The sequence below is a fragment of the Ursus americanus genome, chromosome 1 (assembly GCF_024610735.1).
Source record: "Ursus americanus isolate L20-20 chromosome 1, mUrsAme1.1.p, whole genome shotgun sequence".
NCBI lineage: Eukaryota > Metazoa > Chordata > Mammalia > Carnivora > Ursidae > Ursus > Ursus americanus.
This window is the reverse complement of record NC_142127.1, coordinates 66,443,316-66,515,404: the sequence shown is the minus strand read 5'-3', so window position 1 is coordinate 66,515,404 and position 72,089 is coordinate 66,443,316. Positions and strand designations below refer to the sequence as shown.

Sequence of the window (72,089 nt, the reverse complement as noted above, 5' to 3'; positions counted from 1 at the left end):
AAAAAAAAAAAATCCCTAACTTCATGAAGCTTGCGTCCTAATGGGAGTAGACAGAAACAATAGAAAAAAATAAAAAAATAAAATTATATAGTATATTAGAGGGTGATGAATACTATGTTGAAAAATGAAACAAGGGAGGGGATAGGGACTTAGCAGGAATGACTACAGAGAGTGGGCAGGGAAAGTGATATTTGAGTAAAGATAAAAAGGAGAGGAGGGAGCCGTTGAAAAGGCTCAGGCTGCCTGCCTTTTTCTAGGACCAGTAAGCAGGCTGGTGACTGAAGCAGAGTGAGCAAGGAGAACGAGAAAAGGATGAGGATGTGGAGGGGGCATATCATATAGGAGGACACTGAGTTTGACTCTGAGACAGGACTCCGTTGGAATGTTTTGAGCAAAGACCCAAATCAGACTTAACAGGATCACTCTGACTGCTGGGTGAAGAACAAAAGGAAGCAGGAAAAATGGTTAGAAGATTATTATATTAATCCACTTGAGCTATGTCGTGGCTTGCACGAGAATGGGAGCAGTGACGCTGGTAAGATATGCTAAGAACCTACATCTATTTTGAAGGGAGAGCCCACAGGTTTGCTGTCTGGCTATAAGCAGAGTTTGGGAAAATGAGATGAATAAAATCTGACTTCTAGATTTTCGGTCTGAGCAACTGGAAAGCAGGTTGTCTGTCATTCACTGAAATGGTGAAGACTACCGAGCGGACGCGTTGGGGGAAGATTGGGAGGGCCATGTTAGACAGGAAAGGCTGTGAGGCAGGAAGAATACAGGAAGGAGAGTGGTGTCCTGGATGCCAGGTGAACCAAATGTTTCTGTGAAGAGGCGGTGATTGTTGTGTCAAATGCTGCTGATAGATCACATGAGATAAAACCTGAGGGCTAATCATTAGGTTTAGCAAAAAGGAAAGTCAAGGCCGACTTTGACAAGAGCAGTTGCACTGGCGTTGGTGAGGGCGAAAGCCTGAATAGACTGAGTCAAGAGGTAACGGAAGTCGAGGAATTGGAAATGGTAAAACAATTATACCCAACTCCTTCTAAGGGGATCGCGGCAGAGCAGAACAAAGGGGAAGTAACTTAAGAGGAAAGTAGGACAAAAGAGATGTTCTTTTAAAGATTGTGTTTATTTATTTGACAGAGAGCCCAAGCAGGGGGAGCAGCAGGCAGAGGGAGATGCAGTCTCCCCACTGAGCAGGGAGCCCGATGTGGGACTTGATCCCAGGACCCTGGGATCATGATCTGAGCTGAAGGCAGACACTTAACCGACTGAACCACCCAGGCATCCCAAAAGAGAGATTTTTTAAGATGTGAAAAATAGTATCATGATTGTAGGTTGAAGAGAATGATTCAGTAGATAGAGGGAATTCTGGAGACACATCCTTGTCCTTGAGTAGGTGAGAGGGGGTGAGGGGGAGAGAGCCTGTGAAAGGGTTGATGGGAGCAGAGAATATTCTTCTGGAACAGGAAGGGAGATGCTAGTGGGCGGGGTGACTTGGTGGTGTGAGTGTGTGGAAATCCTCTTCTGGTTGTTACTACTTTCTGTTTGTTATTTATTTATTTATTTATTTATTTATTTATTTATTTATGTATTTAAAATTCAATTAGCCAACATATAGTACATCATTAGTTTTTGATGTAGTGTTCAACAATTCATTGGTTGCATATAACACCCAGTGCTCATCACATCACGTGCCCTCCTTAATGCTACTACTTTCTGAGTGAAATAAGCAAGTCTCCATTTAGAGTGAAGATGGGGAGAAGATGCTTTAAGTTTGAAGTGTGGAAGGGGTATGAAATAGTTGTTAGGGAATGTGGGAGAGTGAGTGAACTAGGGAGATGGGTTACAATTTTACAACAGGACTAATTGCTCACTGGAAGACAATGAACAGTAAATTTAGAGTTAGACCACCGCACATAGTTTTGTATTTTTTTTCTTCAGACACATTCATCTGTGAAGGTTTGGGCACAGACTAGGCTGAGATTAAGATTTAACCAGTATCGAAGTTTTGCCAAGTGACAGTAACGCTGTTTTTTGCAGTTTATGTTGTACAAATCTTTCCTGGTTTGTGACTTGCCTTCTCCTTTTGTCTCTCTATATTGTTTTGAACTACCGTAACTTTTTAGATGGTCAAATCTATTATATTTTTCCTATGGCTTCTTCCATTGTTTTTTTGCTTGAGGGAGCCTTTCCTCAAGAAGGGATGATATAATCTTTCTTTGTACCTTCTCCAATTTTCTATGCTTGAATTTTTAACTCTTTAATCTATCTGTAGGTATGCTATGATGCAAAGTTCTAAAAAATAGTCATCAAAATTTCCTTCTTCTTCACATTAATTATTAAAGAAGCAATTCCTTATCGTTAAGTTTGTAATTTCTTTAAAATATGTTACCTTATTATTTTTCTATATGTTATAAATTCTCGTTCCAGGTTATCACTTCTGACTTATCTGTCTATTCCCAGTCCTTACCATGCTGTAACAATGGTATGTTTATAATTCTTCAGCATCTGATAAGGCAAATACCAACCTCCAGCCTCTTTTTTATAAGTATTCTTTAACCATTCTTACTTATTTTTCTAGAAAATTTTGTCATGATTCAAAAACAGGCTCCTCTTAGGGTTTGTTTGGAATCAAAAGAAGCCCCAAATCTTAATTTGGGAAATATCAATTTCTTTATAATATTTAAATTCCCCATTCAGGAACCATGCTCTGATCATCTTTTCTGGTCTTTTAAATTGTACTGGGTTGATAACTCATTCATGTTTTTATACACTTCAAATCTCCCTGAAATATAATTTTACTTCGATTTTGATTTAGCTAGAATGATTCCTCAAGTAAATTCCCTGGAAAGAAAAGCAGAAGGTAACTTTCTGATACTTTACATAACCAAAAAAAAATTTTTCTCATGCACATATGATATTTGGGGCAGATATAGAATCTTCAAATTATAATTTTTTCCTCTTAATATTTATCACTGGGTCCAATGGATAGAATGTTCCTTGAAAATACTACTACTACTGAAGGAAAAAAATGAAAAACAACCTAAATGTCAAAAAAGAAGAGATTTATTAAATAAGTTAGTGACTAATTAGTAGGGAAGTCTATCAACTATTTTTAAAATGAGATAAATATATGCACATGATAAGATTATTTGGGAAAAATGGAGGGGCTGCATAACAATATATATACTATGATTAGATTTTTGAAAAATAAAATCCTATGTGGATATATATTGGTATATCTATTTCCATTTCCATTTATCTGGAAGAACACACATCAAATATTAACAAATCACAATGGATATTAAAATTAATGTGTGTGGGAGGAACTTTCACTTTTTTTATATACTCTAAGTTATTTGAAGTTTTAAAGTTATGTATTATTCTTAACCAACAGGTGTACAGTTTTATACAGCCAATGTACATACTTACTTCGCCTTTTCCCAGCCTAAGCTGTCAACCACACTCCCTGCTACAAACGCTGGGTTAGGTGCCTCTTTTATTTGAATTATAAAACTTTTCGCTTTAATTGATAATTGCCTATTTATCTTTTTTTTCCAAGTAGACTGAAAAGTCAGGTACTTCCCCTATTTCATCATTTTCGGTTATACCTTATGAAGTAATTGTTCAATAACTATTTGTTGAAAGTGTCCGTGCTTTGAAAGAGAATGTGTATTACCTAGTTCTCTGGCAAGTAAAAGAGGCAGTGTTCAGAAGATAGAAAGGGGAAGTGATATAGGCAGGGTGAGGAGTCCTGAGGGGGAGCAGCCAATCCACCGTGGGAATGATTCCCTTAACTGTCATCTTAGTAGGTCAAAGGGAACGAGGTGGAGACTTACAGGAAAAGCTAGGCAAGAGTACTAAGAAGGCAACTGGCCTTCTTCACTGGGGGAATTCTGCACCTCGGTAGGAGAATATGATGTCAATGTCTCTCCTCCATGACCTAATAGTTCACATATCCCATGTGGGCAGGATACACAGGAGTAGCAAGAAACTTCTGAAGGGGATGTTGAAAGGCAAATAAAAAGCAAGAAAAAGCAGGACTTACTTATTAGGGAAAAGACTAAGCTATCCCAAAAATGAAACCAAAAAGTATGCATCGACATGCAGAGGCTTAAGTAACATGGAGGTTCACATCCTTCTCATGTTACAGGAAGGTGAGCAATCCAGCTTGGCAGGAGAAAGTCCCTCCAGGATCCACCTTCCTTCCACTGTTATTGCTTCACTATTCCCTGAGGTGATCTCTTCCTCCTCATGGTCAGAGTTAGGTTGTGGGCACATTCAGTCTTCCAACCTATGGAAGAGGAACAGAGAGGAACTCTGAGGCGAGTGGCTTATCTTTTAAGATAGAAATGACCCAGAATTAACACATTACTTCAGCTTACATCCCATTGGCTAAAACTTAGCCACATAATCATATTTAGTTGTGAAAAGAGGAAAAAGATTTAGTCTTTAGCTGAGTAGCCATGTATCTAGTGTCATCTGTTTCTATGGAAGACGGAAAATAGAGACTTTAGAGAAAAACCAGGAGTTTTTGCCATATAAAGGAATCAAATATGGTGCTTATAACCGGACTGATAAAAGTTGCGTTGAAACTCTAGTGGCCATCAAATGCTGGTCTAAGACTGCTAATGTATGTGCCGTACAAAAACTAAGGTCTATGCAAGCAATTTAAAGCTAAAGGGATTGTTTTTTATTATGAGATAATATCCTTTCTATTGTTTATGTTAAAATATCTTTAGTGATACAGTGAGGATGGTAGATAGCATTTTAAATATCTTTTTTCCTTTTTTTTTTTTAGCAAAATAGAGTATTGACAATACTACATCAGTATTCCCATTCTCCAGTTTGTGTATGTGTGTTTGTTGAGGTTTTACTGATTCTTGACATTTTTATGTGGGACCGATGCTCCATATGACCACCGAAAACAGAGGCTCAGCAGAGAGGCCAGTAATTGGGATTGTTATTCTCACCTATTCTTCCTTCAACATGAAGATGGCGTCTCGCCCACAGGTGAGGTTTTCTAAACTCTTCCCACCGGAGCCACCATCATCTCCCTCTCCACAACCAGCTTGCTTCCCCTCTTCTGGACTCCCAGGGTAGTCTTTACATGGTCACACCATAGCATTTATCATACGACATTGTATTAAAGGTTAATGTTGCTCCTCCTTGAACACGAGCACCTCAAGAATAGGGACCCTGTGCCCACTGAATGTACTAGTTTTTTCAATAGGAAGGAAATATCTGTATTAGTTTGTTAGGGCTGCCCCAACAAAATACTACACTCTAGGTGGTTTAAACAATAGAAATTTGCCTTGTCACGATCTATAAATCTAAGATAAAGGTGTCAGCACGATTGGTTTCTTCGGAGACCTCTCTCCTTGGTGTGCAGATGGCCTCCTCTTCACTGTGTCCTCACATGGTCTTTCTTCCGCGCCCATGGAGCCCCAGTGTCTCTTTATGCACCCAAATTTCCTCTCCTGATAAAGATAGCAGTCAGATTGGATTAGGACTCACCCTAACAGCCTCATTTTAACTTAATCACCTCTTCGAAGGCCCTATCTTTAAAAACAGGCACATTTTGAAGAACTGGGAATTAGGACTTCAGCATATCAATTTGGGTACAGACATAGTTTAGCCCATAACAACATTTTAATGATCTTTGCTGATTATAAACTGATCCATGTTTTTATTTTTTAGTCAAATTATACAGAAAAGTAGAAGTAGAAAGTCAAAATCTCCTTTCATCCCACTCATCATGATAGTAGCTCCCAAAAGTTAGGGGTAATCAATGATTCTGGAATGAATGAGTGAGTGAGCAACCAGGTGGTCCCCATATTATACCTGAGGAAAATGAGACAGACCAAAAGGCTAGGCAACTTTTTTTTTTAAGATTTTATTTATTTATTTAGAGAGAGAGAGTGCATGCGGGGGGCGGGGCGGGGGGGAGGAAAGAGAGCATCTCAAACAGACTCGGTGCTGAGTGCAGACCCCCATACAGGGCTTGATCTCACCACCCTGAGATCATGACCTGAGCCAAAATCAAGAGTAAGATGCTTAACCAACTGAGCCGCCCACATGCCCCAAGGCAACTATCTTAAGGTCATAAAACCAATTAATGATAGGAAGACCATAACCAGTTCTACTAATTTCTCATCTAATATTCCTTCTACTATCCTTTGCTACTTCTTTTTTACATTTGTTGTAATTATTGAATAAAGACTTGTGTTCCTCATTTTTAATGTCAAAGTGGGTAAGCTGAAGATTTTATATTTCTCTAAAAGTTACCAAACTCAATTAATTTAAATGCTTTTAACTTACATTTAGTCTTAGGATCTTTTTGTAGCAAGAAACAGATATGCACTCCGATTAATTTTCAGGTATCTGTTGCTGCATAACAAATCTTGTCAAAATTTAGTGACTTAAGGGCACCTGGGTGGCTCAGTTGGTTAAGCATCTGACTCTTGATTTCAGCTCAGGTTATGATCTCAGAGTCCTAGGAGCAAGCCCCGCTTCAGTCTCCCCGCTCAATGGAGAGTCTGCTTGTCTCCCCCTCTCTTTCCCCCTCCCCTTCTGCTCTTTCTTTGTCTCTGTCTCTGTCTCTCTCAAATAAATAAATCTTTTTAAAAAGCAGTGGCTTAAAACAGCGACTACTTTATTTGTGTGATTCTGTAGGCTGGCCATCTGAGAGGGATTTCTGATGACCTTGCCTGCAACCACTCAAGGTCTCTTATGGCTTAGACTCTGAAACTCACACAGTGTTGCTTTTCTCACATTCTGTTGGTCAAGGTCAGTCACAAGGCCACCCCAGATGCAAGGGGTGGAGAGATAGCCTTTGCCTCTCGATGGAAGGAGAGGCAACACCATATTGCAAAGATGCATGTGGATACAGGAAAGTGTGACTCATTGGGGGCCTTATTATAATGCTTTGCCATAGCTGACATTTCCCACAGGATAGCATTCTGCTTGCCAGCCTTCCCGTTATGCCCACGGCTTCCTTTCAACAAACTGAATAGTTCATATGGTTTCATGCTTTGTACTGCGTAACTTTGCCACCTGGCTTCAAAAAGTCAGACTGGAAATTAGTGCTTATATTAGTTAAGATTAGGACCAACTTCAAGTGAGACAAAATCCCACATGGCTGGGTTTAAACAAAATAGAAGTTTATTTCTGGCTCTTGTCTAAGTCCAGAGGTAGGTTCTTCAGGATTGGTATTGGCCTTGAATTATCTGACCCCTTCAATCTTGTTGCTCCATTGAGAAACAGTAACTTCCATTCCCACGGTTGCCTCATGATCCAAAGCTGCCAAAGCTCCGGTTATCACAACCAATTCCACCCAACAGGAAGAGAAAAGGGAGGAAACATAGAACCCACTCTAATTAAGGATGCCTCCTGGAATTTGCACACCCAAAACTTCCTCTTATATCCTATTGGCCTGCACTTAGTCATAGAGCCATACCTATCAACACAGGGGATTGGGAAATGTATGCTATTTCTGGTGGCCATGGGCCCCACCAGAAATCAGGGGTTCTCTTACTACAAAATAAGGGGAGAGTAGATACTGATGGATGATCAGCAGTCTCTGCCACAGGGCTTGACCTACAGACAGACATCTGTACACTGTCCATGGGCATATAATGTAGCCTGGTAAGACATGCATTATTTATTAACTCATTCCTTCTGCAAACATAGTATATATTGTATCCTTTCTGTGTGCTGAGCACTGTTCTAGCTACTAAAAATAGGGCAGCAAACAAAGCAAAGTCCCTGCCTTCATTTAGTTATACTCTAGTTGGGAAAGCCAGGCAGTAAACAAATATACAATATAATGTAAACTATGCTAAGTGCCATGAGTAATTCATCTAGATAGTTAAGGCATGTGGGTAGGAAGGCCAGTTATTTTAGATATGTGACATGTGAACGGGGACACAGATGAGGTAAGGAACAGCCCTGCAGATCTGGGGGGAAAAGGCACAGGCTGAGGGAACAGTAAGTTCAAAGGCTCTGAAGCAGGAGCATGCATGGCATGTTGGAGGAACAGCAAGGAATCTGGTATAACTAGAACAGGGAGTGGGGGAATGACAGGACATGAGGATAGAGAGAGCCAGAGGTCAGATTATAATAAGCACTACGGAGTGGACTGTGAATAAGATATTCCTTCTTCAGGAGTCTGAAAGCAAAGTCGTGTCAGAGGTTCTCAGGCTCACACCCTCCAGATCTCAAGAGCAGTAATTGGCTAGGAAGACTCACAGGACTCAGCATACAGTCATACTTATGGCTAGAATAGCAACAGGACACAGAGCAAAATCCACAAAGGGAAAAAGTGCATAAGGCAAAGTCTGGGGGAAACAAGGTACGAGCTTCCAAGAGTCTCCTCCCAGGGAAGTCACACCAGTGGAGTTTCTTTCCTCCAGAAACCAGCTGTGACAACAGCTGTGAAATGCTGTCTACCAGGGAGGCTTATGACAAAGTCGGTGCCCAAGGTTTTTTGAGGGTTGGTCACACGGGTATTCTCTTCCTGGTATGGACCAAATTCCTGACTGCCAAAGGAAAGCACGTGTTTAGCATAAGCTGTATTGTTTGTACAGACAGTTTAGGCAGAGCAAGCTACTCTTACCATTTAGCAAGTGGTCAGAACCCTCCGAAAACCTAAGCTCTCAAATGCTGGGCAAGGGCCAAGCTTGCAAGCAGGTCTTTCTAAGAATAGCAGTCTTGGGCCTGTTATTAACTCCATTCTGCACAAAAGCATACAGACAGATGCTCCAAGCAAGCAGAAGAGAAGCCAGGAAGCTAAGCAGAGACTAAGCAGACTCCATGAGCAAATAGAGGCAATGAGTAAATAAAATTCATGAGATAAATAAACTGAGAAGTAGCCAGAGGGCAGTAATAACAGTGGGAGGAAGAAGCAGAGAAGAGAGACACTGAATCACGTGAATAGAAGGGTATCTTGCACAGGAAGAATGAATGCCCTTCTATGTGACAACAGCCCCGGTATTGCTTTGGGGACCTTAGAAGTGCTTTGTGATCCTGGAGACCAATGAACAGTGCTCTGCTTCTTCCTGAAGCCTGATCCATTAAAATGGTGTCCCATTCTTGACTCCTAATTTCCTTTTGGATCTTTGTAATGAATTCCAATTATCCAGGATCAGAGACAGGTCTTGTGCTGTGCTTCTCGAAACCTGAAAGCGCCTCACTAATACACCTGGGTTTTCAGCCATTGGAAATATAGACTTAAAGAGAACTGATATGGTGGTCAAGGGATCACCGGCCAAGTGGATGAAGGACCAAGATTCATAGTACATAGTGTCAAACTCCCCACCTTCCACCATGAAGCCGTGTTCCAGTCATAACGAACTAGACACAACTATACTCAGATCCATAGTGGACTTTTATGCTTTTTTAATTTTGATCATGTTTTTCACTGTTTAGAATTTCAGGGCTCTTCTTCCTCAAAAATTACCTAGCCACAAATGCTGTTTGCATTATCTCTAAGGCCTCCCTGACCACCCCTCTCCCCACACTCTTCTTGGGCCCCGCTTGAGTGACTCCTTCCCTCTACGCTACTCTCTTAGTGATTGGTACATGTTTCTGTAGTAACAATTGTAAAGCATATTATAATCAGCTATTTAGGCACTTGTCTCTGAAACAAATTATGTTCCTAGTATAGTGCTTCACAAATGGTAATTTTTAAATAAATGTATATTTGGTGAATGAATGAATGAATGAATGAACCAAAAAACAAATGCAGTGAGTCACATTTTGAAGCGTTCTGATTCCAGAATTTAAGGCCAGAGCTCCTTGACCAAGACACCCAGTTCTTAATTTTCGTGCTTGAAACAATAATCTCTCTCATTCGTTGGGGGTACTTATTGTTTTCTAAAATTGTATTGCTTTTATGTTATTTCTTGGAAGACATTATTACTTTACCAATGTTAAATAGCCATCTTAGCATTGATTCTAATGATTTTCCTAGTGAAAATAAAATTCTTTTTTATTTTCTAATTATGGGAGGACTTAAATATACCCCATCCAATAAGTATATGCTAAATATAGTCAATTTTGAGTCTCCGAGTATGTTTATACAAGTAAGTAAACACACAGAATTGTTCTCCTGATATGAAAGTACTTCCTATCACTAGTGCCTCATGTATATATGCATATTTCAAATTAATTTTTCAAAGGGAATAATTTCAAGGAGTATTGTTTTCACAATCTACTACTTAATGGCACTGAAAGTGAATTGCCTAGGAGATTTTACGTAAAACCAATTCTAGAAAGCATAGTCAGGATCATTGCAAACATTAAATTGAATCTAAGTTTGTTGCTCTTTCCACAAGATCTCTTTTGATTAATGGCCTTTTAAAATCTGCTAGTATATTTTATGGCTTTCTGTGCTTCCTTGAGAGTTATGAGAATCAAGGCTTTTTCTTAAATGCTTTGATGACGTGCTGTAGCTAACTGTTGTTAACATGCAAGAGGTTTCAAGAACTAAACAAAATGTATTACCAGAAATTGACGACAGATTTTTTTTTCAATAGCATCATCTGAAATTGAAGCCAATTAGAATTAATTTCGAATTTCCAAGATTAGCTGTTGAAAAGAGAGTTTACAAATGCTTGTGGATGAAGTTGGGGTGTTGTCCGATTCTTGAGTGTCTGTATGGAGAGGAGGATACTGCTGTGGGACCAGAGAAGAAAAATTATGTTTGGGGAGCATTTTCTTTGATTCAGGCACTTACACACTTTCATTATCATTGCGACACTCCTCTGAAGTAGGACTCTTCTCCACATTCCACAGATGGGCCAGTGAAGATAGGACAGAGGCTCCAGGCTACACAACTTCTATCTGGTAGCAGAGACACAAACTTTGGAGTCAGAGAAACTTGGTTGTTTGTGTCTCTACCACCCAATATTCAAGGTCAGGTTATCACGTCACAAGATACAAACAGTTCTGTATCAATGTAACCTCTTCTGGATATCATCCCTGAAATGGGGTGACCTGCTTAGAGATTGAAGTAAAAAAAAAAAAAAAGAATTGAAGAAGGGTCAGCAAATTATGGTCCCAAACCTGTTTTCGTAAATAAAAACTCATTGGACAGGTGCCAAGCACATGTTTGCCATGTTGCTGATGGCTGCTTGTGGCCACAACGACAGAGTTGAGTAGTTGTGACCGAAATCACATAGTCCAAAGAGCCCAAAATATTTACTATCTGATCTGTTACAGAAAAACTGTGCTGACCTCTGGAATAGAATCAACATCCAGCGCTGTCCCAGGAAGATGGGTTCAATGTCAGGGGGACTGTGGAGAACTGTACTGTTACAGAGTTGCTGGGGGATCTGCCAGCTCTGCCTTGGCCTGGAGGAAGGATTTTATAAAATGAGTCAACTCCTCTTGCCCTAACCTATTGTCCATCAAGGAATCTCATTACAAATACTATTCTCTAAGTTCCGCGATAACTGAAAACATGTATGAAGAAAACCACAGATAATATAGTTGCTATGCAAACAGAAACGAACTATACATTAGAACAGAAATAGAACACTAATAGATATGTAAAACTTTTCTAGATTGGTACAGGCTGTCCATCCCCGAACCAATTAAACATTGGTAAGGGACATGGAATTCAGTGACTGGCTTAAATTAATCGTGGCCAGCCACTCACAACTCAACAATGTGAAGCAAATATTAAGGATGGAGTTGAATGGATGTTGACAGGTCGGTCTCTATATTCAAAACAATGAATGTGATTTTCTGATGAAGGGTCTACTAAGACACTGCATGAAAAAATACAATCAATTAAACAGTACAGCTTGTCCTTACTATTTTGCTGTTTGACACTCATAGATTCAACTGATCATAAATGACCAGATATGTTCATCACAAATAATTGTTTAAAATTTCTAAAGGGTAATTCTGGAAACTTTTGAAATTTCCAAAATTGAGAAAAACAAAAAGTTTATATAGTTTCTTGGCTTTCTTCTCATGCCATTGACAGATATGTCATTTCCTATGCATAAACTCACGCCCTACAAAGTACTGCCTTTTCTTTATTTCCCTCTTAAATAAAAAATTAATCCAATTTAATTTTGAGAGAGAACTCATTGATTAATTATTAATTATTAATTATTGATTAATTAATAATATTAATTAATAATTAATCAATAATTAATAATAATTAATCATTCTAAAGTTACTAAAGTGTGTCTCAGGAGTCATCCCTTTCTTATCTATGTTCTGTAGTCACCCTGTTCTCCTGTTCCAGAAGTTACTGTTTTCTTGTGGACCATCTCATAGATAATCTGTGCCTTTATAAGCAAATATGTAAATATATTCTTTCCCTCCACCTCTTTTTACAGCATCTGTGCCTTGCTTTTCTGCCTTTATAATACATCTTCATGATCTTCTGTACTGTTACACAATTCACTCCTCCTTCTATAGGTCTTCATGATATTCCACTGATGGGTATACTATAATTTCTTTGATTAATCCACTGTTGATGGACATTTGAGTGGTTTCCAATCTTTTGATATTACAAACAATGCTATAATATGTAAGCCGAGACATATGTCATTTCACACATTTTGGAGCATATCTGTAGAACAAATTACTGCCTTTTCATCTTTCACCAGAATTTCATTTTCACTAGAACAATTTGCTCTGGATGGGAATATTCATAAAACACTTTTTTTAAAAGATGTATTTATTTATTTTAGAGAGCGACAAAGGGGCGGGCGCCCGTGCACTGGTTAGGGGGTAGAGGGAAAAGAAGAGAGAGAATCTCAGGCAGACTCCCCGCTGAGCAAGGACCCCTCCCCCCCCACATGGGGCTTGATCTCACAACCCTGAGATCATGACCTGAGCTGAAATCAAGAGTTGGATGCTTAACCGACCTGGCCACCCGGTGCCCTGCACTGAAACACTTTAATCTTTTGTTTGTTTGATATAAAAGACTCATTCATTTCATAGACTGAAACTATCTCCAAATTACATGGTCCACACTCTAATTTACACTAAGACTCTGTTTGCCTGGCTAAGAACAATCACTTTCTTAGAGCTTCACCTGTATTGTCACAACTAGCAATTGGGAGACTCAGGAGAAACGACAACACTGACGGCCCAGGAAACAAGTTGAGAACAATACCAGGAAGCCAAGAGACCAAGAGACGCCCAAGCCAGGCAGCACTCAGGCCTTGCCCACTTGCCTAGCAACTTACTCGCTGGCCTCAGAAGCATTTCAATTCAAATTGACGTCTCAGCAAAGTCTCTAGCTTCACGGCCCTTCTGGGGAAGCTTGTACGTGTCCAAAACTTTGTAAACATTTCCTGTTAGAGTTCTCAAAGTTGTAATACCCAGGATATTTCACGGGTTCCCATTAGCAAGGGTCATGAGAGCCAAATGCTTTGTTTTCTAGTTACCAGTCCAGGGCAGAAGCCAATAGACTCTGAGCAAGTTTCAAACAGTTCGTTTAATGTGGATGATACCACCCCTTGGGCCTTATCAATGGATGTTCAGACATTGCCCTCAGAACCAAGTGTTGGAATCCATACCACTTAGCTTCCATACGACTCCCTCCTCCAAAGTAAACCCAGATTCCAGGCTCTTTCCCCTGTCCTAAGAGCTACTGAAACGAAAATAGCCCTGCAAGAGGGAACGCTGTAAACTCAACCAGTCTTTACACACCATTTTGACAGGTTTTATCATATTGTTCACAGGATGACATTTTAATGGGGAGGGGGAGAAAGAGCTGTGTGCATACAGCAGGGTGGGACAGAGTGCTGCTCAGAAGGAGACAGACAGCAGGACGGATACACAGCAAAAGTTCAGTCTGCCTCCGAGTAGCCCCTGAAATATCATCACCAGCACTGCCCCTCTCCCAGTGTTAAATCTCCCTTATGAATGTTTGGGAACTACAAACGTCAGGATGGATTATTGGACTCTGCAGTATTATAACAATTAACTTTATTTAATGGCTCCCTTAATATCGGCGTGCTCAAGGACCAGTAACTTCTAATCGCTGCATTAGACAGTCTTCCCAACTTGCTTATGGGCGCTTGTGAAGGGGGTTTTTGATGTTCTTTTAAATACAGTCAGCTCTTAGAAGAGTTTCATAGCGATTTTGTTTTTCAAAAGAATTTTCTCAAGAGTTGATCCTGGGCCTTTAAGCATAGACTAAAGGTTATCTCTCACAGAGGCATAATTTACCAAGGCCTAAAATCACTCAGACTGAAGAAGACCTCTGACTAATTGCTGCGAGGGGTCAGCCAGTGGAGTGGAAGGCCTGAAAAAGTGGATCACACAGTTAATTACACGCAGTGTAGCCAAGAGCTGAGCGAAAGGCAATCTCACTCTATCTCTTTGATTTGTATCCAGTTTGAAACTCTGGCACTGGCAGCAACTTGGTTTTTGTGTCTTCAGAGCCCTGGCAGGGGACTGAGCGAGGCTGTATCATTTACGGCCTTTCCTGGCGGCTAGGTGCAGTTTGCTGAGTGAATGTCTGTAACAGAAGGAGAAGAAAATCCTACGGGTGTCCCGCTGGATATAAGCCCTAACTGGGAGCCTACAACTGGGCTGCAACTACTGTGCCCTCTCCCTTATTTCCAGAGAGTCACCCAGGAACGTTACTGCGAGTGAGCTGTCTTGCCCAGTCAGCCTCCGTTCTCTCGGGGAGGTTAGAGCCCTGTGAATTTCACAACCTTTGCAGCTTCTTGGGAAATGCATTAGGAGTTTCCAAATCTCTTGCTCAGCCTTCATAAGATTCCCAAGTGATTGCAAAAGTGAAAATAAAACCCAAAGCTATTTTGTGCCTCAGTATTTAAGAATAAGACAGGGAGTGAAAATTGCGTGTAAGTAACTTGGACTTCCTAATCATACGGACTTCGGGGTCTTAGTGGAATCCACAGTCCCCATGTGGAAGAAATAAATATTGTTAATGACACAGGCTTACTCTTCGCATGCACCTAAGTTGTTCATCCACTGTCACTGGTAGGAATTCAAAGATCATCTCCACACCTTTATATCATAAATCTGAGGTCAGAGAGATTGTCACTTACTGATAGGCACTCAGTTCATATAGTAGAGAGAACGCTGAGCTCAGAATGAAAAACACTGAAATAGATCTTAACTTGCCCCTTTCTGGTTGTGGCTTTCAGACGAACCAGTGAACCTCACTTTCTATATTGGCAAATTGGAGTAGTTTATGCTCCAAAGAGGCTGTGAATGTTGCTTTGTTGGGCAGGGGCAATGAGGTGCCACTAGGAACTTGGAAATACATTGGCTCTTACAGAGTCAAACTATTAAAGCCACATATAATAGATGAAAAAGTCACCCTAAGGAATAAATTATGAAATCGTACACTTATGACAGAAGAGCTGTTTTTCAAGTAAGTCTGTTCTCTGATTTTACAGAGTACTGTATAGCCATTGTACTTTAAAAAGGCAATAAAGAAGAAGGTGAGGATTACTCATAATTCCTGGTATATATATTTCCAAATAAGTTCTGGAAGAATTTCTCACACACATGTGGATAAGAGTATGCTATATATACCTTTTTGAAACTTAATAAAATATTGGTATATCTTTCAATGTATTAGAGAGCACTCAGAATTCTAAGCCTAATGAATTGGGCCTAATATCTGGGAAGCCGATCTGATCTGAAATGTGATGGTAATTTGAGAATCCTGGGAAAGACTGGGTGAAGAACATAAGAAGGTTGGCAAGAAACAAAGCAAAAGGAAACCCACAAATGCCAGAATGTGGACCAGGCATGGTGCGAAGGCTTTATAGGTTTTGTGTTCTTCGTGTATTCCTCTCAACTACCCTACAAAATAGGACCAGTACTATCCCCATTTTTCACATGAAGAAACTGATGCTCAAAGAAATTAAATAACTTACCCAACCTCACACAGTTAACAAACGTTAGGAATTGGCTCTGTACTCAAGCAGTACATGTCCAGAGCCTGATTTTTTTGTAATTGTTATTTTTTACTGAAGTTACACATACATATAATTTTTTTTAAGATTTTATTTATTTGAGAGAGAGAGATAGAGGGCACAGAGAGAGAGAGGGAGAAGCAGACTCCCCGCTGAGCAGGGAGCCCGATGCGGGACTCGATCCCAGGATCCTGAGATCATGACCCGAGCTGAAGGCCGACACTTAACCAACTGAGCCACCCAGGTGCCCCAACATACATATAATTTAAAAAGTCAAATAGTTGTTCAAGGTTTGCTTTGAAAACAACAGTCCCTAACCTCTAACTGTCTACACCATTTCTTACACCCTAGAGGCAACTACTTTCATTCCCACCTCTCCTCCAACAGCTTATCTGTAAGGTATTTACGTCTCTATTGCTGATGTGCTTCCATTGTCACTTTGTGGGTTTTCGCTGTAGGCGTTCTCTGTCCTCATCTCTACCAGGTGAGGATTTGGCTCTGTCTCCCTTGTTCCCCACTCCCACGGGAGCTCTCGCCCGCACTGCCCATTCTGTCAATGTAGTCTGCTGTGGTCTGAATGACTGTGCCCCCCCCCCCAAATATCTTATATGAAACCTAATCTCCTATGCGACGATATTGGAAGGTGCAATCTTTAGGAGATGATTAGGCCACAAGGGTGGAGTCCTTGCGAATGGGACTAACGTCCTTATAAAGAGACTCCAGAGAGGTCCCTCACCGTTTCCGCCATGTGAGGTTACAGCGGGAAGGCACCATCTATGAATCAGGAAGCTGGCTTTCACCAGACACCGAATCCGCCAGTGCCTTGATCTGGGACTTCCCAGCTTCTAGAACTGTGAGAAATTTATCTGTATTGTTTATAAGCCATCCAGGCTATAGTAGTTTGTTATAACAGCCTAAACAGCCTAAGACAATCATACTGTGATTTTCATTACAGCTAGTATTCCATATTCACATTATTATGAGCAGGCAAATGATATTTGACCTGTTCATGCTGGAGACCCCTATGACTAATTTTCCTTGAATGCATAACTTCCTATTTTCCCTGGGATTATTGTCACGATTGTTTTATTGTTGTTTATTTAGTGTTCTTTATACTTGATACAAATTCAAACTCCCCCTCAATTGTATAAATATCTTTTTAAGACTTTCAAAGGCACTGGAAACTCTAACCATTTCCTCTTCTGGAAGAAATCAAACCTGCTTGCTCCAATCTGGGTCAGATGCCAGTTAGGAGACTGATTCCCATTTATCCTCATTCTGGAGATTCTTTTCACCTCTCTCTAGGCTTAGATCCAATTTCCTGCTTTCTATGTCTCTCACTTTCTTGGTTTGTTCCCTTGTTTTAATGGAGGACACCACTCAGGAGCTTCCTGAGAAAAAGCACAAAGAAGTATCATTTTTGAGACCCTACATATCTGAAAATATCTTCATTATACATTTAATACTTTTCCAGGGCATGGAAATCTATACTTCCTCCGAATTTTGTGAGCATTTTCTCCATTGTCTTCTAGATTTGGGTGTTGCTATTGAGAAGACAAATGGCATTCTGATGCTCCATTTGTTGTATTAAAACTTCTTTCCCCCTGGAAATTAAAGGTCCTATTTCTTTGTCCTTCTTGTTCTGGATATTTTGTTTATTCTTCAGTACAAATTTATTGAGTACCTACTATGTGCCAGGCACTGTTATAGGTGCTGCAAATACATCAATGAAAGTTTTATTATCATATTCTCAGGCGGGCATCTATTTTTAGTTCTTGTTCTGGGTAGCTGGTGGGCCCTTGGATCTGGAAACTGGGATTGTAGGATACATTCATTAATTTTTTTCTTTGATGATTTCCTGTCCTCTCTTCCCTTCTTTTCATAATCCTATTAGTAGATGTTGGGCATCCTGGACTGGTCCTCTAATATTCAAATCTTTTCTCTCCTATATCTGTATACTACAGCCTTTTTTAAAACTCTGCTTCCTGGGAGATTGCCTTAATTTTATCTTGTAGCATTTATATTGAATTTCTCATTTCTAATGTCATATTTTTAATATCTAAGTTCCTTTTGAACTTGCTGAATATTCCTTTTATATATAAAATGTTGTTGTTTCATACCTTCTCTTATCTCTCTGAGGACAAGATTGTTTTTTCCCTAAGTTTTCTATTGGCAAAGTTTGTTTCCTTCAGGTTGCTTCCTTCTGTTTATTTTGATCCCTACCTTTCATTAATAGGTTTTTCTCAAATATCTGGTGATTGCTGGCTGTCTAGTCTTATTTTAAGAATAGAACACTGAAGATAGGATGCCCTGTGCTCTGAAGATAGGGTGCTCTGAAGATAGGAACACTGAAGATAGGAAACTCTCCATTGAGTCCGTTACATAGGTCAACTTGCTGGGCGCAAGTCACTATATTTTCTTAGGCTGGTAAGGTAATCCAGAGAATTCTTCCGGCCCTCTGCCAAGAAAACGTAAGCTGCCTGGCTAACAAGAGCCACATGGAGGAAGAAGATTGAGGAAGTTTCAACACACAATTTATGGATCTACATATAATACCCAGTCTTCAGTAACTCTTATCCTTTCCCCATCACTCCAATCCAGAGTCCCTCTGTTCTCGTCAGGAGAAGAGGCCTTCAGTTTCATTCTGAATGAGCGAGAGGCAGTCTTCTACCCGCAGGAAATAGAGGTGGGGAGTTGGGGCTCTATTAGCTTCTTTAAAAGACTTCCTACTGAATCCCCCATGTTACCCCCACCCTCATTCCCACTTCCTAAGGTACTGTTGGTCTAATATTTTAGGACTCTGTTGTAAATTGGGTTGCTTATCAAATGTAAGATTTAACTTTTGTTTTGTTTGCTTATTTTTTATTTTAATCCTAGTATAGATAACATACAGTGTCATATTAGTTTCAGATGTACAATATAGTGATTCAACAATTCTATACATTGCTCAGTGATTATCACTTAATAAGTGTACTCTTAATCCCCATCACCTATTTCACCCATCCCCCCACCCACCTGCCCTCTGGTAACCATCAGTTTGTTCTCTAGAGTTAAGAGTCCACTTCCTGGTTTTTCTCTTTTTTTCTTTGAGAAATACACTTTATTTGAATCTCTTTTATGTTCCAGACACACAGAACTTTTTTTCATCTTAACAATGCCTTTCTAAGAGAGGACTTATTTCTTGAGTGTCCAAATTCGGTTACTACTTCTCTGTTTTGCTTTTTAATTTCTAAAATTTCATTGCTGTTGTCTTCCATCCCATCCCCTTTGTCCTTGCACTTTTATGTTTGGTTAATGATCATTTTATTGTTCCCTTAGCTGGGTGAACGAGGGAAGGCAATTGAATGCTTATGTTCAATCTGACATCTTCAACTGGACTGCCTCAGATTCTAAGCTATTATCAGCATGTTATAGAAAAGTTTGCCAAGTTTGTTCTAACTGTTCTAAAAAGACAAACACTAAATCTAGCAAAAAAACAATCACTAAAGAAACATCATAACCATAGTTGAACAAAATGTCCATCAGGACTCTCTGTCTTTTTTGGTTTTGATTCCATGCTCACCAGAAATATTATAATTATGTGAAACTCAACATGTCCAAGGTAAAATTCATATTCTAACACCTGCGCCAAGTTCTCTTATAATGTCCCATGTCTTAGTAAGTGGTACCTCACCTTCATTTGCTCATGTCAGAAACTCAGGAGTCATTCTAACATCTTCACCTTCCTCAGCTCCCATCCTGCCTATAAAATTTATGACATAAGTCCATTTCTTTCCATCTCTACTGTGAAGACCCCAATTCACATCTCACTTATACCTCTGTAGTTGTGTCTTAACTGACCTCTCTGCTACCATTCCTGCCCCTCACTGGTCCATTTCCCATACCTCAGTCATAGTCACCTTTGCAAAATACAAGTCGGATCTCATTCTACACAATCTGTGTAAAATCTTCAATGACGTCCCAGTACTCCTGAGCTAAGAAGAACAATCCTTAGCAGGCCTGTGAGGGTGTGCAGGGACTGGCCTGGTTCCTCCTCTGGCCTTATCTAGTAGTGCCCATCCCCTGTCAGTTCCCCGCCTTGCTGTCTTTCTTTCCTGATCCTTTTTTCCTGGTACTCTTCTCTCCTCCCACCCCCAATCCCTTTGAAGCAGAATGGCTCCCTCTCACAGCTGCTCTCAATGGGCCAGCTGCCCCCTTCACTCAGCCCCACGTTATTACCTGCTCATTCTTTAGGTCTGGGGTTCTAGCGTCACTTCCTCAGGGAAATCTGGTAAGGCCAGGCTTCTTTATAATATACCCGCACAGAAGCAAGCTTCATTTCCGTATGGCACTTATCTCTCTTGCTAACTAGGCCCTTGCCTTTTATGACTGATTTATTGATATCTGCCTCCTCCACCAGACTGTAAGCACCATGAGAGCAAAGAGCATGTCTACTATTTTTCAGCACTCTATTCTCAGGATCCAGCTAATTTCTGAATTAGGATTGATCTAAAAAGAAAAAGCAATATTTGTCTTGACTAGCATCTTCCTCAAATTCAGAAGAATTTCAGTGTAATGAATATCCTGCAATCTTTCCTTTAAAGATTCAAGGTCATTGTTATTTAAAAAAGGTGTAATATAGTAAATTTCTAGTCTTTGAGTCTATAGAGATATCAACCAGTATGTTAAAAAGCCTCAAACTAATTATCCAGAAAAAAGGGAGACAATATTGAAGTTTTCAAAAGGGAATTTAAATTTTTTTAACGCTCAATAGAAGACTAAAAGATTGGTTCAATTACCACCTTTCAAGATAGGAAGCATTAAAAATAACAGTATTATTATTATTATTATTATTATTATTATTATTATTATTATACTTACCATGTACCAGCAGTAAGCAAGAACTGTAAATACATTATACCACTTAATCCTCACAGCTACCTTCTGAGAGAGCTAACTGTTGGAACCACCATGTTACCAGTCAGGAAACTCAGGCAGGTTAAGAAAGATGTTAAGAGACTGTGGGTCCAGGTGGTTGAGTTAGTGTTCATACCCCAGGCAATCTGGCTCTAGAGCCTGTGTGTTTTAATGCTTTTAATGAGAAAGATGATGAGCAATTCTTTCCAAAGAGCCAGAAATTTGGCCAAGGAAAACCGATCTTAAATTTGGGAGAATCTTCATTTGGTTGTAAGGAAAAACCATTTAGAAGCAACTAAACACTGGAATAAGCTGGGTTTTTGTTTTTGTTTTTACCTTTTTTATTTAAATTCCAGTTAGTCAACAGACAGTGTAATATTAGTTTCAGGGGTACAATATAGTGATTGAGCACTTCCATAAGCTGTTCTAAAAAAATAAGTTGCATGTCTGTTCTGATTAACTTTGAAAACTGGAATGGACAGGCTTATAGCCCAGAAGGGTCAGTTAATGATGTGTTTAAGAGCAGGGCTTAGACCCACTGACCTCTTGAGGTCCTCTCCGTTTCTTCAACTCCAGAAGGTTTCTTAGTGCCGAGTTATCTTTTGCCTTCAACCTTTTCCCTGGTTGAAAATTTGCCTAATGTAGTCAACTTTCTATTATCCCAGGGTAGCTTATCCAGGGCAAATCTTGCTTTATTGAGTTTAGTAGTCACTTTGCTTAATGACTTGCTGTGTTAACAACTTGGCATAGGCTTCATCCACAGTCAGCACCTACTCAGTTTAATTACTTGCTTTGTTGACATTATACTGTCTACAGGGAAACACTTTGAAATCCAAAACTTAACCAACTGCTATAGTACCACTACACACCCCACCAAAGAGTATGAGATCACAAATGGTATTACCGAGGAAGAAAAAGGAGAAGAATTTTAAGAAATTGATGTGATTCTCATGAGGATTTTGATAAACTCAAAGAGCATAAAAAAAAAAGATGAAAGAAAACAGTGTGATTTCATAAATCAGAATGGCAGGAGTCTATAAGAATAGTGTTAGAAGATGAAATCATTCTTTAGAATTATCTTAAGGGTTGCTGAAAATATGCTAAGGATACTTTAGAGAAACAGATTATATTTTTAAACACAAAGAGACCAATTTTATAGGGCAAATGGCATATGTGTTGACAGCTGCTGTATAGAGGAAAGCATGCTGGGATTGGGGTCCTCTCATCTCTTTCCTGGACTCTCCATGGAGCTGCCCTGTTTCAAGGAGGCTGTTACACTGCAATCCCCATGCAAGGGGAGTCCCATTGCCCTCACCATGTGCTGGGCTGCAGGACTCAGAAAAATGGCTCACACTTACTTTGGGAGAATACTTATCTAAAGGCCTTAAAACCTTAAAATCTGTATGCTCATCTTTACCAAATACCATATATCTACCTATCTTACCTAAAACAAACAAACAAACAAAAAACAAAGAAAGAAACAAAAAACTTTCCCCAGTCCTCTACTTCATCATTAGAAGAATATGGAAATAAAAGCTGAATTGTGTATCTGTTTGGACTCTAGGCAAATTCTCTGCAGGATTATCTTTTGCTTAGATAATTATAAAAAGTCCCACACTGCGGAGTTCAATCTGGTTTGTGGGATTTGAGATCCAAAAGTCAGGGACATCTCTGTGCAACTACCTACCCATTTGCTTATGTAATGTTTTAATAAAAGAGAACACTTGCTACACACAACCAGTTAACAGTTTTGACCGTCTTTAGAATAAGACAGCGCCAGTAGTCCAAAGTGACCAGAGACTGTCCTGTATGTGAAGATGATTGACATTACCTTTCCCCAGATACACTACAGCTCCAGTTTTATAAGGTTTGTCACATTTAGAATTATTGGTTCAATATGTGTCTCATCTCCAAGTACATTGCATGCTTTGTCTGCCCAACAACGTTGAATGGCGCCCTAAGAACTATGGGCACAACACCCTGATCCCTTCCCCGAATCACACCCTTTTGTGAGACCGCGGCATTTATGACTGCCTCGTCTGTGCTGTATTCCCAGTATTTAGCAGAATACTTGTCACAAAGTAAATGCTCAAGGAATAAGTCGGTGGATGAATTAAAAAATTAATGGTTTAGGTATACTTTCTTTCTTTCCCCTGGACCCTGGGAAGATCACTTAATCCCTCCGTTTCCAAGTCCAGCTGTACTTCCTGATGACCTTTGGAGTTTTTTAAAAAACAGGGATTTTTTCAGGCACTGCAAATAATAGTTTACAAAACTGCCACAAGTGGCTATGATGTGCTGTGAAGATTGAGAAGCAAAGATTTAATCCATCTGGCCTCACTTTCCTCATCTGGAAAACAGCTGGCCCCACTGCCTCACGTTAAGATCCGGTACGATCAACTCAAAGTACTCTAGCAAAGAAAGGACTGTCTATAACCGAGCAGGGTTGGGTAAGACTTGAGGGAGACCAAATGGACCTGCCGGAGAGAACAAACACACAATTTTACAACCCAGGTGCTTCTCTTTGGCACATACATGACTCATCAGATTCTAAGATTTGAATAGGATCTGAATGTTTTCTGAACAAATGAATTCTTCTCTTCTTTGCCTACAATCTCCTACATCTCCCTTCTGCTAAACTTGACCACAAGACACCTATTTTATATAAAAGTAAAGGAAGGTTATTGGAAAGACAGAGTAGTTTGGGGAACAGCCATTCATTCATTCCTGGCTTTATTTCTTCACTTGCTCAACTGGTCATAATTGGTCATTTCAATCTCAAGCAAAATGTTACCTCTGGCTACTAACCCCTGCAGCCTGTCATCAACACAATTGCTGCAGACACCATCAGGGCTCCACCTCGATTTCCTGGAATCCCTTTATTGTTTCTGCATGCCCATCCCCCAACTTCTGCACACTTTGTCCTAACATAACTCACTTGCAACCTTCTTCAGAGAACTAGTCTTGGGCTACGGCAGCCACCGCCTGACTTACAGAGGAGTACCAAAGCCCAGCTCGCTTGTCTAGAGGCAGAACAAACTATGCAGCATCACTGACACTCCAGAGCTCCCACGAGACCAGTTGAGAACGAGACGTTACCTGAAATGACACCTTTGCTGGGCTTCTTCCCCTTCCTTATCCTACTTGCCTCACTCCCTTACTGGTATCTCACGTAAGAACTTCCTTGGTAATCATTTGCCCACAAATCTTCATCTCAGAGTCTTCCTCCTAACGTCCTCATCTGGCTCAGCTGTGGGTTTTATAATTTAAAAATAACTTTTCGTTTGCTCATGTATGATTACTGAGGGGGATATGTGTCCATAAGAGTTAAGTCAGTTCATTTCTTCTTTTGTGACTTCAAGTCCTATGTTCATCTTATTAATTCATATTAGATCTTTTTTTTTTGAGGTATAATTCACATATAGGAAAGTAAACCAATCTTAAATGCGTAGCTCAAAAATTTTTACATATGTACACCCCCTGTAACCGCCCCCCAGTCAAGATCTAGAACATGTCCAGCACCTGGAGGCTCCCCCACATCTCCTCCCAGTCGGCAGTCAACACTTCCAAGTAGCCACTATTCTAACTTCCATCATCATAGGTAAATTTAACCTATTTTGCTCTTCTTATAGATAGGAACATTCTGTATGTTCTCTTCAGTGTCAGGCTCTCTTCGTTCGACATGATGTTTGGGAGACCCGGCCGTGTTGCGTGTACCACTCACTCATTTTCATTTCTGTGTTGTTTTCCATGGTGTGGAAATACCACAATTTAGTTACTCATTCTCTTGTGGATGGAAATTTGTGTTGTTTGCAGTGTGGAGCTATTATGAATAAGGCTGCCACGAGCATTCTCTACATGCATTTGGCAGATAGAAGCACTTATTTCTGCTGTATACCCAGAACTGGAATTGGGGTCATAGGTTATATGATGAACTAGCTTTGGTTGGTGCTAGAGCAAACATAGTACCTCTTCACCATATTTGGGAACATTTCCCCCTAGCTGATTGCTTGCCTTTTTAGTTAAAGTTCTTTTTTTTCCTCCAAGTTTTATTGTAGTATAATTTTCAAACACAAAATTCATTGCATTTATTTATCTATTTGGTTTTTTTTTAATTATCCCTTTTAAGTGTGAAGTTTAAAAAATTTTGGCTAGGATTATTGTCATGTAACCACCACCACAATCAAGATAGAGAACATTTCCATCACTCTTATTATCTTCTATTTTAACATAGAAATGTTTACATTTCTGATGCAATCATATATGACTTTCCCTATCTTTAAAATACTTTACCTGCTCATTCTTTCAGATGAACTCTAGAATTACTCTACAAAGTATCGGAACAAGTACCATTGCCTTCTCATTTAGAAACACAACCATGTAATAAATTTAGAGTCTTAGCTGTTGAGTTGGACAGGGCAGTGGAGGAATCCCAGTCACTACTTGCTGGATGATGTTAGGCAAGCCACTAGCCTCTGTTAAATCATTTTCTTCTTCTGTAACATGATTATAATAATGGTGCCTGTGATGCTATTTGCCAGGCACTCTTCTCAGCACTCTATTTGTAGTGCCTTATTAAATCTTACAACAATTCTGTGAGGCACAGATTGGTCCTCTCCCGAGTTTATAACTGAAGCCCAGAGAAGTTAAGTAAACTGAGTCAGGCTCGAGAGCCATGTGCTGGCCGCAGCAGTACTTCTCTGCTTCATAGATAAGGAGGTGACCCAGGGAAAGATAAAGCACAGTGCCTAGCATCAACTACACAGAAATGCTAACTTTTATTATTATTATTATTCATCTTCTTTATATACTTAATAAAGTTATATAATTGTCTTCATATAGGTCATGCACATTTCTTGTTAAGGCTACTCATAAATATTTTATGCCCTTTCATACTTATGCTCGGGATCTCTCTTTTTTCCCATATGTTTTCTCACTGGTTATTCTGGAATGTAGTGAAAGCTATTGAATCCTTTCTACTGCGTAGCGAAAAGAACCCTAGCAGCACATCAGTACAATTTAAAATATACCTCCAAAAAGTAATTTCAATTATGTTTCGTACTCTTTTAATATCAAATGAAGTTAGTAGATAGGTAATGAAAAAAATAGAGATTAGATATAACATTTTAGATTCTTTTCCTTGGTTAAAGAGAAAAAAAGAGGGGGGAAATGTAGAGAAAAATAATATACTCAGGTGAGAATAGTACACAGGGAGCCATAGCACGTTATCCCCACCCCTCCAAAAACCCTACTTTATCCTCAAGCTCCTTTTTAATGTAATATTTCAAGACAATATTTACAGTTTAAATCGAGTAGGTATTTTTTTTTCAGTTTTATTGAGCTGTAATTGACATATAGCACTGTGTAAGTTTAATGTGTACAGCAAAACGATAGTATGTTGTTTAATGTGTTCTCACCATTCAGAGGATTCTGAGAAGAGCAAACACTTCCTCCTACCTACATGTTGGCATTTTATGATTCTTGTTAATCTAATCAGAAAAAGGAGGGGGGCTACTTCTTCCGAAAAATTGATTTCTCTTGAATATATAGCCAAACATTGTATTTGTTGGGGGAAGGGTGTGTGAAGATTTCCTCTTGGGCAAAACATTCAAAGGTTTTGACTTTTGTATCGTAAATATATTTAAAAGTGACTGTGGCAGCTCTCTTGAGAGCATTTTAGTGCCAGTGAGGGTATTCCTGTGTCAATGAAACATGGCTGGTCTGCTACCAGTCAGGAGGTCAATGGGTAAAGACGTGACAAAGAACAAAAAGAATAATAACCAAAGGACCTTTTTGCAAAAGGTGTGAGCAGGTAGGGGAACTTAATAAAGAAAGATAATTTATTTGATCACTATTGGGAAATTCAGGAGTGCAAGTGGCTTCGTATGCAGCTGGATCCAGGGGCTCAAACAATGGCTACTCTCTCCTGATGCGCAAACAGGAGAAAAACCCTCACATCCGTCTCCGGCAGACGTGATCTGGGCCTGCAGGTCCAAGGGGACAAGTGGAGGTTAAAATCTAGCAGAAACTCATGTCACCAAACCATGAGCCATGGCCTGGGGACCTGGGAAGAGGATCCGGCATGTGGGCATGGTGCAGCTCTTCCGGTGCCCTTCGTTCTGTCTGATCAGGTTATCTGTCTTCCAGTCTGCTCTCCTACCTTGTGCTAAGCAGTGCGCAGTGGCAGGCAAAGCCTAAAGATTCCAGCCATGCCAGTGACTGGTTGTAAATCAAATTAACGAAGGAGCAGAGGTGTTAGAAAGTTCTTTGGGGCGGCAATCCAAAGGCATGGGCTCAGTCGGCTTCTCAGTAATGAACCTATTTCATCTCCATTTACCTGACCTCTACATCTATTTCTCAATTTATTCTGAATTTAGGCAAAGAGGGGTATTATATTTTGGACCCCTAAAAATTCTATCAGTAGTGTTATCAGGATACTCTCTCTTTCCATCTCTCAACAGCACTTTCCTCTGTACGCTTCATTCTCAGGCAGATCTTCTTCATTTTGGAGTAGAGATGGAAAGTTCAAGGTTTACATTGATCTTGCAGGTCACAATCTCTGTGAAAAGAAAGTAACTGATTTATCCTCAGTAAATTGCTAAGGACTTTGAAGTACTTTAAAAAAATCATTTTTTCTTATTATTACTGGTTGTCAGCTTTGGCTATACATTGGAACCACCTGGGGAACACACAATCCCAGACCAATTAAATCAGAGTTTCTTGGGGTTAGGACCCTGGCATCAGCATTTTGATAGCTCTTGAGGTCCTGCTGATATGCAGCCAAGGCTGACAAACATATCACATGTAGAGCATTACTTCTTTGTCTGGGGCCACGTAAGGATGGCATTGATTTTGTTCCGTAGCTAGCTTTACCTTGTTATTCAAAATAGGAAGACAAGAGTGGAAGGAGATTCTAGGAAGATGGAAATAACAGTGACATAGTTTTTTGAATCTTTCTGTATTTCTACATAGAAAGAGACCAACTAAATAGAAAAACCAAAAACCCATAAATAATGTATGCAACCAAACTGGGCACAAGATACTTCCACAGACCACGAAGTAAAGTAGGTAATGGCCCACCACGGACAATGCATGCATGAAAAGATAGAAGAAGCAACTGGGGATCTGAAAGAGTGAGGCAAGGAGAGCCACAAAATAGTGGGTTTGAGGCCACGAGTCAGTGGGATAGGGCCCCACCCAGAGGAGAAACTCCTGGAAGTGGAATCAAATTGAACAGAACAGGGTCGATAAAAAAACAAAGGAAAGATGGTGCCTAGGTGGCTCAGTCAGTAAAGCATCTGCCTTCTACTCAGGTCATGATCCCAGGGTCCCAGGATCGAGTCCCGCATCGGGATCCCTGGTCAGCGGGGAGTCTGCTTCTCCCTCTACCCCTACCCCCTGCTCATGATCTCTCTCTCACACTCTTTCTCTCAAATAAATTATTAATTTTTTTTAATGAAGGAAAGAAAAAGTCCCCCCAACATGGCAGAGACAGAGTCAAGAACTCTTCCAAACAAAATAGTCGACTCCAAAACATGGAAGGCAAAACACTAAACTTTAAAAAACAATTATCTTTGGTGGTAAAATTTCTGAAATTTTACACTTCATCTTCCTATGCTTCTTGTTATTTTTTTTTTTTGATGATTTATTTATTTTATTTGAGATAGAGAGTGGGGTGGCCAGGGAGAGGGGCAGAGAGAGTCTCAAGTAGACTCCCCGCTGAGTACGGAGCCTGATGTGGGGCTCCATCTCATGACCCTGAGATCGCAACCAGAGCCGAAACCAAGAGTCAGACACGTAACCAGCTGCACCACCCAGGTGCCCCTATGCTTCTTGTTATTTAATACTTTTTCCCCCGGAGCACGTACTGCTGAAATAGCAAGCATGTATTTTGTAATGTATACATGCTACCCAAGCCATATGTATACACATGTAAATTAATATAGAGAAACAGTACTCTAAAATATAAGCACCTGAACTAGCTTATACATCCAAAGGCAGTGCAGGTGGGACCCACCTGGAGATCACCAAAGTGAAACCTGGTGTCCGGTTCACCTTGTGAACCCAAACTGGGTAATCAAGAATGGAAGCGGGACACGCTGAGATTGGGTGTATGAAGACCAGCCTCCGGTGTCCTAACTTTCCACTGCAGCCGTGGTATTGTTTAGACATTATGAAAGCAATAAATGCTAACCAAATGAATGAGTCTAAAATAAAAATGAATGTAGAGTGTAAGAAAAACTTTTAAATCTGTTTTTTTTTTATGAACTTTAAAAATCCAGTAAGCATTTAAGGAAAATTATTTAATTTATTGAAAATTGTTTAATGAAAATTATTTAAAATGTTGAATTTGAAGAAAAAAATGACTGGAAAGATCACAAACACTAAAATTGCACCACGCAAAACAGGTCCTAAATCTTTGCACAAATGCTAAGCCCACCAGTTGATTGGCCTCTACCGTTGGACTCAATTACATTTCGATAACCCTAAAATCACGTCTCAGTCTTTTCTCTGCTGTGACAAACATATGAGACACTTCATGAGCATACATAATTTCTCACCATTTTCTGCATATTAACCATGATTCTAGCCTACTCTCACCTTTAAAACGACATATTAGAATGCAAGTGAGAGATTCTTAACTCCCCTTTGTTTAAAAAACTAGGGAAAATCTTGGAAAAATTCCGTACGACTATAGTCAATAACTACACAGTGCTTAGGTCTTTGGCATCAAAACAGACTTGTATTTGACTGGTATTCCACCACTGCCTCAGGCTATGTCTCCGGGTAAATGACCTTACATCTCTAAGCCTCATTTTCTCCATCTGTAAAATGGGTTTAATAACGGTATGCTTGCTGTTGATAATAAAATGAAACTACGAATGTAAAGCATTTAGCACAATCCAAAAATGTTGGCTAAAAATAATAATAATTATAATTATAATTTCCAGTAACAATATCAGTATGAATGGCAATACAGTAGGAGGAGGGTGGAAAATGCCTCTGGAAACCAAATAGTCTGTTTCGTTCTTAATAAAATTCTTTCATTCTTTATGTATTTCCCTTATATAGTACTCAGGTTGATAAATCACTTATTATTAGTTTTTAAAAATTATGAGTACCTACTCCGTAAAAGCTGCATGCATACTTGATGGTAATTAGAAAATGTAGTATTAGGCTGTCTCCCACCTTATTTAGCTTATATTTGCATATTATTTAAGTTTCAGGGTACTCCTCAAACAAAGGATAATTTTAAAACCCAAGTAACATCCTGAGGGGCGGAGCCCCGTAGGGACAGCACATCTGCTTCAGAGCCCCGGAGCCCCCCGCAGGACAGGCAGGCGAACGGGAGCTAGGCTGGGCTACAGCTGCGGGCGGGGCGGCGTGGGGCTGCTCTCCCAGTCCACGCGGTGGGAGGGGGTGGGGCCACAGATCCGCCAGCTGGGTGCAGAGAAGCCCTGGGCTCATCTTAACGCTTGTGTTCTGAGTTGTCCAGGCCCCAGGGAACTGGGGAAACAAGCCACCCTCAATTTTAGACCCTGGAGTCAGAGGAGTATGGCAACCAGCTGGTTTCCCCTACACAGTGGCAAAGGACTTATTTTGAGTTATTTCTCACCGAGGCAACTAAATCAACTGCTGGGCTTAGCCTGTGTGCAGACAAAGACTTAGAACCTGTTTTGCGTGGTGCAATTTTAGTGTTTGTGATCTTTCCAGTCATTTTTGTTTACAAGCTGTTGGCCCGGAGAATTATTTACATTTTAATTACAAGCGCTCAGCCCCCTCTAGGAGGAGAGTCAAGCAGCTTATTTACTTCCTGCTGGCAGGCTTCTGAGGAGACAGCTTAGCCAGGCTCGCTGAGCCATTGAACCGAAGTGAAGGAACTTGCAGAAGAGCAGCACCAGGTCCTTCGGCACCAGCTTTGCTTCTCCTCCGCTGCGGCTTCTCATGGGGACCCAAGCAGAGAGGAGCTGCTCTGCGCAGCCATCAAAATCCTCCGGCATTTTTTGTCCTCCCTTTTCTCTGGATGAAGCAAACTTCTAACTGATTCTATTTGCATATATGGATGGCACTCCTCAATTGAGCATAGCAAGGGAGGGAGTTTGTTCTCTGTGTGCCTTTTCAGATAAGCTTATCCCTTTAATCATTTAACCTTTTCCCTGTTTAAGAAGAAATATTTAAGAATATTAATCAGCCTCATCCCCCATTGAAAACAGAATACACGAAACAGAAAGCACACTTGCCTTGATGACACGTGGTTATCATTACAGATTAGTCACTGAGATGTACTCTGACACCCATGTGAGCTGGGGGGTGGGAGGACTTGTTTGCCCTGCATTAAATAATCCCACACTGCTCCGTCCAAGCTACTGGCTTCTCTTCCTTCCCTGTCTGGCTGCCTGCTTCTCACAGCCCCTTTCTCCTCTTCTAACATGCTATTTCTATCTGCCGTGAACTGGGAAATCAGATAAGCCTGTTTCCTAGAACTCAATGCCTGACGTACTGTTCTAGGAACAGAGTGCATAAACTTCAGTGCATGCTTGCCTATTCGTTAGGATGCTTTGGGCTGCAAATAATTGAAAATCCCGAGTGATCGTGGCTTAGGCAATAAGGCAATATACTGTGTCATAGAACAAAGAGGTCCCAAGGAGGACAGAGTCCAGGCACAACACTGCAGGCCCAGTTTTACTCCTGGGTAGTTCTACCCGATCTGCTTTCTTCCACACTTGGCTTCATCCAAGCTGGTGGCAATGTGGCTGTAGTGGTTCCAGAGGCACATCCCAGACATAGCAATGTTCCAAGAAAGAGGAGACAGCATCTCCTTCTATGTCTCTTTTAGGGGAAGGAAACCTTTTCCACACCTACCCTACCCCAAATCAGCCAACTTCCCCCTCCCGGCCCAGAATCGCCTTGCCCAAACTAACCTCTGACTAGGGGGCTAGAACTCATGGGATTGACTTGGGCTAACTAGCATCCACCCTGGACCAAACTGGAATTCTCTTAGGAAAAAGAAGAGAAAAAAGTAGACACTGGGAAGGGAACCAACAATGTATGCTAGAGATTGAAATGATTTATCTGCTTATGATTTTTAAACAATTTTTGTAGATTTGCAACCATGTCTATAATTAGTTCGGATTTGAAGCAGATCACTTTTAGAAAAGTGAAGTATTGTTTAAATTAAAGTCAAATGGTAACCAGAGATATTTAGCGAACAACTAACTTTCAGGCTACATGTACCCATAAATGAAGACAAAGTTTGGTGGTTGCTTCTGTGTGAATATTAAAGCACTTGAATGACTCCACCTAGAGAAAAAAGATTATACAGCTTATTACAAGGAAATGTTCAGAGGAAGGAGCTGTTGGATGAAGGAAGGGGAGGAGTGGTAGAGGTGACTGGCTTGGCATGAAGGCCAGTTAGCCCTCAAATGACTGTAGGTGAATAAGTGACAGGAAGATCCTGGGAGCCAATATTTTCTTTAGTGTGTACACAGCCATGGGTAAATTAGGCAAATTTATTTCTATCTTTCGTTCCTTTTGTTGCAGCTCTAGAAAGCTTCTCCCTATATGAGGAGCTCAAATGAGCGGCTCTACAATTAACATAAGAATACAGAGACCTGTTCTTATAGATCAACGAATGGACCCCTCTCATGTTATAGAGTTCAAGCTTCCAGAAGACATCAGCTCTTCCAAGTGGTCCCCGACTCTCCTCCCCACTTCCAGGTGGGATCTGATGTTACTTCCCTGCTACCCTCGCACTCTGTGCACACTTCCAACGCCATACTTACCACACTGCATTATAATCTTTGATTTTTGTCTTTTCACCTAAATTCCAAGGATCTTGATAAAGGAACCAGGTTCTACTTATTTTTGTCTCCACAGGGTCCTGGTGTTTAATGATTATCTCTGAGAGGGATAGATGACTAGATGGATAGAGAAACTAAGGAGCAAAGCGATCAATGCCTTGTCCCATTCTACTCAGGAATTGAGCTGCATAGCTGAGACAGGACCCTAGATTCCAGGGCTGTTTTCCAATCCGCAGATCTGCTAGGTCTACACAGATGGGGTTTTGTTTTTGTTGTTGTTGTCGTTGTTGTCGTTGATTTTGTTTTTAAATAGCTCTAAAACTGTGCTGGGGGAAGGTAGAGTGTTTCGACACTAGAGGCAAAAGGACTTTGAAATCCCAGCATCAGGATGTGCAGGCTTTTAAGAATCGTGCTGTGGCTCAGAAAGACTTTTTATGAACAACAAAAAAGACTCTAAATTATCTTCTCCAAGTCACCTTTGCATACTAGCCATTTAGGAAACTAAACTCTAAGCCTGTAACTTTCCCTGCTTCTCATCTGTGTACAAAAGGCAAGATGCTGTGAACATGGGTGTTACATCCACTAGAAGTCTCCATCATTCATTTAGCTTTGTGACAACTTCCCTGGAAACTCAACATCTTGAAGGATGAAGTTTTTTTATTGCAAAGTTTTAGTGTCACTTCAGATTTTAATGAGATCGTAACATGCTCTTTTCTTGCATTAGAACCAGGTAGAAAGTCTTAAGTCAATTATAGCCAGAGCAGCCGCAAGGCTCGTTATGGCCTAACTGGTCACCTGAAGGGATGGAAAAGGGGACTAGCTTATTCTTGTTCTAGTTTCTGTTTGCCCAACTTCCATCAGAGCCGCCTACCTGTTGGAGCATTTACACTCCTCACTGCAGAATGGAACTCTTGCTTGTCTCTGAAATATTGGAACAAGCCATTATATGGAGTGGTGGGCTTATTCCAGAAGGTAGACTGAGCTGGCTTTCAGAACGGATGAAGCATTCTCTTTGCTTCAGTGTCCAGCACTTTTGTGAATTATCAGCATATCAAGCCGTGACTGGAAATGCTAAGACGTTTCAATTTTCACAAACTACAGCAGATAATTTGACCGAAAACAATTTGGCTAAATGAAATTTCACCAAATACAATTTGACCAAATATAAAGTGTGCTTAGGTATTAGTTTCAAAGTAATTTGGTCAATAGGCAAATGGGTAAAATAATATTTATATGAAAATGAGTAAGCCGCAATGACTGCTTCTTTTAGTGTTGGGGATCTTGGTGTGTATACCACGAGGTGACTGGCTCTCTGTGCGTTGTAAGCATTTTTATCTGATTGTCGTAATTGGTTCCTTCTTTTTTTTAAGCTAATTACTTATGTTCTTTGCTTCTTACAATACTGAAAAGTTGGGGGAAAGGATTGTTCAAGAACAATGGAATGATGTAAATGGCCAACAAAAGTAGATTAGGTTAAAACAACAAAATTTCTATTAATAGGGGAATTCATTGAGACAGAATTTTCACATATTTTCTTCCATGCTTTAGTTTATTATTTAAGTTCTTTTGTTAATTTTCTCTCGGTATGAAAAAAAACGTTATGTTACTCAACACACACAAAGATTACAAAATAAAGACATGGCAAAAAGAGACATTATGAACACTCATAAATTCACCTGTCCAGTTGAAACTTTGAAACCAGGACACACACACACACACAGGTAGTGATGAGACCAATCTGAAAATTGGTCCACATGCTGCAGGGTTTGACACAATTACTATACTTGAGCTGTGCCAAAGTGGAAAAGAAATGTAATTGTTACAAGAATCACATTATCATCTGTAAAAATGTACTAGTTAAAAGGAAATAAAAAGTTTCTGGTGCTTAGGTCTAAGGGAAATTCTACTGCAGGTTTTTTCAAAGTGGGGATCGAGTGATGTAGGGGTTTACATTCTCGACAACACCCTGACTCTAAATAAAACGTGTCCTGCAGAAGCAGAACAAGGATCTGGATTGGTAGGGAGAGCAAAGCAGTAAGATTTCTTTAATAATCATTTGAGATATTAGATATAGACTTTAAAGAATTTTTTCTTTAATAGAAAAGAAGCCTAATCGTGGGGATCCGTAAAGAATGTTTCAGGAAATATTAGCATATCTACCTTGCCAGGAAGGTTTAAAAATAAATCTGAGACAAGACAAACAGGCGTGATGTACAGGTCATGATTGCACAACTATTAGCCAAGGCAGACGAGTTTGAAGAAGAAATGGAACTGCACAGGGTTCTCCTGACATACACCCCAGGCTGCCAAATGCCACTGCACTGCCTTTTTGTTGCCTTCTTATTTTAGTCTGTTAAACAGTGGAGGAAAGGCCCAGCCCTTCCTGAGCAAAATCAGAAAGCAGCATAAGCTGTGTCTCCCATTTGCTTCCTCCTTGTGACTGTCTCCTCCTCCAACTTTAAAGAATGGTGCAACCAGACTGAAAGAAAGGAGTGGAGGCATTTAGCCTGCATTCCTGATGTCCAGCTTTGCTAGTGGGAGTCAGGACACAATCCTGAAGCCTGGAGGCCCTGGAAAATGAGCCCAGGAGCAGAGCTAAACCCTCCAGGTGGCAGAACCTGGTGGAGCAAAGGTGGGCTTACAGGAGCTCCAACTAAGAAAGAAAAAGAAGGTCCCGTGTGCTTCCTTATTCACAGGACCTTTCTCAGGTGCACAGAGGGTAGAGAGGGGGCCTGTTTGCACTCCAGATTCACAGTGTTCTCATGCCCTTTCACCCTAAGAGATCTAATCCTTGCTTGATATTTACTTACCCTAGAATATTAAGGAGGTTTTAAACCAGGACTGGCCCTTAATGAGGCTGCTAGGAGTCTATCCTGGTGTTTATGGATTTGGGGACAGAGGGTGTATTTGTCCAAGGACCCAAGCCTCCTAGTGACAGCTCTAAGACTTGATGGGGTTGGAACCCCATCAACCTGAGCACAGCTCTCCCAGCCCAGCGGGTTCCCTCTGTCCTCACCCCCTTGTCTACACTCTGCCCCAAAATGCTGAGCATACAGGACCCTTTCTCCCTGTGACTTCTCCTGCCTGTGCCCATGTCTCCTCACCTGCCGGCCCCTCCCTGCAGGCCCAACCCAAGCGTGGTATCAAAGCCTTCCTGTCCATGCTGGCCATCACTCAGCCTCCAGACACTTGATCCTGGTTCTTTTGCAAGTGGTTGGGTGCAGCTGCATGGAAGGAAAAAAAGAAGTGAACCAAAGAGCCTCAGCCATGGGCATTGCAAATGAGGAGAGAACAGGAAATCCTACAACCTGCTGACGGCAAATCATGATGTCCACTTCCCTCATAATTCAGATTCAGATAAGGAGGCTGTTATCTCAAGTGACTGTTCCAGATTACACATTTGTTTATTGCCAAAGTCAAGATTAGAATCCAGCTTACACAAATACCCCCCAATTGATGTGGCTGCCTCCATCATGGCACGTAGAGACAGAAGGAAAACCATAATCTTTCCAGAAACGCTCATGCTGATAGGACTTTGGGCAAATATTGAGCAAGCCTTACACTGAAACTATTTACAGATACTATGAAACAAACGGAAGTCCAGATTGATTTCTTAAGCTTGCCTTGTTCATATAAAATATTAATTGGGGATATATCCATACGGGGCAAAACATTTTATAAATATCATTCACCAGCATGAAATATTGATTCCATATTTTTATAGTAAAAATCAAACAATCAAAAAACAAAACAAAACAAAACAAACCAGAACTTCACCGTAGTTCTGCCTGTCTTCCTTCCTGAAATTAAGCATTGTTGTGATAAACCTGCTCAACTGAAAATATTCCTTCTATATCTGTCAAGTTGATAAAGGTTTTTTGGGAAAAAATATTGCTTTTCTGTTTTTAAATTGAATCACAGCAAATATGCATAGACACTAGTTTCTAGAAATGGAGCTATTTTTATATAGTACCTAGGGTCCCTAAGCCACTTCAACAGTTGTCTTCCCTGCCTAAAAAAAGTAATCTGATACTAATCAAATGATTTCAGTAGTCAGTCCAATTAAACAAATGTTTAGTACCAAGTGTCAGTTTCCATGGGACACAAGGATGCTGCTGTCTTGGAACTTGCCATGGAGAAGGCTGGATTAGGTAAGAGCAGGGAGCTGTCCCAGGAGATGAAGGAGGAGTGGAGTAGGGTGAGTGGCAAGAAAAGTGCAAAGAGCTATGAGGATTCAAAGGAGGGAGGAAACACAAGTATCTGTTGAAAAAAAATTGTGCTACAATAAGTGAGAGATTCAGGAAAAGCAACTGTGGAGGTAGATGCTTGAGATGGGCCTTGAAGGCTGGGTGGCATTGGAAACCCAACAAAACACAACATTCCTGGGCTTTGCTCCAGAACACAAACATTCAGAAAATGAAAATATTTAAGATAATGATTTTTAAAGGATTGTGCAAAGTGTTTTCATTTAGCTTCTTCTAAAAACACTATTTTTTTTTCCCCTGGTGGTGAACTTCTCTAAGTCCTGAGGTCCCAGCCATTTTTGGCAGCCTTCTAATATGAAACCAGAGGGACTCCCACCAGCCTGGGGACCTTGTGCTGTTGTGTCATAGACACTAACTCCACACTCCCCCACTTCCTCCACCATAGCTCACGCTGACTCTTCATTTATGTGTGTACTAAAGATGGTGTTACTTACAACTCAATCCACTGATTCAACAAATATTTATTGAACATCTGCTGTGTTCTAGGCATTGCCAGGCACTAGTAATAGAAGGGCAAATACAAATCATCAGGGAAATGCAAATTAAAACCACACTGAGATATCACCTCACACCTGTTAGGATGGCCAGTATCAAGAAAATGGAAGATAACAACTGTTGGCGAGGAGGTAGAGAAAAGAGAACCCTCGTTCACCGCTGCTAGAAATGTAAAATGGAGCAGTTGGTGTGAAAAATAGTATGGAGCTTCCTCAAAAAAATTACAAATAGAATTACCATATGACCCAGCAATCCCACTTCTGGGTATTCATCCAAAATAACTGAAATCAGGGTCTCAAAGAGATATCTGCCCTCCCATGGTCATTGCAGCATTATTCACAACAACCAAAGATACAGAAACAACCTAAATGTCCATGACAGATGAATGAAGAAAATGTGGTATAGACATATTATGGAATATTATTTTGTCTTTAAAAACAAGGAAATTCTGCTCAGTGTGACAACATGGATAAACTTGGGGGACATTATGCTAAATGAAGTAAGCCAGACACAGATGGACAAATACTGCATGATTCTACTTCCATGAGGTGTCTAAAATAGTCAAATTTGTAGAAACAGAGAATAGAATGGTGGTTGCCAAGGTCTGGGGGGAGGGAAGGAGTTGCTGTTCAACAGATACTAAGTTTCAGTTACTAAGCAACATCAAAAGCCCAAGTTAAAACCAGAAGTTTCCCCATTGGCTATCTGCTCTGTTATGGCCCAAAGAGAGGGCATTTGATAAGAAAGAGATTAGTGGTCAGAGAAACGATCTCATTCTTTAAGTAAGACTAACTTCCATTTAACAAGGAGTGTCTTTGTCTCCTGGAGTCAAGATAGTGCAATACTCTACATTCAGTACAGTTCCCCCAGCATGCCGATGACGACAGAGGCACAGACTCCTCCCCAGAAACGTCATTCCCTCCCAGGGCCAACTGCATGAAAGGAAGGATGCTAACTCAATGACTAAGCCATGTCCTTGCCTGCAGACCTTGTAGCTAGCATGCCTGCCGCTGAAAAAAAAGCTGTCAATGCATCTATGGGTTTGTCCGGCGTGATCCGGCCCCTGCTTCCTCCAGCAACATATTTATCCGCTCTCCTCATCTACCAAGAAAAAGAAGTGACTGGGTGACATGTAGCTGCACGGGGATCTGTAAACAGGCAGGGGAAACCAACAGCTACACAGAATTAGCAAAGACTTTTATTTGTTGTGTTGCTTACATGCCATAAAATTCGCCCATTTTAAAGCATACGCATGATTTTTAGTAAATTTACAGTCGTATGAAATGAGCAAACTTTCTATCACTCCGAAAGGAACCCTTGTGTCCATTTGTAGTCAATCCCGGTTTCTATCCCCTGCCCCCAAACAACCACTGTTCTGCTTTTTGTCTCTCATAGATTGGCCTTTCCCAGAAAATTCACATAAACGGAATCTTACAACATGTGGTTTGTTGTGTCCAGCTTCTTCCGCTTAGCACAGCATCATTGGGGCTCTCCAGCCTTGTACCACGTGTCCTACCCCTTTACTTCTTATCGCTGCAGAATATTTCAGCGTACGGGCATACTGCATTTTGTGTCTATAGTCACCAGTGGATAGACATTTGGATTTTTCCCAGTTTGGAACTATTATGAATAAACCTGCTGTGGACATTCTCATACATGTTTTTTTATATGGACGTATCTGTTCCTTTCTCTTGGGTAGATGCCTAAGAGTAGGATTGCAAGGTCATATGGCAAGTTTATGTTTAACGTTTTCGAAACTGCCCAACTATTTGTAGCATCATTACCTCTCGTTGATGAAAACTGTGAGTCACAGACACTTTAGCACATGTCTAATAAGTGTGTGTGTGCAAAAGGGTAGGGAATTGAGCAAATGCTTGAAAAAAATATTTTGGAGGGTTAATGACTGTAATGCCAAAGTCAGCCTGTGTGTACACATTACAGATTCTGAGAATTTTGAACTGCCTTCATATTAGTGACCCTTAAAACTTCTGAGTAGATCCATTTTATGACTCATTGCTCATGGTTTTAAAGCTATTTCAGAGTTTGTCAAGAGCTTGTGCGATTAGTGAAGAAGGACTGAGAGGAGGCAAAGCTGCAAGTGAGACGGTCTAGTGAATATGTGCCATAGGCTTGCCTTGTGCAGGTGAAGAAGCCATTCTTTACAAAATAGTGTAGCCCTGGGCTGTGAGCCAGACGTGTGCTGGAACCTTCTGAAGTCTGACTGACCAGCAAGAGCCAACTGTGTTCATCTGCTGACTCCATGTCCAGGGAGGTCTAGAACTAGCAAACACAAAGGGTCAGGCATTCCCCCCTCACCAATATTGAACACAAGCAGTTGTTCACTATTTGCCAGCACAATACCACAGTGAGCTGTACAAACTCTCCAGCAAAGCATTCTGGGTGATCTTCCTTTGAGCATAAGGAAGTCCTGAGGGTTACCGTGGAAGGTATGTGCAACATGCAACAAACACTACAGAGGTCCCAAATGGTCTAACAAGTAGAAAACAAAGACCAGGTACATTTACTATGGGCGGGATGGCTGCTGGGAATTAAGCCCACAACCCTGTAAGATAGATGAAACAGCTTCATTAAGAACTATGACAGGAGGCAGAACACGGCCAGGGGCCGGAGGTTCGAACCAGAGGAGATGATTCAGAGGAGGGTGAGCACAGAGCACACGCTGGGGCAGGGCCTTTCAGAGCTCAGAAGTACTCGGTCACTCCCACTTTTGAGGCTTCTGGTTTACCAAAGCATGAAGGCATGCCAAAGCAGGGTTATAAAAATTGTAGTGCAGTTTCGGTGTTTCCACTACATGTATCGCTATGTCTAACACATGTACACACAAAATCCAATGTCATGTAACTGCACTATTCATAAAAGCATTATAAAAGTTATTAAAATATTAATCCACTGCACACTTCAGGGAGTATGGCTTAAGTTAAAGTTGTCAGATGAACATCTTCTTTGAAACCTGTGAGTGAATCTCAGTGACTGTCAAGCCTCACTGGGAGGTTAAGTGTCCACCTGCGGACCACTGGGATAGGAAAGCACCCAGAGCTTTTTTTCACTCACTCATGTTCAGGATTACAGCAACATCTTCATGAATTCCAAGCAGGACCTTGTCTGCCATCTATAGAAAGGAGCATGTATCCAGTAGAACTGGGAAATTTTCATTTCTCATAGGTGAATTGCTCTAACAACCGAAGTTCATCTCCTTCCAATGCCCGATTTTTACATTTAATGGGAAAATTTCCACGGGCTTCTACTCTAGGTCTTTGACAGTCATGTTGCCTACTCCTGACAATTCAGAGGCATTGCTGTTACCTGCTCTCAGCACACCGCGTGGCAAGTGACAATACAGTTTTGTCCTTTTAAGGTTCTGCTGCTGCCTCTTCGGGGCTCTAGCCACTTCCTGCTGCGGTTGGCACATCTGCCCCTCGCAGCGTGGATTTTTCTGGTTGGCGGTTACTCTGCATGCTGGTCTGCTGGTGCTTGGGGAATCAGATAAGCAGCTTGTTTACATTTGTTACGAAGAGTCTGTAAAGTCAGAGAGGGGCCTGCAGCATCTGGCCCTCCTAGGGCTCCACAGGCTGACTTTTGTAGACTTTGAGGGTTTGGGGCTATGTTTTGGAGGTAATTGTTGTTGCCAGGAATCTGGCATCTACATGAGGGGTTGATAATATACTCTTAGGGGCTGAATTGTATCCCTGCCCCCAGATTTATATATTGAAACCCTAATCTCCAGTACTTCAGACCTTGATTATATTTGGAGATAGGGTCTTTAAAGAGATCACTAAATTAACCTGAGTTACTAGAGTGGGCCCTCATGCAATGGCTCGGTCTTCATAAAAAGAGGTCAGGGCACAGATGCACATAGAGGAGACAATGTGAAAACACAGGGAGAGGAGGGCCATCTACAAGCTAAGGAAAGAGGCCTCGAAAGAAACCAACCCTGGGACACATGGGTGGCTCAGTCAGTTAAGCATCTGCCTTCAGCTCAGGTCGTGATGCCAGGGTCCTGGGATTGAGTCCTGTGCAGGGCTCCTTGCTCAGCGGGGAGCCTGCTTCTCCCTCTGCCTGCTGCTACCCCTGCTTGTCCTCACTCTCTCTCTCTGACAAATAAATACATGAAATCTTAAAAAAAGAGAGAGAAAGAAAGACACCAACCCTGGTGACACCTTGATCTTGGACTTCTACCCTCCAGAATTGTTAGGAAATAAATTTCTTTTGTTTAAGCCACCCAGTCAGTGGTACTTTGTATGTCAGCCCTAGCAAACCGAGACACTAACCCAGCAGCTTTTGTCTCCACAGCATAGTGTCCCAATGTTAACACCTGGAGTAGATAATATTAGAAGCTACCCTTGCCAAGCACATGGCCTAGGACCACTCTTTTATTTAAACTGTTGGTAAATTATTCATAACAATGGTTTTCTAGGTAGTACAGTGTCAACTCATAGAAGAGATGATTGGACACTGCAAGCAGAAGGAGGAACGAGCTTCCACGTACACAAGAATAATTAAGAATTTGAGGGGGAAAATATCTCACCTACAGGAAGATAAATTCTGAACTATCAGTTAAAATCTAAGAAGAGTACCAGGAGTCATCATCACCTCTTTCCTAAATCAATGTATTAGACCCCCCCCCCAAAAAAAGCCATAAACTGGGACTTTTTATACACAAAACATTTTGTAAAAAGCATAAAGGTAAATTGTTAAGGTACCCTCAGACAAAAACCACAATGAAAGATGAATGTGTATGTGAAATTCTGATTTCAATAATTTAAGAAAGGCATCAATGAAAGAGAAAAGGCCCAGAGAAAGACAATGAAAATGCAAAAGGAAAGAAGGGACTAAGAAATGAAGAGAGAGACCAGGCAAAGGGGAGTGAGAAGGAGTAGAATCATAGCGTTCGAAACTATGCACGTGAAGTCTGGGTGGAAGGGGCTGCTTCTCCACACCCCAGAGTTTCAGACCTAACGAAGGCCACTGGAGTTTGAAAAGGGTTGTTTTAGGGTAAATAAAAGACAATCACTCTTTGTCTAATAAGACAATATCGCCCCTTCCCCTGATTGTTGGGACAAAAGAAATCACATAGATTTGAGGCAGATCTGCATCAACGTATGTGTGGATGGATAATATTAATGGAAACTGTGGGTGTTTGGGAAATTCCCAACTGGCCGAGACTGAATTTAGGTCATCATTGATCCCAGAGCTCCCAGCCTGAGGAAGAACTGCCCCGTCCTCGGGGGGCACAAAGGCACCCCAGAAGTCTGAGTGGGGTGAGGAACACCCAGGACAGGGAAGTTCCAAGTTTTCACAAATCTTCAAGGAGACTTTATTTCTTATTCCCTGACTAGCCCTAAACTTTTCCAGTCCTCTTAAAAGTGGTGGTTTCTAAGAATACATAAATGTTTCTAAGAAAACATAAATAGCAAAAATAAACTGTTTCTAGATGTTAAAGTAGAAAAAACTTAAACCAACGTGGGGCCATGCAGTCAACGATCTCCTACTGAAAAGTACTGTCTTTGTTCGCACATCGCACCTGCCAAATGCTCACATAGAGCCTGCCTGGCTCCAGGACTGCTATCCCCGGGCTCAGAGATGTCCCTTACAGACTCACTCCAAAAAAAGCAAACAGGTCCAGACTTGGCGGGGTTGAGCCTCGGGGCAACGAGCTGACATTAGCACCTCAGCTCGGAACCTGAGCAGCTGCGAGCAAGGGCCTGGCAGAGCTGCTAACAAGTCAGATGGCGAAAAACCTGACAGACTGGAAAAGCCATCACAGATGAGCATGGCCAGGTGTCCACAGATCGACCACTTAGCCTCGCCTGATTTGACTTCTCTGGCGACCAGAATGGCAGGAACTTTAGCCACATAACTCTCCTACCTCCGAGCTCTAATTAAAGTTTGCTAAGAGCTTTATGCTCCGCCCACACAGCTCGCCTGGGAATGCAAAAGCACCTGGGTCACGGTGCTGCTGTTATTATTTTCTTGTTGTTAATATTATTCCTGCTTTATAATAATGATTCAGAGAGTCATTGATTCTGAGGGTTCTGTTTTTGCTTGTGTTCGTTCGGGGGGGGAGATGAGTTTATTTGCAAAGTGTCCTCCTTGCCTTCTGACAGGGATGCAGACAATGGACGCAGCAGGCAAGAGGACCATGCACGAAAACTTCCACGTCCTCTCCTCGATCCTCCTCTTCCCAGCAGAACTGGGTATGAGGGGACTGGTTGGGGTGGAGGGTGGAGGAGCCATCGCTGGGCCACTCCTGACATGTTCCCCACATACACACATTGGTTAGTATGGGAATCAAACCCAGGCATTGACTCAGAAACCTCTTTAGCTCAGATTCTATGGCTTGAGATCTAGGTGCTAGAACAAACCAACCGGCTGGGGGTTGAAGCTACACATTGAACTTTCAATGCATTTAATTCAGCACTGAAAAGAAACATGCCCACAGGGCCCCGGAGTGGCTCCGAATCAGAGTCAGACTCTATTCTGGCTCAGGTCATGATCTCAGGGCTGTGAGGTGGGGCTCCCCGCTGGGCATGGAGCCTGCTTAAGATCCTCTCTCCTTCTCCATCTGCCCCTTCCCCAACCCTCTATTCCTCTCAAAAACAAAAAAACCTGTGAAGAAACATATCCACACCCACACCCATCTCGTCCGTCCAAACATGGCACCATCGTTTGGCTGTCAGATAATTCATCCTACAAACAGCTGGGGGGTGAAGATTACAAAAAGTCAAACTCTGACCTCTTTGCTTCTCAAGCTTCAGAGCCAAATACACACAAAATCTTTGTGTTTGGGGAATCTTCGAGTCCAGATTTCAACACAACATACTGAACTCCCTCGATAACATTACCAATTAGTGGTTATGCACCCTTTGAATACCTCAAGGCAGGAGGTGGATTTATTTACCCTGAAATTAATGAAGCATCAAATCAGGGCCTCTCAACTGCAAGGGCCTTTTCCAAGCCCTGTACTTAACTCTGTGTCCAGTACTTGTATTTTTTGTCTTAAAGAGGGCCCCCAAACGTATAAGCTTCAAGTTCCACAAAACCTAAGGTGGGGACAGTAATACTGCAAAGGGCAATCCAAAGTATTTTTGCATCAAAATATAATCTGCTTCCCTAGAAATATGCCCAAAATATCAGAAATGTGTTTTTGGTAACACAGTGGTATTTCTGAGTCTGAGTGTAGTCGTTGAGTAAGCAGAGCATTTAAGAGGGTCATCTGGAAGTCCTGCGTTTAGATTTAACACCAGTTGCTTTTTTTTTTGCCCTCATGCCTTTCACAAGGCTGCTCCCTCTTTCTGGAAGCTCTCACCCCTTTTGTCAGATTATCTCCGACTTGCCTTTTGGATCTCAACTCATACTCCCTCAAGACCGTCCTCCCCGCCCTCCCTGATCAGGCCCGTCTCATCTATGCAGTGTCATTGCACCATACTTTGTGGCACACGGCGCACCGTAATTTCGCCCGTATTTGCACAATTGTTTATTACGCTCCCACTTCTGCCATTGAACTAAAAGATGCGTGAGACAGAGACATTACCTTCCTTTTCTCACCCCTGCACGCCCAAGCTCAGCACAGAGCCTAGCACAATACATATCTGGAGACTGAATCAAAACTGCACAACGAGGGGCACCTGGCTGGCCCAGTCGGTGAAGCGTCTGCCTTTGGCTCAGGTCGTGATCCCAGCGTCCTGGGATCAAGCCCCATGTTGGACTCCCTGCTCCCGCAGGAGCCTGCTTCTCCCTCTCCCTCTGCCCGCCACTCCCCCTGCTTGTGCTCTCTCTCTCTTTCTCTGTCAAATACATACATAAATAAATCTTTTTAAAAAATGCACAACGGGGGCTAAAAGGAGTTGATAAGAAAAGGTCCTCTGGATATAGATTAAACACAAATTCAGTAAAAACTGAAAAGTCATTGTTATAAAGAATTACATTTTAGCTCATTATAATGTCTGACAATTACTTGCTGTCCAACAATGAAATAGGCTATCTTAAAAAGTGGAATGTGTCCTTCAGAAGTATATGTTTACTACTAAGGATGTTGAAGAAGGAAATTCCATAAAGGTCTAGAGTTGGACTCAGATCAGCTGGATCATTTAAGATTTGTCCCAACTACAAACCTTGTAGGACTAGGGTCACTGACGTACAGCTTTTATTGATGGCATTTGTGATCATCTGCATGTGTGTGGATACGGTTCTGTGTTTAACAATAAAGACATTAACAGAACTAGATAGTTAGAAATTTGTGCTCTATATAGGTAGAAAGCAACACATAGGAGTAAGTATTTGTACGCAAATAAAAACACGAGCATTGATAATAACTTAATTCAAGAATGAATAAAGATTCTTCCCAAGATGGAGTAATAAGGGCTGAATTTAACCTCCCACCTGAATCAGCTAGAAAAGAAAACATATGAAACAATTCTTTTCAAGAAATTGAAAAATAGGAAGCACAGCCTGTGATCCCTGAGAGGAGAGGGGTAAAGGAGGTGAGTCCTGCCATTGAGCCAGCTTATTTCTAGAGGCCATATCCAGGCTGCCATGTGGGGAAAGGGAACCTAGACAGAGCCCGCGGTCTTACTGAGTGCGGAAAGAGAGTCAGAGGTCAGAGAGGCCATGGTGCGGGGGGTGGGGAAAGAACCAGGAGAATGAGTAAGCAGAAAAGTTTTTGGAACTCCTACAGGACTGGGAATAATTCATGTTCTAGACTGGAATGCAAAGGCCATTAGATGAGACAGGGGTTGGCAAACTATAGCCCATAGGCCAAATCAAACCCACAGATGGTTTTTGAAAACTTGCAAACTAAGGATTATTTGTATATTTTTAAAAGAATTGTAAAATACACACAAAGAAAAACAGGTAACAGAGATTATATATGGCCAATAAACCCTAAAATATTACATATGGCCCCTTACCAAAAGGGTTTGCCAATCTCTGAAATAGTGCTGAGAAATTTATCAGTTTAGTAGTGGAGATAAATTAGCTCTAAGCTAAAGGTTGTTCTGGACTCACCTTAACAAACTTAAAAACAGTCCTCAAAAGGATTCTACAAATTCATAGTAACTTAGCTAACAATGAACTAAATCTAACACTATTTAATGAAATACAACAAAATCCAGTGCCCCAAAACATAAAATTCACATTGGGCATTCAGTAAAAAATGACCAGATTTGCCGTGCTCCCTGCTCAATGGATAGTCCGCTTTTCCCTCTCCCTCTGCCCCTCTCCCTGCTTATGCTCTGTCTGTCCCTCCAATGAATAAAATCCTTTTTTTAAAATGCCAGATTTTCAAAGAAACAAGAAAATATTACCCTGCATCATTCGCCTCTTGCTGCATAACACACTGCCTCCAAAACTTGGTGACTTCAAACAATAATCATTTATTGCTTCTTATAGTTTCTGTGAATCAGGAATTCTGCCAGAGCACAGTGGGGAATGCTTGTTTCTGCTTCGCAATTTTGGGGGCCTAAGTTGGAAGATTTGGAGTCTGGGGGCTGGAATTTTCTGAATTCGTCTACATATTTGGCAGTTGATGCTAACTGACGGCCGCCTTTAGTGAGGAAAGGGTTAACAAAACAGATCTGGTTGTTTACTCCTTCCATATCTCCAGAAGAATCTAGAACCATGAATGACCCTTGGCCAACCACTGGGAATAGGGCCCTTAGAGGTCAGATGAGGATTTTGTTTGTGTACACCTGGAACAATGGGCTGGGCTGGACTAGCTTGTCAAGTTGCTTTGCACGAATATCAAAATTAATGATATGCAGCTAGTTTCACCGTTGAGGTTTTAAGTTTCAGTGGCCATGGCTGGTTGCATAGCAAGATATGCTCATGTGACCAGCACACCAAAAAAGCCTTGGACCCAAGACTCCAGCAGGATTCCCTGTGAGACACATTCCATACATGCTCTTATCAGTTGCTGTTGGGGAGAAAGCACGTCATGTGTGGCCTGTGTCGAAAGGCTCTGAAGCCTATACTGAACATGTCTGAACTCTGCCCAGTGACAATATCTTCCCTGCTTCTTTACTCAGTTATCTCTTACCATAGTAAACTTTAGCTGTGAACGTAAACTTCTCTTGAGTCTTCTGAGTCCTTTTGGCCAATCATCAAACTTAGGGTGGTTCTTGGGACCCTCAAAAACACCATGGAAATACAAATCAAAGGAAAATTGTGTATAAGTTATCCATTGCTGTGTAACAAATCACCCCAAATGTAGCCGTTTCAAATAACGAACACTTATCTCATAGTTTTTGTGTATCAGGAATCTGGGGGTGGCTTAGCTGGGTGCTCTTGTTCACGGTCTCCCCCAGTCTAGGTATCACGCTTGGCTGGGTCTGGAGAATCTGCATCCAAACCCACTTACTGGTGGTTGGCAGAAGGCTTCAGCTCCATACTGCTTGGATTCTCCATAGGGCTGCTCATGACATGACTTCCCTCAGAGGAAGTGTTCTGAGAGAGAGAGAGAGAGTAAGAGAGAGGGCCATGACAGAAGTCACAGACTTTTATCATCTAATCCCAGAAGGGAAATAACTTTACTTTTACCATAATTTATTAGCCACACAGACCCATTTTGGTACAATGGGAAAGAGGACAATACAGGAGTGTCTATACCAGGGGGTGGGGATCATTGGGGATCATCTTGGAGGCTACTAGAACAGCTATTTTACAGCAGACAAATTCCATAAGAAGGAATATTATCAGGGCTAAAGAGGGACATTTCATCACAGTAAAGGGGTCAGTTCCTCAAGAAAATGAAAAATCCTATACTGAGCTTCATGCCTAATTCTAAGACCCAAGTAGAGGTTTCCTCCATGTGCGTTTGTTGTTATAAACATCTGTAGGGGATACCTGGCACGTTGCTAACTCCATCTGTGTTCCATCATCACCTCCATTGTAGTTGTCCTTGTTGACATCAAGGGAATCTGAAAACCAATATTCTTTCCTTTAGTAAAATAGTTACAGAGATGCTTTAAAAAATAAAGGCTCATTTGTAAATAGATCTGCTTTGAATAAAAAAAAAAGCGCTCAGTGGGAAAAAAGTCCCCTAGGTGTTAAGAAGGGGTGTGGGGCTTTCAAGAAGTCACAGTTCATCAGAGCAAGCAGGAAATCATAACCACAAACAAGAAACAAGGCCAAGACATCAGAGGCGATGGATATTTTTAATGATTGATAGGCCAGCCAAATCTCACACGGATGTCTGGGAAGTGGGGAGATGGTACTGGAAATTCATTAACCAGGCCATGAGCATGCGAGGGTGAGACAGTCTTGTTCATTACTGACATCTTGGTGCCTGGCACATGAGTAAATTAATGTAAAATGTTTATCTCTTTATGGAAAAAAGAAACAGTCTGTAATGGGAGGGCCTGCCAAAATGGACCAACAGTTTTAAAGGCATCATTTGAATAAATACTCCAGAATATAGATTTTTATGTTTTAAGACTAGTGTATCTGGTCTCCTTCTAAATTCTAATAGCTTGTGATAAGAAGAAAAGAAGAATCTAGAAGCAAATTATATGCAAGGTTTCAGATTTCCCCTGGCATTCAAGACTCCCCATGATCTGGCTTCCATTTATTTTTCCAGAATTTTCTATCAGTTTTACCTTTTGGAAATCTGCCATTCCAGTCAAATTAACCAAATACTATATTTTCTTGATTTAGTTTGTACATTTACCCCCACTTCTTAATATCTCTGAAATCAGGAGGTGTTTTACAATCAGTGCATCTGGAGTATGGCCCTCTTTAAAATATATCCTGTATTTTCTTCTCTTCTCTCAGAGATTCGGTGAAAGGTATTTTTTCTGCCTCTTTTACATCAGTTGAAATCCAACCAACCTTTTCAGATGCAATTTAAATCCAAAATCTCCTAGAAACCCTTCCTGACCAGCCCTTCCAAAAGTTAATTTACTTTCTTCTGAACTACAGGGTACCAAAATTAAATTTACAAATTCTGTACTACTTAATATGTAGTTACATGTGTCCCTGTCTTATTTCTCCTTCCAGATTATAACCATCCAGGGGACCAAAACTGTGTCTCTTACGACCTTGCATTTCACATAGCAGGCAACACATCTTTTCCTCATTTCCATGATCAGTAAATATTACTTCAGTGAATGAAGGAATATGTTAATAATTATATACAATTACGTTTAAAAGAGTGTGACTTATTACAAATAATGGGAACAATAACAATAGGAGAGGATGCCCATGGTTAGACAGGGAAAAAAGCAAGCTGCAGAACAGTATGTACAGAATGGCATCCCTGCCCAATCTACAGCAAATTCCTCCCCGGCAATAGGATCTGAATGTTTACATATTGTACACAGAACACTGTTTGGAAGAACACAGCCCCGATGGTTAGCACCAATTATCCCTGCAAAGTAGGATGGAGTCGCTAAAATTATGAAAGTTTACAAGAGGTTTTCCCTCTTTTTTTTTTTTAAGATTTTATTTATTTATTTGACAGAGAGACCGCCAGTGAGAGAGGGAACACAAGCAGGGGGAGTGGGAGAGGGAGAAGCAGGCTCCTAGCAGAGCAGGGAGCCCGATGTGGGGCTCGATCCCAGGACCCTGGGATCACGCCCTGAGCTGAAAGCAGACACTTAATGACTGAGCCACCCAGGCGCCCAGAGATTTTCCCTCTTTAGTTGTTTACTTCACACACACACACAAAACAAAAGTCAACGAAGTATGTGAATTCGTTTTGCAGTGAAAATTAAGGGGAAAAAAGAGGAAAGGCTGGCCATCTTTCAGGTATGTAGCTTTATGGTGAAGGGGCAAGAGAAAGCCCAAGATTCAATACATAGAAAGTTGTGAGTTATGAGACATGACAACCAAGAAATAAGTTTAATTCAGAAAACTATAGAAGAAAAATAAATAGTTTTCTGAACTCGGTTGTAACGGAATTCTGGGGCCTAATACACTGGTTGATTTAAAACCACAATCACACAAAAGAAAGTGGAAAGGTTAGGGCAGTGGGTCAGAGCAGGGAAGTCAGTTCCTCTAACAACAAAAACCCTCTCTTGCTTATGTTAAAGTATAACTGAAGCAAGATTCCTGTTCAAGAGACAACTCTCAAATGTGTTTTTCCTCATCAGGGTGGCCCCATCAGAGGCATATTGCAGGTAGAGAACACTGCAGTTACATGGAATCCCATGACATGGCTGATGTTAATTAAACACGCTGGGTGAGTGAGATATTTATATCTGTACCTGTAGTAACAAACAGTTAACTTCGTTTTATTTTATTTTTTATTGCTAGCCCTGCACTGGTCACTGTGCTAAGTATTTTACAGGTTTTATTTGACTGGTGACTCCTAACAACCCTATGACATTACTCTTCCCATTTCACAGATGGGGACAGTGAGACATGGGTTTAACAAGTAACAGCATTAAGTTTAAACTCAGGATGTCTGTTCATTGATATGCAATTCCTTATTCTTTGCCTCTCCAGGAACGTGCCTGTCACATAACCACACCTATCATAGCTACACATCTCATTGTTCCCGATTTCACTTTCTTACCACGCCATTTTGGAGAGGTGTGTCCTGATAGCCCTCCTTTGTGCCAACATAACACAAGACTCACCATCACACAGCTAAGTTCTTCCATCCACTCTGCTTCCTGTTTTTATTAGAAACATAAAGAATATTCTGCGGGAAAGCAGATGTTTCCAAATATCACATTTCCCTTGACTAACTTGTAGCTCTACCTCTCCTTAATTCAGCTATTGTCTCTTCTAGACAGTAATGCTTTCTGCCTTACTCAGCGTAGAGACAGAGAAGCATGTTAGCCACTGCATAAAGCATACAGGTTAACAACCCCTTCTACACCAATTTTGAAGTCCAAAGAGGTTTGATAAATGAAAGACTTTTTATAACTCATTTGATATCAAAGCCTGGCCAGATCTAACCTCATTTAGCAACAAAACCTGCCCTGAACTGACTCGAGGCTATTTGTGATCTTCATTGATCACAGTCAGTGTGAATTTTCATACATTTCACTGCTGAAATATCAATTTGCTTTATCACAGAGTGCTGCCCAGACCTCACTCAGGGTCTTACATACGGTATGGTACATTTACCTTTTTACCCATCCAAAGCCGAAAAATCCTAAATTACAAAATACTTCTGGACCCCAGGAGTTTCAGATACGTGATTTCAGATGTGTACTTCCTTTCTCTTAACACCCCCCCCCCCCCTTATTTTTAACGAGGTAAAGTTAAGTGTTTTCCCAAGTCTAATGGATTTGGTGAATATATAGATTTGTCTATGGCCATGTTATACAAACACTTTGTAACTTTAGAAAATTCAGCTATCATGGGGGAGACCTTCCTTAACTGTGTTCTTGTACAAGAGACATTACACAGCCCCACCCTCTGCTGACTGTTTTGTCATTCATTCATTGAGAGCCACTAAAACATTTCCTCCCAAAGGATTAACTTTGCTTTCTCCCTCAGACCTGTCTAACTGTGGGAGACTGCTCTGTTAGACCACTGGTTGGTTGGTTTACTGACTCTTTTGGAATACGTAAATCAGTTTATAATTCCACATGGGATCAGGTTAACCATAATGTCATTAAAATTAAGGTAATCCAGGGGTGCCTAGGTGGCTCAGTCAGTTAAGTGTCCCACTTTTGATTTCAGCTCAGGTCATGATCTCAGGGTGAGAGACAGAGCCCCACAGTGGGCTCCACGCTGAGGTGGAAACTGCTTAAGATTCTCTCTCTCTCCCCTGCCCCTCCCCCTCTGCTCCTCCCCCTCAGCCCTTCTGTCCCCCCTTCTCTGCCCCCCCACATGTGTGCCTCTCTCTCTCTCTCTCTCTCACACACAATAAATAAACTAAATTAACTTAAGGTAATCCGGATGAGCCTTAAATTTCTGTCTGATCTGGGGTTTTTTTTCATCTGAATTTTCTGAATACATTTACACAGACTCAGGGTTGGTTTTCCCATTCATCTGTCATGATTCTCTGGTATCCAGGTTGACGTGCTCTCCCAACCTTTAGCGCTAAACCACAGCATCTGAAGATCCATTAAATCTGGCACTTCAGAAATTTAAAAACTGCCACAGAATTATCATTCATTAGCTGAAATTTTCCATGATAGATATCTGAGTCACAAAACTTAATTCTAAGAGCCAAGCAAAGATTCCCAAACTAAGGAGAAGGAAAAGCACTTCTGACTTAAGGCGCTTTCTTGCTTTTCTGTGGTAATCAGTTGCTATGACAGTAGACTCGCTCAGAGAACATGCGACGAACTGCTTAAAATAGCCAAGGAGCACTTTTCCCTAAGGAAGCAGATCCTGCAAGAAATTACTAAGTCTTACAGATTTCTATGAGCACTGTTTCAGCCATCAATAACTAGAGTTACAGAGTAGGGTTGAAAACATTGTGTTGTTTAGGGTTTTTAAATTTTAGCGAGAAAAAAGGGAAATTCCTTGTATTTAACACAGATAGATATATGCCTGCTGGAAAAGCCTTCCATTTGGTTCAAGTTGAAATCATTTTGATTTCAAGCCCACGCTTTAAACGCATTCATTAATCCTTATAACATCTGGGTGGCACAAATAAATGCCATTGTGCCTGTTTTACAGGGAACTGATTAAAGATGCCGAGTATGTTTCCACCTTAAGGTAAACTTTTCATTCAGAAACACAACTGACCACCTCAGACTCTGCCCCCTGAGTAACTGCTGTGTGATAGGACTGCTTTTCTCTATGTACCAAGTTATTCTTCATGATGCTAAAGGTCTGCCCTTTCTCTTCATAGAAGATTTGTTGGGCAAGCAATGGGGCTGGGGACCTAAGGGATGCATGAGGAGAGCAACGGGCTCTCCCATTTTCTGGGGGAGGGAGCATGCCGGAAGTGCTTCTGTGGGTAAGCAATAGCCCTCTCTCAGGTTGCCATCCTCCTGAGCAAACATCCAGGGCTCCTGCTCCCTTACCTGTCCTTTCCCAATGAGGCCAGGCTGTTCTTGCTCCAAATTCTTCTGCGGAGTTTCCCTCATCGGCCATTCTTGCACACAGACCTCACTCTGCTGCCAAAAGCCATAAACGGCCTGTCAGACTTGATGTGTGTGGGGCTGTTACCAAATGGAAACTGAAAGCCAGAGAATTTCATCTGCATGAGGTACCAGGGCTATTTCAGAAAGCAGAAGTGCCAGATTCATCCTTTCTTGATGGTACTCACAGGGTAATTGGAGAGTGCAGAGAAAAACCCTCAAGAAAATTCTGAAGTAATATATTGTAGTGGGGGAATTCTGAAACGAGAAAACATGCTACAGACTTTTCTACTTCTCTCTCTCTTTAAACAGCTACCCACCTCATTTATGCGCTCAGCACATATTTCCCTGAATGGGGACTTCCCTCACGTTCTCTCATCCTCTAATAGTTACTTTATTTTTCTACTTGCACTTAAAATTTTTCTCTCTCCCTCTTTTTTTTTTCTGGTAAATATACTTCTGCAGATACAGGAAATCCGTTAGCACTTACTATCTGTTGGGCAAGCACGGGTGCTTACCCCACGTGAGAAGCCAGTGAAGGCAAAGTCTCCAGGCGCGGCCTGCCCCGGGGAGCTTACCTTCTGGGGATCCGAAAGCGCCTGAGGAGCGACGCTGGTATAAACAAGTCACACGTGCGGTGCTGCTTTCAGGGTTTGACATTTGTTGGAAAAGAATAGGATACTTCGATCTACATTTGATATCCAAGATCAAGTATCACTTATAGTAGGCTTTAGCATAGCACCAGATTTGAATTCCGGGCCATATTCTGGGCATCGTACTGGAGTTTGGGGGAAGAAAAGTGCTATAAAAGGAGACTCTGAGGCATTGTCTAAAATAACACTAAAACCACTGGTTGAAAATTAAAACATTTTAAAATTAATAATAAAGAGATACATTGGTATATCTCTGTATTCTTTGGAATTTAGCCAAGATATATTTTAAAAATTAGTCATTACAGTCAAAGTGATTTCACCAGTTGCTCATTTATGCAGTGAATACATGAGGGCTGTGAGAAGGGATTGCATTTGTCTGTCTTCCGAGGCCTAATTTTTATTGGTAGTCCTCATCCCCCCCCACCCCCCCCCCCCCCCCCCCCCCGGGAGCTACAGATCTCGCTTCTAGGTCCATCTGCATTCACACTGTCTCTGAGCGGATGCCCCAGCCTCTCCCGGTGAGCCTCTGCTTAACTAACTTCACCCGTAGGAGATACTCTTTTACTAGGTTTGTTTCGACTATGCAGGCTTTCTTACTCTCTCTGCAGAAGTTACTACTACACACCCTTCTGGCTCCATGACGTAAAGCCTCTCTGTCTAGAGCCAGGCCATACTCTGCCAAAGAAGGATTCTCTCATTCGGGAAATCAGACCCACTAAACAGACTCTCTGGCTCTGCTTTTAATGCTCTTGTGAGTACAGGCTAAATGCCTTTGCTAATATAGTTGTCAAGAAATTGTGTTTGGGGGCGCCTGGGTGTCTCAGTCATTAAGCGTCTGCCTTTGGCTCAGGGCGTGATCCCAGGGTCCTGGGATCGAGCCCCACACAGGGCTCCATGCTCCGCTGGGAGCCTGCTTCTTCCTCTCCCACTTCCCTTGCTTGTGTTCTCTCTCTCGCTGGCTGTCTCTCTCTGTCAAATAAATAAATAAAATCCTTTAAAAAAAAAAAGAAAAGAAGAAAAGAAAAGAAAAGAAAAGAAAAGAAAAGAAAGGAAAAGAAAAGAAATTGTGTTTGGGACCTGGGCTGAGAAACAGATGTCAAGATCTCCAATTGCAGCGCTGTACCTGCAGACCAAGGTCAGCAGGGCGAAGAACGGGACATCCAATCAAGAGTTGGCCAGTCTTCCAGTTCCTAAATGAGGCTGAGAAAGAGAAAGAGATTTGGAGAAGTGCCTGGACACTACTCCTTCCCATGTTCCTCCATGTACATATACTTATATATGCGAGGCACTGTTATCTATAAAGTAAGAAACTGGAAGCTACCGGGGTACCTGGATGGCTCAGTCAGTTAAGCATCTGCCTTTGGCTCAGGTCATGATCCCAGGGTCGAGTCCCTCATTGGGCTCCCTGCTCAGGGGGGAGCCTGCTTCTCCTTCCCCCACTCCCCCTGCTTGTGCTCTCTCTCTGCCAAATAAATAAAATCTAGAAGAAAAAAAAAAACTGGAAGCAACCTAAATGTCCAAAACTGGGGAAATTTTTATCAACATTGTATTATACCTAGAACATTTTGCAGTTATTTTAGTGATCTTTATAATATTATGTAGCAATGTGGGAAAAGAATTTACGTGCATGTTTAAGTGAAAAGGTCAGGATATGAAATTATTTGGATGGCTTGACATAACCTGTATAAAAATAAATGCACACGACAGAACAGCAGAGTACTGAAAGGACATGGGCAAACCCAGTTAATAGTTGACATTTTGGGTGTATGATTATATGCCATTTCCTTCTCATTTTTCAAAATTTTCACAATGTTACTACATTGTTTTTACACAAAATTGAGCATATTATACGTACCCACCTGCATGCCTTGTCCAAAATAGTTTAGGACTGTGCTAGGCCGTGGATTTTAATATTATCAGTTATAAATAGAAGTAATAAAAGATCTTATTCAAACTGGTTTAACCTAGAGTATTTATTGGAATATATCATTAAAAAATTCAGAAGATGGACCACCCCCAGGATGAGCTGTTCCCGAGATTCATAGCGTCCTCAGTGCTGGCACCCCATTACCCCTGACTCTGCCTTCCTGCATGTATCAGCCTTTTTGTCATACTTCCTCCCTTGTGGCAGAAAAATGGCTGCAGCAGTTCCATTTTAGAGAAGGAGGAAGGTCAACTTTTCCCCCAATTATCAAATAACAATCTTTGCTTCACTCTATTTGTACCGACGTGGACCAGTTGCTGAGCCCAGGGGACTGCTACACTGGCTTACGGTTAAACTATGCCAGCCGCGCCCCCGTCTGTGGTAGGCTGCTCTTCACAGATATTTGCTGCCTCTCCGTGTGGGAGGATTATACTTCCCCACCTCGCTGACATCGGGTGAACCATAACTTGCACTGGCTATTGAAATGCAAAATGCCAATGTTCAATACCAAAATGTGACATAGTTGTTGGACACTGGAGTTGGCTTCACGGAAGCCATTTTGTTCCTTCTGCCAGGTGGAAGTGTTCAGAGTCAATGTGTGGTTTGCCGTATTCCCTTCCCCCTCTGCTACAACCTCTGGCAATATTCCAAACAGAGGCTTCAGTGTCAGCTTGGGTTCAAGAATAAAGATGAAACTGAGTAGATCCACAGCCCATCTGGACTGCACGTGAAGCATGAGCGCCACCTTTGTTATTATCAGCTGCTGAGATTTGGGGGTTGCTTGTTACTGAACATAACCTAGCCTACCCTGACTTGGCTTGAGTCCTAGCTTAGCCATTTCCCGGATACAGGAAGTTGGATAAGTTATTTCACTTCTCTGCACTTCCTCTCTTTATTTGCAAAATAGAGATGATATGTAAAACACCTCGTACCTACATGCAGTAGTCCCTCCCTTAACCGCGGGGGATACATTCCAAGGCTTCCGGTGGGTACCTGAAATAACCTAGAGAACCGAACCCTATATATACTTTGTTTTTTCCTATGCATACTTATGATAAAGTTCAATTTCTAAATTGTGCGCAGTAAGATATTAACGATAATAACTAATAACTAATAAAAAGACAATTATAACAATATACTGTAATAAAAGTTATGTGAATGTGGTCTCTCTCTTAAAATATCTTATTGTACTGTCCTCAACCTTCTTGTGATGATGTGAGATGATAAAATGCCTACATGATGAGATGAAGCAAGGGGAACGACGTAGGTGCCGTGACGCAGCGTCAGGCTACTACTGACCTCATGACATGTCAGAAAGAGGATCGTCTGCTTCTGGACTGAGGTTGACCATGGGGGACTGAAACCACAGAACATGAAACTGTGGATGAGGAGAGACTGCTATACTCAAAAATGACAACTATTATTATTCGTTGATAACTAGAATGATAATTCTTATTTCCATGGGGGATTTTCTCAGAATTTATCTTAGTGATTTTCAGGGAGGAAGAAAGTCCATCTGAAAGAGGAGGTATATTGTATCCTTTTTTACCAAGACAAAGTTACCTAAAGTTTCAGTATATACACTAATTATCTGTAGATAGAACAAGAAATTCTTCCTTAAGATATAAATGTTAGTTCCTTGGAATGTTCTTTCTTTTTTAAGAAATAAAAAAAGATTAACCCAAAATTTCATATGGGAAAAATGGTTTTTACGTTCAATACCAAAATGTGATAAAGCTATTCAACAATACAGTTGGCTTCACTGAAGTAATTTTGTTCCTTCTCTGAGTTATCTATTATTGAAGATAGCCAAGCAATGGATATTGAAATAGATGATTTTTCTATTCCATTGTGAAAACTCTTGTGTTCCCTGAGCCCCTTCCCATAAAGTGATGTATTCTTGTGTGTGTGTGTGTGTGTGTGTGTGTGTATGAGAGAGAGAGAGAGAGAGAGAGAGAGAGAGAGATTATAGTCAGAGGAATGCAGTTTAAAAGTAAAATTTCCATTTTATTCCTTGAGAATGTAATTATATCTATACTTGAATCTAAGTTGACTTGATTTTGTAATCAATAATTATTTTACATTATGGAACACATTTTCTACCTTAGACATTTATCACTGACATCTGATATCTAGCACGATTTATTCAGATTATAGGTTTTATCTTGCTTAGGTTTCTTGTATTCAGTAATTAAGGTACAATACAATTATTTATTTCTTTAGATTAAAAAATGCTTTGAAAAATGTACTGTAACTAAATCATGGTTTAAATGCATTAGGGCAGTAATTACTACACATTGCTATGCAACTTAATTACCTGAAACCTTACACACACACACACACGCACACACACACAGACTTGTGACTTACAGTCTCCGGAAGTAGGTCTCAAATTTTTTCTTTATTTCAAAAGCTTCTCAGGGAGTGACATCACCAAGATGGCGATGTAGGTTGTTCCTGACTTCTCTTCCCCTCACGAGAACAACTAACTAACATCTGTTAGTTCCTGAGAGAATCCTAGAACATGAGGATGAGGCATAAGCACTCCCCTGCACCTCAGAGACCAAGACAGACTACATTAAAAGGAGGTTGTTTTTGAGAGTATTGAGCTATGAACATCCTTGCACATGTCTCATGGAGCACATAGGAAATAATTTCCCTTGAGCAGATGCCTTTCGGTTTTATTGCTAGAGGGAAGAATACGAATAAGTTCTTAATTATGAGACCACGTCCAAGTGTAGCAACAAACTTTTTCAGAGTAGATACATCATTTTCATTCCCACTAGGATTGATCCCAGTAGATCTATCTCCTTTTCAACTAGTTGTTATGGTCAGATTTATTTTTCATTATAATTTTTTTTTTTGCCAATGAAAAAGACACACAATATTTAGAAAAATTTCTCGAACACCCAGATTTTGATTTCTAAATATCATTCCCCACTAAAAGAAACCAAGGATCCTTGGTGAAAGGACTGATCCCTGGGGTGGGGTGGGGAAAATATAAGATGAACTCAGAACATTTTCTTGTGCCAGAAAGTAGAAAATTGCCCAAGGAATGATGAGGTCATGTCAAAGAACACAGAACTCTGCTTGACAGGGCTCTTGCTGGCCACATCTGGGGAAATTTGAATATGAAAATAAGATAATAATAATAATAGATTATAATCCACTGGATAAAATAAGTCTATACTGATATATTCAAAGGAGGGAGGGAGGAGGAAGAAAGAGGGAGGAAGAGAAGGAAGGAGGGAGGGCAGAAAAGCTCTTATAAAAGAATGTCAACTAATAAATCTGGAAGGAATAATGCGATTAGAAAATCACCAGTTGGGCAAGAATAATCAATAGATGCTAAAACCCATAGGTAAGAGTTTGATGAGGAATAGAAAGAATATTTACATCATCTCAAAGTATCTTCCCATAATTACCCCCTAATGTAAAGGGAAATGAGTACATTTACAGTGAAAAAGTCTGGCAGGCACCACCTGTACTGGTTTGAGTGGTGGCCCCTAAAAGATATGTTTATGTCCCAACCCCCAGGATCTGTGAATGTGACCTTATTTGAAAAAAGGGTCTTTGCAGATAGCATTAAGTTAAAGATTTAATGAAATCATCCTGAATTACTTGGGCCCTAATCCAATGGCAAGTGACAGAAGAGGAGAAGGCAATGGATAGAGAGAAGGAGAAGGCCTTGTGAAGACGGAGGCGGAGAAAGCTACAAGAAATGCCAACAGCTACCAGAAGCCAGAAGATGCAAGGAAGGATTGTACCCTAGACTTTCAAGAGAGAGTATAGCCCTGACAACACCTTGATTTTGGGCTCTGGTCTTCTCACTGTGAGAGAAAACTTTTCTGTTGTTTTAAGCCACACGATTTGTGGTAATTTGTCATGGTAGCCCTAGGAAACGAATATACCACCTTAAGCGAATGATCAGTGTTAATATCACCAAGGAAGGAATTAACCTACATCATGTGGTTCTTGATGAGATGCACTGAGAAGCTCTCAACTTCACTCAATAATGTTCCTGTCAAAATTGCACAACCCGAATCCAACCGTAAGGAAATAGTGATCACAACCAAATTGAGAGCCATTCTCCAAAATAAGTTGTCTATACTGTTGAGGTTATAAAAAACCAATAGAAGGTTGAGGAACTGCTCTAGATTAAAGGACATTAAAGAAGTATGACAACAAAATATAATGAGTGACCTTCACTGGAGCCTGGTCTGTGAAAAACTTTGGGGGGGGGGGTAACTGGCAAAGCTTGAGCATTAGACTGTGGATTGGATAATAATATTGTACTAAAGTTCGTATTTTTATTACTCATACCATGATTATGTGAAAAGAATATCCTTGTTTCTAGGACATAAACACTGAATATCAAGGGGTAAGGGGTCATACTGTCTGCAACTTATTCCCAAATGATGCAAAAAAAAAGTATCTATGCATTCATGTAGAAAAAGAATGAAAAAGTACATCTGGCAAATATATTATATTATACTCCATATATAGTATTTATATATTATAAGTAAATGGTACCCAAAATTTCTTTGTACTATTATTGCATTTTTCAGTAATTTTAAAATTATTTCAAAGTAAGATATTTTTAAAAGCTTACTAGATTATTCTAATGTGTAACCAGGTATGAAAACCATTAAAATTCACTTGTTAATGCAGTGGCTCTCATCTGGGTGATTTTGCCTCCCAGAAAACATAGAGAAATGTCGGAAGACATTTTTGCTTGTCAATGACTGCAGATGGTGGAGGGGAGGGACGCAGGGATCTGGAGGGGTACTCTTGGCGCCTAGCGTGTCTAAAGGCCAGGGAGGCCGCGAAGATGGTAAAATGAGCCGGAGAGCTGCCCACAAGTAATTATCTGGCCCAAAATGTCAAAAGTGCCATTGTTAAGCACCTTGCTTTAAGGAAATGATACACCTTCACTACTTGAACCGGATTCTAAACACTTATGGAAAATGGCAACAAATGTATATAGGTTTAGAATACTTAACACAGCAACATTTTACATCAACAAAAGATTCCCATTTTACAGGTAAAAATATATTTGCATTTCAAGACTTGGAAATCACATACAGAAATACATACAATCACATGTGATACCATACGTCAAACAAGAATAGTAAAGGAAGGGAGAAGCATAGAAGTCTGGCTCAATCATTTTAACACCAACCAAGTAGTTTTCACAATATTAGACAATAAGTCCACCGCAAATGTGATTCCAAGGCATTCGAACAGCTCAGTGAGAAAGATAAATAGACTCCTCTCAAACTTCTGACTAGACTCATAAAGCAGTATAAATATATTACATTTACTGGTTACCTAGGGTAATCCATATCACTTCTTTCTACATCTAATGAGATTTCCCGTTTCTATATTTTTAGCATAGGAGAGCGACACAAGCATCGCCATAACTAATGAGTAATGAATCAGACAGCATTAGTCAGGTTTTCCCATCACGAACAATCCACGAGCCTCCATGACTCTCAGCAGCAAACACTCATTTCTTACTCATAGGTCTGTGCACTGGCTGAGTGGACGCTGCTTCAAGCTCAGGTCTGCTCTTCATTCCCTCGCCCTGGGACCAGTAATCACCTGGACACACTCCCGGCAGATCAAGATGCTCCAGAAGCCGGGCCAAACTCTGCAAGCATGTTCAAAGCCTCACTCACGCCACATCTGCTAATATCCTGAATTTATCTTCCCGTGTCAAGATAAAGAGTTTTATCTCATTTTAACGGTTGCGTTGTATTCTGTAGCACAGGAAAGCTATCATTTATTAAGTCTCTTATTAATGGGCCTTTGGATTATTTCCAATTTTCTCTTATTATATCTGATGCTGTGATAAACATCCTTGTAGCTAAATTTTTATCTGAATTAAGCATTCATTGTTAAGGGAAAAAAAAAACCCTAAAAGTGGAATTTCTGGGTCAAAGCACAGAAACAATTATTTTCAAAAGGTTTTTCTTCTCAGTGTTATCTGGCATTAAAAATCAAAGCATCAATATTAGGCAGTTGGTTGAGGATATGAGGATATGAGGTACTGACCACGTATACGTGGGTGGGTAGGCGTGAGAGGACCAGAAGAGAAGAGGGGAAAAGAGAAGAAGGGAGGAGAAATGGAACGTGAGAACCATCCAAACCCAACAGAGAATGAGAGACACTATATAAGAATTACTGGTTGTAGTAGGAAACCCCTCTGAACAGCCAGTTGTACCCTTGTTGATTTGTAAATGAAATAGAAAAACCAAACCACTCAAATCAGAACATATATATCTGTTGCAAAAATTTAGCAATTTTTATAAGACGTACAAATATACAGCTAGTAAATTACTGGATCTAGAATTTTTAACTGCAGTCTATTACCTTGATCTCCTTTTCCCAATGAATCATTAAGAGCAGTGGTTCTCAACAGGGGTATATAGTTGGGTGTTACAGTTACATAGTTATAGTATATATAGTTAGAGGGGTATATATATATATGTGTGTGTGTGTGTGTGTGTGTGTGTGTGTGTTATAGTTATCTATTGCTATGTAACAAATCACCCCAAAACGTAGTGGCTTAAAACGACAATTTGTTATTATCACTGACGGTTCTGTGGGTCAGCTGGGCTCAGGTGAGCAGCTCTCTCATGGTGCCTCTCCTGTAGCTGTGGTCAGGTATTAGCTGGGGCTGAATCATCTGAGAGTTCAACTGGGTTGGGTGTCCAAGATGGCTCCCTCACAGGACCAGCAGTTGTTGGCTAAGAGCCCAGCTGACTGTGCCAAACTGAGTGGCCAAATGTGGCCTCTACTTATAGTTTGTGAGCCCCACAGCATGGTGGCTACACTCACAGATGGAGTGTCCTGGAGGGAGTATCCCAAGAGTGAGTGTTTCAAAGTCCCAGGCAGTAGCTTCAAGGCTTATGATCTAATCTCAGAAGTTCCAGAATATTTCTTCTGCATTCTTTTGTTTCAGCAAATCACTCAGGCCTCCCCAGAAGCAAGGGGAGAAGAACTAGATGCTGACCTCTTGATTAGGGAGCAGCAAGTCATAGTGCCGAAGAGGATGTGGGATGGAAACTATTATCGTGGCCATCTTTGGAAGATAAAATCTGCCACTGTGGGGGAGTTGGGAAGAATCCTCTGAAATTGTTGACTAGTTTTTTATATGCTTATGTCTTTCTCTGAAGAGAAGCCTAAATATTAAGAAGATTCTCAAAGGAATCTATGACCAAAATAAATAAGTAAAAAATGGAAACAATCACTAATCCAGGTAGATTATGGTGTGTTACATAATTAAGTTTATTTTATACCCTAATATTCCTTTCTAAGGATATTTAATCTCTGCCACTAACTTGGAATTGTTCAGCATCTAGCTATGATTCACTAAGAAATTCATCCAATTAAAATTTTTAAAAAGATGTCAGATAATTCTGTCAGTGTGAGTGACTACAAGTTAAATAAAGCCAGTTACACATAAACACACACTCACACACACGCACACACGCACACGCACTCATGTACATGTACATAAACATTTTCTGAATTGTAAACAGAGGAGCCTGATCAAATAGGGTTTGTATTTTGGGCCACTGTTGCCGTTGGAGCTACCTATATTTGATTTTGCAGAGAGCTCTAACAGACTATTAACATCCTACACACAGTTCGGGGAACATGTCTTTTTAGAGGCCTGCAGCACAGTCCTGCACAGCGCACAGTGATTTCCACCATGCAGCCTGAGATTTGACTACTTTCATCTCAGCATATGTAACTGTAACTGTTACTATTGGTCACGAAATTATCTGGGTTTTATTACAGCATTGGATTCTGTGACCCCCCAGAATCCTTGACTGCCTCAGATATGCTCCCTTTTTAGTAAGAACTCTTTCTGTCTGTTTATGCCCCTCTACTTACTATTAATTTCATGAACTTCTGTCCTCTGGATTTCAGTGGTGGTGGGAAGGGGAAGGCAGAGAATTCGGGAAGGGGTGCAGGAATGCCCAGCCAGCTGCATCCTCCACAAGAGGTTAGGAGACACCCTACATCAGTCAACAGGCCAACCACAGTCCCGTGCCAAAATCCATGTGAAAATTGGAGATGTACAACGAGCTAACAGGGGATTTTTGTTGCTGCCGCTGCTGAGATTGCTGGGTCTCTTACGACTCTTTTTATCTGCACGTTTATCTCCGTTCTCACCCTCTTCTCAAGCATTGCCTTCTTAAGGAGACTAGGTCACTTATTCCATAACATTCTGGACTCTGCTGATTTTTTCAACATGTTTCCCATCTCCAATGTTTCTGTAAACCCAGAAGTTAGATATACAGGCTTGGTTAGGTTCAGGGCTAACATTTTTGCCATGGATACCTCACAGGTGCTCCTCTGTACTTCTTATGACATCACACCAGGAAATATATAATATCCATTTGCCCTGCCTTCAATGATGTTGGTTGATCCAGATGGTGACTGCCTGATTCCTAGTCGTAAAGTTGTGCAGTGACCTTTTGCCTCCCTTAGAATAATGTTCAGTTCCTCATTAATGTTTTGCTTCTTAGTTTTAGCTTCCATAAATGTTTATTACTTGAATCGGTTATTTCATTAGATGTAAAATGGTGAATTTCTCTATCATTTCTTCTGCATTTACTAGCTAGAATACTTGTGTAAGAAAACTTTCCCTCATTAACTAGGGCTATATTATAAAATTCTTAAAATAGACTTTTCACATGAAAAGCAGATCAAGACTTATTTTTCCCATTAATTACTCATTTTTGGTGTATGAGTTAATAGACTATCTCCAATAGTGATAAACGAGTTATGTTTGTTACTTTGGCTTTCTCTTTTGAGTATCATTATAAATCCAGGCATATTTATTTAGTTATTGTGTTTCAATCAATTGCCATCATCTTTCTCGTTGATGGTAAAATGGACCACCTTTAGCCAGCATAACAAGATGGTCTAGTCTTGGTTTGTCATTTGCCATTCCACACCTGGAACCAGATCTCTCCAAGAATCCCTGATTCCTTTTAGCAGGGAATGGTAGGCAGAGACCACAGTGTTGGTGCTAACATTCTCAGTATTACTGGGTTGTCATTGCTACTGGGGCTTTTCTGTGCGCAGAACTGAGGTATTTTAACATTTTAAATTTTAACAAATTCACATTTATAATTCAAATATATTTGAATATTTGATATATCAAATTCAAATTTCAAATATTCAAATAGTTTAAACTTAATCAAAAGTAACCTACTGCTAATTGTTGAATCGTTACATCATACACCTGATGTATGATGTATACTTACTTATACGTATACTATACTATACTATACTATACTACAAGTATACTTACTTATACGTATACTATAATAACTTTAAAATATCAATATAATATAGTATAATGAAATACAGTAATATTATTACTAACAATCAGATACTGAATAAAGGTGAAGATTTCTTGTATTTTTGCGAGACGCTATTCCAGTAACAATATGTAATATACCCTATGTTCCAAAATACCCAACGGACCAAAGTACAGGTAAAAGCTTCTCTCTTGAGGAAGAGGAAAGTTCTAGCTAGATGAATGGTCAGAACAATTCAGTTACCCTGTCTCCCCTCCACCCCAGCCCTGAGAAGAGAGGAGAAAAGACCCAAGAAGAGCAGAGAGCGGGGATGCCTTGGCCCGTTGATACAGCATAGCCAGAGACCTTGGCTCTGAGCCCCGCCCTCCAGCGCTGCTGGGTGACGGCGGCAGCCTGGGAGATACGCCCCCAGCCGCACTGAACAAAGAAAGATGCAATAGGAGGCTCATGTTTATCTGCGCACATGTCTGTGGAGCAACTGCGAGCTTGAGATAGCCAGACACTCCGCCGCAGTGACGGGACTGTTTCGTAGCAGTTTAGCACTTTCAAAGAATAAATTGTATAAATGAAAAGTATATCCTCTCTCCCAGCCCCTAGATCATCCAAAACATTTCATTGGACAGCATGTGACACCAGCCTGACATTTTTGAGTGCATCACAGGCTTGTTGCTATTGTTTATCTTGTTCTTATCACATTGGTATTTAAGCACCTTATCGCTATACAGGAGAGAAAAGGTCCTGTTTCTTCGGGCTGTGTTTTTCAAGCAGTGACTCAGGAGCACTGATACGTGCGCTTGCTCTTTTTTGAGCTGTGCTCACATTTCTGCTGGGAGGCAACAACAAGGAGAACACAGGTGAGGCTGGCAGCCCTCGGGGAGGCAGAAGGTGCAAGGAGCACGATCAGGAAAGGCAAAGAAAGGCTCTGGTCCTTTAGGTGAACTGCAATCTGTTTTCTCTCCCTTTGAGACACCACAAGCTAACAGTCTCGCTTTCTTCCCTTCTCCTCTTTTCGTCTTCTGTGTTGGCCAAATCCATCCTTTCCAGCTCAGAAGAGGAGAGGTAACCTGCTTTGGTCCAGTTCTCTAGCTCCTGTCTGATTAATTAGGCCTGGCCCCCAGGACTGCTGCTCCTGTCATCTCACACTGTCTGCCACCCGTTGTATTCTTGGCAGCCTGCTCAGTTCAATCCATCAACATGAATACTGGGAAAAATTTGGGCCACTCTGTTTCATATTCTTCTAGCCCTCTCCTTAACCCCTTATATTCACAAAATATTTGCTTAAAGCAATAATGTCAATCACTAATGTAATCAGCATTCCCGAGCTTGCTAGAAATACTAGGTCCTCTACCCTGTATTTAAATTTGGATCTAATTCGGTCAGATAATAGTGGGGCCCTAGTGATACTGATGAAGGAAGTCCAAGGTTTGCACTTCAGGGAAAAACGGCTTCAATGTGTGAGGAGCAGAGGAAATAAAGGCTAGCCCTCAGATCCTGCCCACGATGCCCGTGCCTCATACAATGGAGTACTACTCAGCCGTAGAAAGGAAGTAACTGCTGATACGTACGTCACTGGCGAACCTCAAAGGCACTGACGGTGCTTGAGTGAAAGAAGTCAGACACCAAAAGGGTGAATAGACAGAAATCAGGTCAGTATTATTTGTGGGAGGGAGAGGGATTGATTGGGAAGGTATTTGGGGGGAACTTCTTGGTGATGAAAATGTAACTTGATCATCAACGGTGCATACAGGAATGTATGCCTCTGTCAAAATCTATCTAATTGTACATTTATGATCTGTGCTTTTCGTTGTATGCAAATTATATCTTAAAATTTTTGACTCGAATGTACCTACTTTGGGTGATGATAAAAAACACTGTTACCAATTTTTTTGCCAACTTGTATCTTTTAAAGGTACGCAAAAAGCAAACAAAACAAAACAAAACCCAACCTTTCAAGATAGAAAATGGAACAAAAAGATAGAAAATGATTTAACATAGTGCTGAAAATATGACATGCACTCAGTAAAGATGTATTGACACCTAATAGCCATGCAAAGGTTGTTCATTGTATAAGTTTGTTTACAAGACGTCTCCTTTCAGCCCAACATTATGGTCAATTTCAGCAGTATCTACAAGATTAAAATTTCCCAGCCCTATAAAAATCTTTTTAGTAATCCTCCATTCCATCAATCCAGTTATACAGCCTTTTCATGGGAGTACCATAAATAAAATCAATACCTTTTATTACTTCACCACCAGAAACTTACTACACCCAGATTCAAAGGCGGAAGGCTGCCTGCAAGGCTGCTTCACCCTTCACGGAGTATTTTATGAGGAAAGCATACTGTTATAATTTGGTATGAATAAGGAAAGCTACCTTTAAATCATAAGAAGTATTCCTTAGGTTGAAGAAGTATATATAAGGGCTATCAATCCCCTATGTATGATCTCTAGCAGATAAATACAGGGGGAAAAGTCAGCTTTCTTCTAAAGAAATAAAATTTCCTGAAAAATATATACTGGATGAATTTTAGGTTTTATAATATAAAGTGTGCACTGCCTGGTCTCAGGCAAATTGGACAAATGGCTCAGTAAGACTTATCTTTCTTAATTGTCCTGTGTTTCTAGGGAGAACTGGTCTCACAATGTGTATGTGACTATTTTCCTTTATGTTTTCACCCCCTTTGAGGACTATAGACAAAGAAAAAAAAATCAAAGAACCAACCAAGCAAAAATGCAAATCAAACTAAAGTTTCAGGCTAAAAGATAATTTATGGATAGATTATGTAACCACAATGCTGAAGATACCAGTTTAAAAACATTCTTTACCAATAGGAACTCCCCTAAATATTTTCAATTGTTTTGTCACTAGAGAATTCACATATAGAGAAGAAATAAACAATAAAACATTATAGGACAGCTATTACTGGAGAAATATGATTTTCTTTTTCAATTCTAGAGAATAAAAATTTTAAAGGGAAAAAAATAGAAATAATGAAAAAAGTAAGGACAATTCAAAAACTGGGAAAAGTTTTAAATCCTTCAACCACATATAAAAATTTTCATTTTGTTATAAAAGAATTAGAACTCTAATAGTTCAAACTCTGTATATTCCAGTGGTCTCCAAGTGTGATTCCCCAACCAGCCGCACCAGCATCACGTGGGGTCTTGTTTTAAATGCACATTCGGAGGCCCAGCCCAAGCCTATGGAGTGGCAAGCTCTGGGGGCAGAGCTCAGCCATCGGGGTTTAACAAGCCCTCCAGGTGATCGTGATGCAAGGTGGAGTCTGAGAGCCACTGATTTATTCCAAGAACATTTATGGGGTACCCATTGTGTGCCGGACTCTGAGAAAGTCATCGGGGACATAAAATAAGGAATTAACATGATCCATCATTTAATCAATCACGGAGAAAAAGAATATTAGTGAGGAAAGTCGTTTTTTAATACGGGAAAATAGGAGATATCTCGGCTACAGCTGGATCAGGTAGAACTACCAAAACCCTGAGGAAGTCTTCTTAGGTGGGGCAATCACGCTCAGTCAGAATGACCTGGATTGCTTTCTCCAGACTTCTAGGATCACAAGCTTCTGGAATGGGGCTCAGAAAAACTATGTTTTTCCCATTTCCTTCCAGGAAGTCTGATGTTTACTGGAGTTCATAATCACACCGCTGTTGGGGCTGTCTCAGGCTCTGGGTTCCCACCTGCCTCCCTCCTAGCAGCCTCTGCAGCTGTGGTCTGCAGAGCACCTGCCCCGAATCACCCCCGGGAGGGGGAAACGTGAGCATGCTCGCATGTAGAGTGCAAACCCCAAAATAACCACTGAGTCAGAATCTTTGGGGCTGGGGCTCAGGAATATGCACTATTTACAGATTTTCAAATGATTTTTAAGCACACAACAATTTGAAGTTTACTGCCTTGTGGATCTCCCCAAGGAGCTATTTTTCAAGCCTTCACCAGTCTAGTCTCCAAGGGTCTCCTATCAGAAAATGTCCCCCACCGAATGCAAGCTGGTGCAGCCACTCTGGACGACAGTATGGAGGTTCCTCAAAAAGTCAAAACTAGAGCTACTTTGTGGCCCAGCAATTGCACTACTGGGTATTTATCCCAAAGATACAAATGTCATGATCCAGAGGGGCACCCGCATCCCAATGTTTATAGAAGCAATGTCCGAAATAGCCAAACTATGGGAAAAGTCCAGATGTCCATTGACAGTGAATGGATAAAGAAGATGCAGTATGTATATCCAATGGAATATTACACAGCCTTCAAAAATGAAATCTTGCCATTTGGAACAAATGGATGGAACTAGAGGATGCTAAGTGAAATAAGTCAACCAGAGAAAGACAATTATCATACGATCTCACTGATATGTGGAATTTAAGAAATAAGGCAGAGGATCACAGGGGAAGAGAGGAAAAAATGAAACAAGATGAAACCAGAGAGGGAGACCAACCATAAGAGATTCTTCATCTCAGTAAACAAAATGAGAGTTGCTGGAGTGGAGAGGGGTGGAAGGATGGGATGGCTGGGTGATGGTCATTGGGGAGGGTGTTGTGGTGAGCACTGGGCATTATATAAGACTGATGAATCACAGACCTGTGCCCCTGAAACAAATAATACATTATATATTAATAATAACAATAATAAAAGAAAATGTCCCCCACCTTCTTCTGTCTCTTGATACGTATGGTGGACAAATAACAGCCCCTCAAAAACGTCCACATGCTAATCCCCAGAATCTGTAATTCTTACATGGCAAGAAGGAATTTACAGATACGATGAAGACGCTTGAGATGGGCGATTCTCCTGGATTATCTGGATGAGTTCAGGGTAATCATTGAGCTCCTCTCAAGAGGGAGGCTCAGGAATCAGAAAAGAGACAGAAGAAAGAGAGGATCAGAGTCAGAGAGAGCTTTAAAGGTGCTGCACCGCTGGCTTTGCAGATGGAGGAGGGAGCCACGAGCCAAGACATGCAGATGGTCTTTAGTAGCTGAGAAAGGCAGGACGTGGATTCTCCCCCAGAGCCTCCTGAAGGAACGTAGCCCTGCCCACACCTTGATTTGGGCCCAACATAAACCCACCTCAGGATTCTGACCCAGTTTGTGGTTATTTGTTATAACAGCAATAGGAAACTCATACGATATGTGAAAGATATAGAAGGGAAAATAAAATGGGGACAAACAGCACTACCACTGAAGACGCTTGCCTCATTTGGAGATTCTGACACAGAAAAGATGGCACATTTAGTGTTCCCTTGGAATTTACTTTTATCAAACAATTTCTTTGACTAGAGGTCTTAACTAGACCTAGGGTTACAATGATCATAATAAACTACTCCAGAACCTTAAAAAAGAGAAAGAAAGAAAGAAAGAAAGAAAGAAAGAAAGAAAGAAAGAAAAAAAGAAAGAGAAATCTTAGTTGTTTGACAGCCATAAGATTTCCTTTTCAGATTTAATCTTCAGGACATTATCAAAAGATATGGTAAGCCACCTACTATGTACAGTTCATGACATCTTTTCACTAGTTTCTACTCCCGGGTAGTGGACAAGCCCCAAAAGACCACTTCAGATGAAGAATCAGGAAAAGCGTTCATAACGGACACATGATGTCATCAGTTACACAGTAAAACCTATAAAGGAACACAACCCTGGGAAAAAGCCTTCAAAATCCTCTTAAATTATCAGCCACTTTTTTTTTAAAGATTTTATTTATTTATTCAACAGAGATAGAGACAGCCAGCGAGAGAAGGAACACAGCAGGGGGAGTGGGAGAGGAAGAAGCAGGCTCATAGCGGAGGAGCCTGATGTGGGGCTCGATCCCATAACGCCAGGATCACGCCCTGAGCCGAAGGCAGACGCTTAACCGCTGTGCCACCCAGGCGCCCCTATCAGCCACTTTTGAAGATAAAAAGCTAGGTGAATAAGTGCCACATTCTCTCTCTCTCTCTTTACCTGCTTCACTCTTGGCAATGGAAGGCTCACTTCCGGAAGCAGTGATTCTCCAACGTGAGCGGTGATCAGGTCACCCGGAGGGCTTAGCGAGACACCGAGGGTTGGCCCCGCCTCTCAGGGTTTCTGACTCAGGACGTCTGGGGTGGCGATTCCCGCTCTGCAACCCGTCAAGGATTACACCCTGAAAATGGCCGACTAGAGCAATGGGTCGCAATAGCGCCTACCATTAACATCACATGGGGACTTGGAGTCCCCGTGCCCCTCCTCAGGCCACTTACCTCTGAGTTGCTGGTGATGAGACCAGCTAACACGGTTTTCAACCTCTGCAGGTGATCCCAATGTGCGCCGCAGCTTTAAACCTCTGTCCACAGCGCCAAAATAACAGTGAGGAAGGGGCGCGAGTCAATGTTGGGGAGAAGGGGCAGTAAGGGGGACCTGGAGCTGTCCAACCCCTTGGCTGTCCCTGGGCCCTAGGATCCCCTCGGAAGAAAATGTGTCTCCTGCTTAAAAGTCGAAGCTTAAAAACAGCATCTGACCTAAAGAAATAAGAACATGATGCCACAACATGTCCAGTCCAAACACAGGACATGTCCATTCGATATTTATGCCAGGGGCAAGTGGTAACCTGTTGGAAATGATGATACAATTCCAAAGACCGTCTGTCTGCCTAAAAATGCATGATAGTTTCATAGTAAATCGCAAGACAAGCCCTTAATCTTCCTTTTTACAGAAAGATTCAAAGAAATGGTAGTTTCTTACATTAAGTAAAACAAAAAGTTCAGCACCTTACCCCTCAAGTAACCCCGGTGTTTTCTTTTTTAGG

The 72,089-nt window shown here is 41.1% G+C and overlaps 1 protein-coding gene across 2 annotated transcripts; it reads right to left on the bottom strand.

Moving 5' to 3' along the window:
• Positions 1–26,029: 26,029 nt before the first annotated feature.
• LOC148110786 (uncharacterized) lies at positions 26,030–53,480 on the bottom strand. Of its 2 annotated transcripts, none has more exons than XM_087862206.1 (5): positions 53,340–53,480; positions 48,250–48,323; positions 47,765–47,850; positions 47,444–47,533; positions 26,030–27,387 (listed from the first exon to the last, which is right to left on the bottom strand). In XM_087862206.1, exons 1-4 carry the CDS (start codon positions 53,407–53,409, stop codon positions 47,455–47,457), a joined length of 309 nt encoding a protein of 102 aa, XP_087718332.1. In that variant the 5' UTR covers positions 53,410–53,480; the 3' UTR covers positions 26,030–27,387; positions 47,444–47,454. The 2 variants fall into 2 exon arrangements, with proteins under 2 accessions (XP_087718332.1, XP_087718328.1); XM_087862202.1 differs by lacking the exon at positions 26,030–27,387 and adding an exon at positions 34,199–35,853.
• Positions 53,481–72,089: the final 18,609 nt, after the last annotated feature.

Bases quoted from the DNA above. Each gene is read 5' to 3' on its own strand.
- LOC148110786 (XM_087862206.1), bottom strand. From the start codon at position 53,409: ATGGCCGATGAGGGAAACTCCGCAGAAGAATTTGGAGCAAGAACAGCC. The intron at 47,851-48,249 runs GTATCCCCTACA...TCTCTCTCTCAG, and splicing joins TGGAGTTAGCAACGTGCCAG to AACACTTCCTCTGAGGGAAG. The intron at 47,534-47,764 runs GTAAGTGGGTTT...GGTGTTTTTGAG, and splicing joins AAGCCTTCTGCCAACCACCA to GGTCCCAAGAACCACCCTAA.